Source organism: Callithrix jacchus, chromosome 10, assembly GCF_049354715.1.
Source record: "Callithrix jacchus isolate 240 chromosome 10, calJac240_pri, whole genome shotgun sequence".
In the NCBI taxonomy this organism is placed as follows: domain Eukaryota; kingdom Metazoa; phylum Chordata; class Mammalia; order Primates; family Cebidae; genus Callithrix; species Callithrix jacchus.
This window is the reverse complement of record NC_133511.1, coordinates 132,345,469-132,417,557: the sequence shown is the minus strand read 5'-3', so window position 1 is coordinate 132,417,557 and position 72,089 is coordinate 132,345,469.

Below are 72,089 nucleotides of genomic sequence, written 5' to 3'. Positions count from 1 at the left end.
AAAATTCTAATTTTACGTGAATCGAAATAAATCTAAATATTATCTAGGCACCCCAATGTTAAAAAAAATTTCTCTGAATATTATCTGTCAGAAAAATTATACAATGCCATATTCTACTCTGTTTTGGAGTATATTTACCAACTCAATATGCTCTCTCATGTAAAATACCGAAATTCTAATCTTATCCAAATTGAAAAAATCTTATTATCAAGGCACCCCTATGTAAAAACAAAATTGCTCTGAATATAATCTGTCAGAAAAAAATATACAATGCCCTATTCTAATCTCTTTTTTAGCATATACAGCAACTTTATATGCTCTCTCATGTAAAATACTGAAATTGTATATTTAAGCAAATCGAAAAAAATCTAAATATGATCTAGGCATTCCAATGTTAATAGCGAAATTTCTCTTAATATAATCTGTCAGAAAAAATACACAATGCCCTTTTCTTCTATGTTTTGGAGTATATACCCCAACTCAATATACTCTCTTATGTAAAATACCGAAATTCCAATTTTACGTGAATCGAAAAAATCTAAATAATATCTAGGCGACCCAAAGTTAAAAAAAAATGGCTCTGAATATAGTCGGTTAGAAAAAAATATACAACGCCTTATTCTACTCTGTTTTGGAGTATATACAACAACTCACTATGCTCTCTCATGTAAAATACCGAAATTCTAATTTTACGTTAATCGAAAAATATCTAAATATTATCTAGGGACACCAATGTTAAAAGCAAAAGTGCTCTTAATATAATCTGTCAGAAAAAATATACAATGCCCTTTTGTACTCTGTTTTGGAGTATATTTACCAACTCAATATGCTCTCTCATGTAAAATATCGAAATTCTAATTTTACACGAATTGAAAAAAATCGAAATAATATCTAGGCGCCCCAAGTTAAAAGAAAATGGCTCTGAATACAGTCTGTTAGATAAAATATACAATGCCTTATTCTACTCTGTTTTGGAGTATATACACCAACTCAGTATGCTCTCTAATATAAAATACCAGAATTCTAATTTTACATGAATCGAAAAAAATCTAAATATTATCTAGGAACCCGAATGATAAAACAAAATTGCTCTGAATATAATCTGTCAGAAAAAATATACAATGCCCTTTTCAACTCTGTTTTGGAGTATATACACCAACTCAATATGCTCTCTCATGTAAAATTCAGAAATTCTATATTTAAGCGAATCAAAAAAAATCTATATATTATCTAGGCACCCCAATGTTAAAAGGAAAATTGCTCTGAATATATTCTGTCAGAAAAATATACAATGCTTTATTCTACTCTGTTTTGGAGTATATAAACCAACTCAGTATTCTCTCTCATGTAAAATACCGAAATTATAATTTTACGTGAATTGAAAAAAATCTAAATAATATCTAGGCGCCCCAAAGTTAAAAGAAAATGGCTCTGAATACAGTCTTTTAGAGAAAATATAGAATGCCATATTCTACTTTGTTTTGGAGTATATACACCAACTCAGTATGATCTCTCATGGAAAATAATGAATTTTTAATTTAACGTGATTCAAAAATAATCTTAATATTACCTAGCACCCAAATGTAAAAACAAAATTGCTCGTAATATAATCTGTCAGACAAAATATACAATGCCATTTTCTTCTCTGTTTTGAAGTATATTCACCAACTCAATATGACACCTCATGTAAAATACAGAAATTCAAATTTTACCCGAATCGAAAATATCTAAATATTATCTAGTCACCCCAATGTTAAAAACAAAATTGCTCTGAATATAATCTGTCAGATAAAATATACAATGCCATGTTCTACTCTGTTTTGGAGTATATACACCAACTCAATATGCTCTCTCATATAAAATACCGAAATTCAAATTTTACGTGAATCGAAAAAAATCTATATAATACTTAGGCGCCCCAAAGTTAAAAGAAAATGGCTCTGAATATAGTCTGATAGAAGAAATATACAACGCCTTATTCTACTCTGTTTTCGAGTATACACACCAACTCAGTATGCTCTCTCATGTAAAATACCGAAATTATAATTATACGTGAATCGAAAATAATCTAAATAATATCTAGGCACCCCAAAGTTAAAAGAAAATGGCTCTGAATATAGTCTGTTACAGAAAATATAGAATGCCTTATTCTACTCTGTTTTGGAGTATATACACCAACTAAGTATGCTCTCTCATAAAAATACCAAAGTTCTAATTTTACCCGTATCAGAAAAATCTAAATATCATCTAAGCACCCCAATGTTAAAAACAAAATTTCTCTGAATATAATCTGTCAGAAAAAAATATAAAATGCCCAATTCTACTCTGTTTTGGAGTATATACACCAACTCCATATCCTCTCTCACGTTAAATACCAAAATTTTAATCTACGTGAATCGAATAAAATCTAAATATTATATAGGCACCCCAATGTTAAACGCAAAATTGCTCTGAATATAATCTGTCAGAAAAAATATACAATACCCTTTTCTACTCTGTTAAGTAGTATATACACCAACTCAATATGCTCTCTCCTGTAAAATGCAGAAATTCTAATTTTACGCAAATCGAAAAAAATCTAAATAATATCTAGGCGCCCCAAAGTTAAAAGACAATGGCTCTGAATATAGTTCGTTAGAAAAAATATACAATGTTTTATTCTACTCCGTTTTGAAGTATATAAACGAACTCAGTACGCTCTCTCAGGTAAAATAGCGAAATTCTAATTTTACGTGAATCGAAAAGAATCTAAATATTATCTAGGCACCTCAATGTTAAAAACAAAATTTCAATGAATATAATCTGTCAGACAAAATATACAATGCCCTAGCCGACTCTGTTTTGGAGTATATACACCAACTCAATATGCTCTCTAATGTAAAATACCGAAATTCTAATTTTATGCGAATCGAAAAAAATCTAAATAATATCTAGGCGCCCCAATGTTAAAACAAAATGTCTCTGAATATAGTCTGTCAGAAAAAATATACAATGTTTTATTCCACTCTGTTTTTGAGTATATACACCAACTCAGTAAGCTCTCTCATGTAAAATACCAAAATTCTACATTTACGTGAATGGAAAAAAATCTAAATATTATCTAGGCACCCCAATGTTAAAAGCAAAATCCCTCTGTATACAATCTGTTAGAAAAAATATACAATGCCCTATTCTACTCTGTTTAGGAGTATATACAGCAACTCCCTATGCTCTCTCATGTAAAATACAGAAATTCTATATTTAAGCGAATCGGAGAAAATCTAAATATTATCTAGGAACCCCAATGTTAAAAGCAAAATTCTCTGAATATAATCTGTCAGAAAAAATATACAATGACCTTTTGTACGCTGTTTTGGAGTATATACACCAATTCAATATGCTCTCTCATGTAAAATACAGAAATTGTAATTTTACGCGAATCGAAAAAAATCTAAATAATATCTAGGCATCCTGAAGTTAAAAGAAAATGGCCCTAAATATAGTCTGTTAGAAATAATACAAAATGCCTTATTCGACTTTGTTTTGTCGAATATACATTAACTCAGAATGATCTCTTATATAAAATACCTATATTCTAATTTTACGTGAATTGAAAAAAATCTAAATATTATCTAGGCACCCCAATGTTAAAATAAAATCGTTCTGAATATAATCTGTCAGAAAAAATATACAATGCCCTATTCTACTCTGTTTTGGAGTATATACAGCAAACCCATATGCTCTCTCATATAAAATACAGAAATTCTATATTTAATGGAATCGAAAAAATCTAAATGTTATCTAGGCACCTCAATGTTAAAAGCAAAATTATCTTAAAATAATCTTTCAGAAAAATATACAATGCCCATTTTTACTCTGTTTTGGAGTATATACACCAACTCAATATGCTCTCTCACGTAAAATACCGAAATTCTAAATTTACGTGAATCGAAAAAAATCTAAATAATCCCTAGGCACCCCAAAGTTAAAACAAAATGGCCCTGAGTATAGTCTATTAGAAATAATATACAATGCCTTGTTCGACTCTATTTTGGGGTATATACATCAACACAGAATGATCTCTCATGTAAAATACAGATATTGTAATTTTACGTGAATTGAAAAAAATCTATTTATTATCTAGGCACCCAATATTAAAGGCAAAATTCTCTGAATATAAGCTGTCACAAAAAATATACAATGCCCTTTTGTACTCTGTTTTGGAGTATATTTACCAACTCAATATGCTCTCTCATGTAAAATATCAAATTCTAATTGTACACGAATCGAAAATAATCTAAATAATATCTAGGCACTTCAAAGTTAAAAGAAAATTGCTCTGAATATAATCTGGAAGAAAAAATATACAATACCCTATTCTACTCTGTTTAGGGGTATATACACAAACTCAGTGTGCTCTCTCATGTAAAATACCGAAATTCTAATTTTACGTGAATCGAAAAAAATCTAAATATTATGTAGGCACCCCAAAGTATAAAAAAAATAGCTCTGAATGCATTCAGTTAGAAAAAATATACAATGCCCTATTCTTCTCTGTTTTGGAGTATATACACCAACTCAATATGCTCTCTCATGTAGAATACCGAAATTCAAATTTTACGTGAATTGAAAAAAATCTAAATTATATCTAGGTGCCCCAAAGTTAAAAGAAAATGGCTCTGAATATAGTCTGTAAGAAAAAATATACAATGCCTTATTCTACTCTGTTTTGGAATATATACACCAACTCAGTATGCTCTTTATGTAAAATACAGAAATTCTAATTTTACCCGAATCGAAAATATCTAAATATTATCTAGGCACCCCAATGTTAAAAACAAAATAGCTCTGAATATAATCTGTTAGATAAAATATACAATGTCCTATTCTACTCTGTTTTAAAATATATAGCAACTCAGTATGTTCTCTCATGTAAAATACAGAAATTCTATATTTAAGTGATTCGAAAAAATCTAAATATTATCTAGGCACCCCAAAGTTAAAAGCAAAATTGCCCCGAATATAATCTGTCAGAAAATATATACAATGCCCTTTTCTACTTCGTTTTGGAGTATATAAACCAACTCAATATGCTCTCTTATATAAAATACCAAAATACTAATTTTACATGAATCGAGAAAAATCTAAATAATATCTAGGCACCCCAAAGTTAAAAGAAAATGGCTCTGAATATAGCCTGTAAGAGAAAATTTACAATGCCTTATTCTACTCTGTTTTGGAGTATATAAATCAATTCAATATGCTCTCTCATGTAAAATACAGAAATTCAAATTTTACATGAATCGAATAAAATCTAAATATTATCTAGGCACCCCAATGTTAACAACAGAATTGCTCTGAATATAATCTGTCAGAAAAAATATACAAGGCCTATTCTACTCTGTTTTGGAGTACATACACCAACTCCATATGCATTCTTATGTAAAATACAGAAATTCTATATTTAAGGGAATCGAAAAAAATCTAAATATTTTCTAGGCACCCCAATGTTAAAAGCAAAGTTGCTCTGCATATAGTCTGTCAAAAAATATATACAATGACCTTTTCTACTCTGTTTTGTAGTATATACACCAACTCAATATTCTATCTCATGTAAAATATAGAAATCCTAATTTTACGCAAAATGAAAAAAATCTAAATAATATCTAGGCACTTCCAATTTAAATGTAAATGGCTCTGAATATAGTCTGTTAGAGAAAATATACAATGCCTAAATCTACTCTGTTTTGCAGTATATACACCAACATAGTTTGCTCTCTCATGTAAAATACGGAAATTCTAATATTACGTGAATCGAAAAAAATCTAAATATTATCTAGGCAACCCAATGATAAAAGCAAAAGTGCTCTGAATATAATATGTCAGAAAAAATATACAATGCCCTTTTCTACTCTGTTTTTGAGAATATACACCAACTCAATATTCTCTCTCATGTAAAATAATGAAATTCAAATTTTACGTGAATCGAAAAATATCTAAATTATATCTAGGCGCCTCAAAGTTAAAAGAAAATGGCTCTGAATATAGTCTGTTAGAGAAAATATACAATGCCCTATTCTACTTTATTTTGGAGTATACACACCAATTCATTATGCTCTCTCATGTAAAATACCGAAATACAAATTTTACGCGAATCGAAAAAAATCTAAATAATATCTAGATGCCTCAAAGTTAAAAGAAAATGGCTCTGAATATAGTCTGTTAGAAAAACTATACAATGCCTTATTCTACTCTGTTTTGGAGTATATACACCAACTCAGTATGCTCTCTTATGTAAAATACAGGAATTCTAATTTTACCCGAATCGACAAAATCTAAATATTATCTAGGCACCCCACTGTTAACAACGTATTTACTCTGAATATAATCTGTCAGAAAAAACATACAATGCCCTATTATACTCTCTTTTAAAGTATATACACCAACTCCATATGCTGTCTAATGTGAAATAGAGAAATTCTATATTTAAGCATATCAAAAATAATCTAAATATTGTCTAGTCACCCCAATGTTAAAAACAAAATTACTCTGAATATAATCTGTCAGAAAAAATATACAATGCCCTATTCTACTATATTTTAAAGTATACACACCAATTCATTATGCTCTCTCATGTAAAATACCGAAATACTGATTTTACGCGAATCGATAAAACTCTAAATAATATCTAGACGCCCCAAAGTTAAAAGATAATGGCTCTGAATATAGTCTGTTAGAAAAACTATACAATGCCTTATTCTACTCTGTTTTGGAGTATATACACCAACTCAGTATGCTCTTTATGTAAAATACAGAAATTCTAATTTTACCCGAATCGAAAATATCTAAATATTATCTAGGCACCCCAATGTTAAAAACAAAATAGCTCTGAATATAATCTGTTAGATAAAATATACAATGTCCTATTCTACTCTGTTTTAAAGTATATAGCAACTCAGTATGTTCTCTCATGTAAAATACAGAAATTCTATATTTAAGCGATTCGAAAAAATCTAAATATTATCTAGGCACCCCACAGTTAAAAGCAAAATTGCCCCGAATATAATCTGTCAGAAAATATATACAATGCCCTTTTCTACTCCGTTTTGGGGTATATAAACCAACTCAATATGCTCTCTTATATAAAATACTGAAATACTAATTTTACACGAATCGAGAAAAATCTAAATAATATCTAGGTGCCCCAAAGTTAAAAGAAAATGGCTCTGAATATAGTCTGTAAGAAAAAATTTACAATGCCTTATTCTACTCTGTTTTAAAGTATATACATCAATTCCATATACTCTCTCATGTAAAATACTGAAATTCTAATTTTACACGAATCGAAAAAATCTAAATATCATCTAGGAATCCCAATGTTAACAACAAAATTGCTCTGAATATAATCTGACAGAAAATATATACAATGCCCTATTCTACTCGGTTTTGAAGTATATAAACTAACTCCATATGCTCTCTCATGTAAAATACGGAAATTATAATTAAACCCAAATCGAAAAAATCTAAATATTATCTAGGCGCCCCAAAGTTAAAATCAAATTTGCTCTGAATATAATCTGTCAGAAAAAATATACAATGCCTTATTCTATTCGGTTTTGGGATATATAAACCAACTCAGTATGCTCTCTCATGTAAAATACAGAAATTCTATATTTAAGCGAATCGAAAAAAATCTAAATATTATATAGGCACCCCAATGTTAAAAGCATAACTGCTCTGAATACAATCTGTCAGAGAAAATATACAATGCCCTATTCTACTTTGTTTTGGAGTATATACACCAACTCCATATGCTCTCTCATGTAAAATAGAGAAATTCTATATTTAAGAGAATCGAAATATATCTAAATATTATCTAGATACACCAATATTAAAAGCAAAATTGCTCTGAATATAATCTGTCAGAAAAAATATACAATGACTATTTCTACTCTGTTATGGAGTACATATACCAACTCAATATGCTCTCTCATGTAAAATACCGAAATTCTAATTTTAGGCGAATCAAAAAAATATATAAATAATATCTAGGCTCCGAAAAGTTAAAAGAATACGACTCTCAATTTAATCTGTTAGACAAAATATACAATGACTTATTCTTCTCTGTTTTTTAGTATATACACCAACTCAGTATGGTCTATTTTGTATAATACTGAAATTCTAATTTTACCCGAATCGATAAATCTAATTATAATCTAGGCACCCCAATGTTAAAAACAAAATTGCTCTGAATATAATCTTTCAGAAAAAATATAAAATGCCCTATTTTACTATGTTTTGGAGTATATGCACCAACTGCATATGCTATCTCATGTAAAACACAGAAATTATAAATTGAAGGAAATCGAAAAAAATCTAAACATTATCTAGGCACCTAAATTTTACAAGCAAAATTGCTCTGAATGTAATCTGTCATAAAAAATATACAATGCCCTTTTCTACTCTGTGTTTGAGTATATACACCAACTCAATATGCTCTCTCATGTAAAATACCGAAATTCTAAATTTACGCGAATCGAAAGAAATCTAAATAATATCTAGGCGCCCAAAACTTAAAAGAAAATGGCTCTGAATATAGTCTGTTAGAAAAAATATACAATGCTTTATTCTGTTTTGTGGTATATACACCAACTCAGTATGCTCTCTCATGTAAAATACCGTAATTCTAATTTTACCCGAATCGAAAGAATCTAAAAATTATCTAGACACCCCAATGTTAAAAACAAAATTACTCTAAATATAATCTGTCAGAAAAAATAACCAATGCCCTATTCTACTCTGTTTTGGAGTATATACACCATCTCAGTATGCTCTCTCATGTAAAATACCGAAATTCTAATTTTACGTGAATCGATAAAAATCTAAATATTATCTAGGCACCACAATGTTAAAAGCAAAATTGCTCTGAATATAATCTGTCAGAAAAAATATACAATGCCCTTTTCTACACTGTTTTTGAGTATATACACCAACACAATATGCTCTCTCATGTAAAATACCAAAATTCTAATATTCTGTGAATCGAAAGAAATCTAAATAATATCTAGGTGACCCCAAAGTTAAAAGAAAATGGCTCTCGAAATAGTCTGTTAATAAAAATACACAAGGCTTTATTCTACTGTGTTTTGGAGTATATACACAAACTCAGTATGCTCTCACATGTAAAATACAGAGATTCTAATTTTACGTGAATTGACAAAACTCTAAATATTATCTAGGTGACCGAATGTTAAAGGCAAAACTTCTCTGAATATAATCTGTCAGAAAAAATATACAATGCCATTTTCTACTCTGTTTTTGAGTATATACACCAACTCAGTATGCTCTCCCATGTAAAATACAGAAATTCAAATTTCACCAAAATCGAAATATTATCTAGGCACCAAAATGTTAAAAGCAAAATTTTTCTGAATATAATCTGTCTGAAAAAATATATAATGACGTTTTCTACTTGTTTTGCCGTATATAGACCAACTCCATATGCTCTCTCATGTAAAATACAGAAATTCAAATTTTATGCAAATCAAAAAAAATCTAAATGATATCTCGGCGCCCCAAAGTTAAAAGAAAATGGCTCTGAATATAGTCTGTCAGAGAAAATATACAATGCCTTATTCTACTCTGTTTTGGAGTATATACACCAACTCCACATGCTCTCTCATGTAAAATAAAGAAATTCTATATTTAAGCGAATCGAATAAAAACTAAGTATTATCTAGGCACCCCAATTTAAAAAACAAAATTGCTCTGAATATAATCTGTCAGAAAAAATATACAATGCTCTATTCTTCTCTGTTTTGGATTATATACATCAACTTTATATGCTCTCTCATGTAAAATACAGAATTTCTATATTTAAGCTTACCGAGAAAAATCTAAATATTATCGAGGCACTTTAATGTTAAAAGCATAATTGCTCTGAATATAACCTGTCAAAAAAATATACAATGCCCTGTTCTACTCTGTTCTGTAGTTTATACAACAACTCAATATGCTCTCTCATGTAAAATACCGAAATTCAATTCTACGTGAATCGAAAAAAATCTAAATATTATCTAGGCACCCCAAAGTTAAAAGAAAACGGCTCTGAATATAGTCTGTTAGAAAAAATATACAATACCTTACTCTACTTTGTTTTGGAGTATATACACCAACTCAGTATGCTCTCTCATGTAAAATACAGAATTTTTATATTTAAGCTTATCGAGAAAAATCTAAATATTATCGAGGCACCCTAATGTTAAAAGCAAAATTGCTCTGAATATAATCTGTCAGAAAAAATATACAATGCACTATTGTACTCTGTTTTGGAGTATATACACCAACTCCATATGCTTTCTTATGTAAAATACAGAAATTCTATATTTAAGCGAATCGAAAAAAACTAAATATTATCTAGTCACCCCTATGTTAAAAGCAAAATTGCTCTGAATATAATGTGTCGAAAAAATATACAATGCCCTTTTCTACTCTGTTTTGTTGTTTATACGCCAACTCAATATGCTCTGTCATGTAAAATACCGAATTTCTAATTTTACGTGAATCGAACAAAATCTACATAATATCTAGGCACCCCAAAGTTAAAAGAAAATGGCTCTGAATATAGTCTGTTAGAAAAAATATACAATGCCTTATTCAACTCGGTTTTGGAGTATATACAACATCTCAGTATGCTCTCTCATGTAAAATACAGAAATTCTAATTTTACATGAATCGGAAAATATCTAAATATTATCTAGGCATCACGTTAAAAGCGAAATTGCTCTGAATATAATGTGTCAGAAAATATATACAATGCTTTTTTCTACTTTGTTTTGGAGTATATACAACAACTCAATATGCTCTCTCATGTAAAATACCGAAATTCTAATTTTACACGAATCGAAAAAATCTAAAAAATATCTAGGTGCCCGAAAGTTAAAAGAAAATTGCTCTGAATATAGACTGTCAGAAAAATATACAATGCCTTATTCAACTCTCTTTTGGAGTATATACACCAACTCAGTCTCCTCTCTCATGAAAAATGGAGAAATTTTAAATTTACCCGAATAAAAAAAAATCTAAATATCATCTAGGCACTCCATTGTTGAAAGAAAAATTGCTCTGAATATAGTCTGTCAGAAAAAATATACAACGCCCTTGTCTACTCTGTTTTGTAGTATATACACCAACTCAATATGCTCTCTCATGTAAAAGACAGAAATTCTATATTTAAGCGAATCAAAAAAAATCTAAATATTATCTAGGCACTCCAATGTTTAAAGCACAATTTCTCTGAATATAATCTGTCAGAAAAAATATACAATGCCCTTGTCTACTTTTTTTTGTAGTATATACACCAACTCAATATGCTCTCTCATGTAAAAATACCGAAATTTTAATTTTACGCAGCTCGAAAAAAATCTAAACAATATCAAGGCGCCCCAAAGATAAAAGAAAATGGCTCTGAACATAGTCTGTTAGAAAAAATATACAATGCCTTATTCTACTCTGTTTTGGGGTATATAAACCAACTCAGTATGGTCTCTCATATAAAATACCGAAATTCTAATTATACATGAATCGAAAAAACTCTAAATATTATCTAGGCAACCGAATGTTAAAAGCAAAATTGTTCTGAATATAATCTCTCAGAAAAAATAAACAATGCCCTTTTCTACTCTGTTTTGGAGTACATACACCAACTCAATATGCTCTCTCATGTAAAATATCAAAATTCCAATTTTACGTGAATCGAAAAAAATCTAAATGATATCTAGGCGCCCCAAAAATAAAAGAAAATGGCTATAAATATAGTCTGTTAGAAAAAATATACAATGCCTTACTCTACTCTGTTTTGGAGTATATACCCCAACTCAGTATGCTCTCTCATGTAAAATACAGAAATTCTAATTTTATGTGAATCAAAAAGAATCTAAATAATATCTCAGCACCTCAAAGTTCAAAGAAAATGGCTCTGAATATAGTCTGTTAGAAAAGATATACAATGCCTTATTCTACTCTGTTTTGGAGTGTATACACCAACTCCATATGCTCTCTCATGTAAAATACAGAAATTCTACATTTAAGCGAATCGAAAAAATCTAAATATTATATAGGCACCCCAAAGAAAAAAGAAAAATTGCTCTGAATATAATCTGTCAGAAAAAATATACAATGCTCTATTCTCCTCTGTTTTGAAGTGTATACATCAACTTTATATGCTCTCTCATCTAAAATACAGAATTTCCATATTTAAGCTCATCGAGAAAAATCTAAATATTATCGATGCATCCTAATGTTGAAAGCATAATTGCTCTGAATATGACCTATCAAAAAAATATACAATTCCCTGTTCTACTCTGTTTTGTAGTATATACAACAACTCAATATGCTCTTTCATGTAAAATACCTAAATCTAATTTTACGCGAATCGAAAGAAATCTAAATAATATCTAGGCGCCCCATAGTTTAAAGAAAACGGCTATGAATATAGTCTGTTAGAAAAAATATACCATGCATTATTCTACTCTGTTTTGAATATATGCGCCAACTAAGTATGTTCTCTTAGGTAAAATGCTGAAATTCTAATTTTACGTGAATCAAAAGAAATCTAAATATTACCTAGGCACATTAATCTTAAAAACAAAATTGCTCTGAATATAGTCTGTTAGACAAAATATATAATGCCCTATTCTACTCTGTTTTGGAGTATATAAACCTACTCCATATGCTCTCTCATGTAAAATACAGAAATCCTATATTTAAGCGAATCGAACAAAATCTAAATATTATCTAGGCACCAGAATGTTAAAACAAAAATTACTCTGAATATAATCTGTCATAAAAAATATACAATGCCCTATTCTACTCTGTTTTGGGGTATATACACCAAATCAATATGCTCTCTCATGTAAAATACAGAAATTGTATATTTAAGCGAATCGAAAACAATATAAGTATTATCTAGGCATCCCAATGTTAAAAGCAAAATTGGTCTGAATATAATTTGTCAGAAAAAATATACAATGCCCTTTTCTGCTCTGTTTTGTAGTATATACAGCAACTCAATATGCTCTCTCATATAGAATACCAAAATTCTAATTTTACGTGAATTGAAAAAAATCCAAATTATATCTATGAGCCCCAAAGATAAAAGAAAATGGCTCTGAATATAGTCTGTTAGAATAAATATACAATGTTTTATTCTACTCTTTTTTGGAGTATATAGACCAACTCAGTATGCTCTCCCATGTAAAACACAGAAATTCTAATTTTACCCGAATCGAAAATATCAAAATATTATCAAGGCACCCCAATGTTTAAAACAAAATTGCTCTGAATATAATCTGTCAGACAAAATATACGATGCCATATTCTAATCTTTTTTGGAGTATATACACCAACTCAGTATGCTCTCTCATGTAAAATACCGAAATTCTAATTTTACGTGAATCAAAAAAATATAAAAATTATCTAGGCAACCCAATGTTAAAAACAAAATTCCTCTGAATATAATCTGTCAGAAAAAATATACAATACCCTTTTCTTCTTTTTTTGGAGAATATAAACCAACTCAATATGCTGTCTCATGTAAAATACAGAAATTCTAATTATACGCAAATCCAAAAAAATCTAAATAATATCTAGGCGCCCCAAAGTTAAAAGAAAATGGCTCTGAATATGGTCTGTTAAAAAAAAATATACTATGCCTTATTCTACACTGTTTTGGAGTATATACACCAACTCAGTATGCTCTCACATGTAAAATACTAAAATTCAAATTTTACGTGAATCGAAAAAAACTAAATATTATTTAGGCACCACAATGTTTATAGCAAAATTGCTCTGAATACAATCTGTCAGAAAAAATATACAATGCCTTATTCTACTCTGTTTTCGAGTATATACACCAACACAGTATGCTCTCTCATGTAAAATACGGAAATTCTAATTTTACCCGAATAGAAAAAATCTGAATATTATCTAGGCACCCCAATGTTAAAATCAAAATTTCTCTGAATATAATCTGTCATAAAAAATATACAATGCCCTATTCTACTCTGGTTTGGAGTATATACACCAACTCCATATGCTCTCTCATGTAAAATACAGAAATTCTATATTTAAGCGAATCGAAAAAAATCTAAATATTATCTAGGCACCCCGATGATAAAAGCAAAATTACTCTGCTTATAATCTGTCAGAAAAAATATACAATGCCCCTTTCTACTCTGCTTTGGAGTATATAAACAAACTCAACATGCTGTCTCATCTAAAATACCAAAATACTAATTTTTCGCGAATTGAAAAAAATCTAAATAATATCTAGGCACCACAAAGTTAAAGTAAAATCGCTCTGAATATAGTCTGTTAGAAAAAAACTTCAATGCCTTATTCTACTCTGTTTTGGAGTATATACACCAACTCAGTAGGCTCTCTCATGTAAAATAGCGAAATTCTAATTTTACGTGAATCGAAAAAAATCTAAATATTAAATAGGCACCCGGTTGTTAAAAGCAAAATTGCTCTGAATATAATCTGTCAGAAAAAATATACAATGCTTTTATCTACTCTGTTTTGGAGTATATAAACCAACTCCATATGCTCTCTAATGTAAAATAACGAAATTCTAATTTTATGCGAATTGAAAAAAATCTAAATAATATCTAGGCACCCCAAAGTTAAAGGAAAATGTCTCTGAATATAGTCTGCTAGAAAAAATACACAATGTTTTATTCTACTCTTGTTTGGAGTATATACATCAACTCAGTATGCTCTCTCATGTAAAATACAAAAATTCTAATTTTACCCGAATTGAAAATATCTAAATATTATCTAGGCACCCCAATGTTAAAAGGAAAATTGCTCTGAATATAATCTGTAAGAAAAAAATACAATGCACTATTCTACTTTCTTATGGAGTATATACACCAATTCCATATGCTCTCTCATGTAAATCAAAGATGTATTATATTAAGGAGAATTGAAAAAAATCTAAATATTGTCTAGGCACCCCAGTGTTAGAAACAAAATTGCTCTGAATATAATCTGTGAGTAAAAATATACATTGCCCTATTCTACTCTTTTTTGGAATATATACACCAACTTAATATGCTCTCTCAAGTGAAATACAGAAATTCTTATTTTACCCGAATCGAAATCATCTAAATATTATCTAGGCACCCCAATGTTAAAAACAAAATTGCTCTGAATATAATCTGTCAGAAAAAATATACAATGCCCTATTCTACTATTTTTTGGAGTATATACACCACCTTAGTATGCTCTCTCATGTAAAATACCCAAATTCTAATTTTACATTAATCGTAAAAAGTCTAAATAATATCTATGCACCCCAAAATTAAAAGAAAATGGCATTGAATATAGTCTGTTAGAAAAAATATACAATGCCTTATTCTACTCTGTTTTGGAGTATATACACCAACTCAGTATGCTCTCTCATGTAAAATACAGAAATTCTCATTTTACCCGAATAGAAAAAATCTAAATATTATCTAAGCACCCCAATGTTAAAAATAAAATTGCTCTGAGTATAATCGGTCAGAAAAAATATATTATGCCCTATTCTACTCTGTTTTGGGGCATATACACCATTTCCATATGCTCACTCATGTAAAATACAAAAACTATATATTTCAGAGACTCAGAACAAATAAAAATATTATCTAGGCACCCCAATGTTAAAAGCAACATTGCTCTAAATATAATCTGTCTGAAGAAATATAGAATGCCGTTTTCTTCTTTGTTTTGGAGTACATACACCAACTCAATATGCTCTCTCATGTAAAATACCGAAATTCTAATTTTACCTGAATCAAAACAAATCAAAATAATATCTAGGCACCCCAAAGTTAAAGGAAAATGGCTCTTAATATAGTCTGTTAAAAGAAATATAGAATGCCTTATTCTACTCTGTTTTGGAGTATATACACCAACTCAGTATTCTCTCTCATGTAAAATATAGAAATTCTAATTTTACCCGAATTGAAAAACATCTAAATATTATCTAGGCACCCAAATGTTAAAAACAATATTGCTCTGAATATAATCTGTAAGAAAAAATATACAATGCCCTATTCTATTCTGATTTGGAGTATACACACCAACTCCATATGCTCTCTCATGTAAAATACAGAAATTCTATATTTAAGCGAATCGAAGAAAATCTAAATATTATTTAGGCAGCTTAATGTTAAAAGCAAAATTGTTCTGAATATAATCTTTCAGAAAAAATATACAGTGCCCATTTCTACTCGGTTTTGGATTATATACCACAACTCCATGTGCTCTCCCATGTAAAATATCGAAATTCTAATTTTATGTGAATCGAAAAAAATCTAAATAATATCTAGGCTCCCCAAAGTTAAAAGAAAATGGCTCTAAATATAGTCTGTTAGAAAACATATACAATGACTTATTCTACTATTTTTTGGAGTATATACACCAACTCAGTATGCTCTCTCATGTAAAATATCGAAATTCTAATTTTACGTGAATTGAAAAAAATCTAAATATTATCTAGGCACCCCAATGTTAAATGCAAAATTTCTCTGAATATAATCTGTCAGAAATAATATACAATGCCGTTTCTACTCTGTTTTGGAGTATATACACCAACTCAGTATGCTGTCTCATGTAAAATACCGAAATTGTAATTTTACGTGAATCGACAGAAATCTAAATAATATCTAGGCGCCCAAATTAAAAAAAAAATTTATCTGAATATAGTTTGTTATAAAAACTATACAATGCCTTATTCTATTCTCTTTTGGAGTATATACACCAACTCAGTATACTCTCTCATATTTAATACCAAAATTCGGATTTTACCGACATCGATAAAATCTAAATATTACCTAGGCACCCTAATCTAACAAACAAAATTGCTCTGAATATAATCTGTCAGAAAAGATATACAATGCCCTATTCTACTCTGTTTTGTAGTATATACACCAACTCCATATGCTCTCTCATGTAAAATACAGAAATTCTATATTTAAACCAATCGAAAAAAATCTGAATATTATCTAGGCACTCCAATGTTAAAAGCAAAATTGCTCTGAATATAATCCGTCAGAAAAAGTACACAATGCCCTTTTCTACTCTCTTTTGAAATATATACACCAACTCAATATGCTCTCTCATATAACATAGCGAAATTCTAATTTTACATGAATCGAAAATAATTAGAAAAATATCTAAGCGCCCCAAAGTTAAAAAAAAATGGCTCTGAATATAGTCTGTTTGAAGAAATATACAATGCCTTATTCTACTTTATTTTGGAGTACATACACCAACTCAGTATTCTCTCTCATATAAAATACCGAAATTCAAATTTTACCCGAATAAAAAAAATGTAAATATTATCTAGGCACCCCAATGTTAAAAAAAAAATTGCTCTGAATATAATCTGTCAGATATAATATACAATGCCTTATTCTACTCTGTTTTGTAGTTTATACACCAATTCCATATGATCTTTCATGTAAAATACAGAAATTCTATATTCAAGCGAATTGAAAGAAATCTCAATGTTATCTAGGCACCCCAATGTTAAAAGCAAAATTACCCTGAATATAATTGTCAGAACAAATGTACAATGCCCTATTCTACTCTGTTTTGGAGTACATACACAACTCAATATGCTCTCCCATGTAAAATACCGAAATTCATATTTTGCCCGAATCGAAAATAATCTAAATAATATCTAGGCACCCAAAAAATAAAAGAAAATGGCTCTGAATATAGTCTGTTAGAAAAAATATACAATGCCTTATTCTACTCTGTTTTGGAGTATATATACCAGATCAGTATGCTCTCTCATGTAAAATACAGAAATTCTAATTTTACCAGAAGCGAAAAAATCTAAATATTATCTAGGCACCCCAATGTTAAAAACAAAATTGCTCTGAGTATAATCTGTCAGAAAAAATATACAATGCCCTATTCTACTCTGTTAAGGAGTATATACACCAACTCCATATGCTCTCTCATGTAAAATACAGAAATTCAATATTTAAGCATATCAAACAAAATCTAAATATTATCTAGGCACCCCAATGTCAAAAACAAGATTACTCTGAATATAATCTGTCAGAAATAATATACAACGCCCTTTTCTACTCTGGTTTGAAGTATATACACCAACTCAATATGCTCTCTCATGTAAAATACAAAAATTCAAATTTTATGCGAATCAAAAAAAATCTAAATAATATCTAGGTGCACCAAGTTAAAAGAAAATGGCTCTGAATATAGTCTGCTAGAGAAAAATATACAATGCCTTATTCTACTCTGTTTTGGAGTATATACACCAACTCAGTATGATCTCTCATGTAAAATACAGAAATTCTAATTTTACGTGAATCGAAAAAAATCTAAATAATATCTAGGAGCCCCAAAGTTAAAAGGAAATGGCTCTGAATATAGTTTCGTAGAAAAAATATACAATGCCTTATTCTCCTCTGTTTTGGAGTATATACACCACCTCAGTATGCTCTCTCATGTAACATACAGTAATTTTAATTTTATGCATATCAAAATAAATCTAAATAATATCTAGGCGCTTCAAAGTTAAAAAAATGGCTTTGAATACAGTCTGTTAGAAAAAATATACAATTTCTTATTCTACACTGTTTTGGAGTATATACACCAACTTCCATATGCTCTCTCATGTAAAATACAGAAATTTCAATTTTACCCGAATCGAAAAAATCTAAATATTATCTAGGCACCCCAATGTTAAAAACAAAATTGCTCTGAATATAATCTGTCAAAGAAAATATACAATGCCCTATTCTACTCTATTTTGGAGTATATACACAAACTCAGTGTGGTTTCTCATGTAAAATACAGAAATTTTATATTTAAGCGAATCGAAAAAAATCTAAATATTATCCAGGCACCCCAATGTTAATAACAAAATTGCTCTGAATATAATCTCTCAGAAAAAATTTACAGTGCTTTATTCTACTCTGTTTTGAAGTATATACACCAACTCCATACGCTCTATCATGTAAAATACTGAAATTCTAATTTTACGCAAATCGAAAAAAATCTAAATAATATCTAGGCGCCCAAATTTAAAAGAAAATGGCTCTGAATATACTCTTATAGAAAAAATACACAATGCATTATTCTACTAGTTTCTGTAGAATATATACCAACTCAATATGCTCTATCATGTAAAATACCGAAATTCTAATTTTAAACAAATCGAAAAAAGTATAAATAATATCTAGGCGCCCCAAAGTTAAATGAAAATAGCTCTGAATATAGTCTGTTATAGAAAATATACAATGCCTTATTTTACTCTCTTTTGAAGCATATACACCAACTCAGTATGCTCTCTCATGTAAAATACCGAAATACTAAATTTACATGAATCGAAGAAAATCTAAATATTATCTAGGCACCCCAATTTTTAAAGCAATATTGCTCTGAATATAATCTCTCAAAAAAAATATACAGTGCCCTATTCTACTCTGTTTAGGAGTATATACACCAACTCTATATGCTCTCTCATGTAAAATATCGAAATTCTAATTTTACGGGAATTGAAAAGAATCTAAATAATATCTAGGCACCCCAAATTTAACAGAAAATGGGTCTGAATAAAATCTGTTAGAGAAAATATACAATGCCTTATTCTACTCTGTTTTGAAGTATATACACCACTCAGTATGCTCTGATATAAAATACAGTAATTCAAATTTTACCCGAATCAAACAAATCTAAATATTATCTAGGTACCCCAATTTTAAAATCAAAATTGCTCTGAATATAAACTGTCAAAGAAAATATACAATGCCCTATTCTACTCTGTTTTAAAGTATATACAACAACTTTATATGCTCTCTCATGTAAAATACGGAAATTCTATATTTAAGCGAATAGAATAAAATCTAAATATTATCGAGGTGCCCCAAATTTAAAAGAAAATGGCTCTGAATATAGTCTGTTAGAAAAAATATACAATGGCTTATTCTACTCTGCTTTGGAGTATATAAACCAAATCAGTATGCTCTCTCATGTAAAATAACGAAATTCTAATTTTACCCGAATCGAAAAAATCTAAATATTATCTAGGCACCCCAAAGTTAAAAAAAAAATTTCTCTGAATGTAATCTGTAAGAAAAAATATACAATGCCCTATTCTACTCTGTTTTGGAATATATACACCAACTCCATATGCTCTATCATGTAAAATACAGAAATTCCATATTTAAGCGAATCGAAAAAAATCTAAATATTATCCAGGCACCACAATGTTAAAAACAAAATTGCTCTTAATATAATCTGTCAGAAAGAATATACAATGCCCTATTCAACTCTGTTTTGGATTATATACACCAACTCAGTATGCTCTCTCATGTAAAATACCAAAATTCTAATTTTACGTGAATCGAAAAAAATCTAAATATTATCCAGGCACCCGAATGTTAAAAGCAAAATTGCTCTGAATATAATCTGTCAGAAAAAATATTCAATACCTTTTCTGCTCTGTTTTGTAGTATATAAACCAACTCACTATGCTCTCTCATGTAACATACCGAAATACAAATTTTACGCGAGTCAATGAAAATGTAAATAATATCTAGGCACCCAAAAAATAAAATAAAATGGCTCTAAATATAGTCTGTTAGAAAAAATATACAATGCCTTATTCTACTCTGTTTTGGATATATACACCAACTCATTATGCTCTCTCATGTAAAATACAAAAATTCTAATTTTACGTGAATCATAAAAAATCTAATTATCTAGGCACCCCAATGTTAAAAACAAAATTGCTCTGAATATAATCTTTCAGAATCAAAGTACAATGCTTTTTTCTACTCTGTTTTGTAGTATATACAGCAACTCAATATGCTCTCTCATGTAAAATACAGATATTCTATATTAAAGCTAATCAAAAAAATCTAAATATAATCTAGGCACTTCAATGTTAAAAACAAAATTTCTCTGAATATAAACTGTCAGAAAAAATATACAATGCCCTCTTCTACTCTGTTTTGCAGTATATACACCAACTCTAAATGATCTCTTCTGTAAAATACAGAAATTCTAATTTTACGCGAATCGAAAGAAACCTAAATAATATCTAGGTGACTCAAAGTTAAAAGAAAATGACTCTGAATATAGTCTGTTAGAAAAAATATACAACGCCTTATTCTACTCTGTTTTGGGTATATACACCAACTCAGAATGCACCCTCATGTAAAACACCGAAATTCTAAATTGACGTGAATCGAAAACAATCTAAATTTTATCTAGGCGCCCCAAAGTTAAAGAAAAATGGCTCTGAATACAGTCTGTTAGAAAAAATATACAATGCCTTATTCTACTCTGTTTTGGAGTATATACACCAACAAAGTGTGCTCTCTCATGTAAAATACATAAATTCTAATTTTATCCGAATCAAAAAAATCTAAATATTATCTAGGAAACCAATGTTAAAAACAAAATTGCTCTAAATATAATCTGTCAGAAAAAATATACAATGCCCTTTTCTACTCTGTTTTGGAGTATATACAGCAACTCAGTATGCTCTCTCATGTAAAATACCGAAATTTTAATTTTACGTGAATCGAAAAAAAATCAAAAATTATCTAGGCACCCCGATGTTAAAAGCCAAATTGCTCTGAACATAATCTTTCAAAAAAACTATTCAATGCCCGTTTCTACTCTGATTTGTAGTATATTCACCAACTCAATATGCTCTCATGTAAAATACCGAAATTTTAATTTTACCCGAATCGAAAAAATCTAAAGATTATCAAGGCATTTCAATGGTAAAAACAAAATTGCTATGAATATAATCTGTCAGAAAAGATATAAAATGCCCTATTCTACTCTTTCTTGGAGAATATACACCACCTCAATATGCTCTCGCATGTAAAACACCGAAATTCTAATTTAACGTGCATCTACAAAAATCCATATATTATTTAGGCACCCCAATATTAAAATCAAAATTGCTTTGAATATAATCTGTCAGAAAAAATTTACAATATTTTTTCTACTATGTTTTGGAGTATATATAACAGCTCAATATGCACTCTCATGTAAAATAACGAAATTTAAATTTTACACGAATCGAAAAAAATCTAAATAACATCTAGGCGCCCCAAAGTTGAAAAAAAATGGCTCTGAATATAGTCTGTTAGAACAAATATACAATGCCTTATTCCACTCTGTTTCTGAGTATATACACCAACTCAGTATGCTCTCTCATGTAAAATACCGGAATTCTAAATTTACATGAATCGAAAAAAATCTAAATATTATATAGGCACCCCAATGTTAAAAGCAAAATTGCTCTGAATATAATCTATCAGAAAAAATATATAATGCCTTTTTCAACTCTGTTTTGTAGTATATACACGAACTCAGTATGCTATCTCATGTAAAATACAGAAATTCTAATTTACGTGAATCAAAGAAAATCTAAATATTATCTAGGCACCCCAATTTTTAAAGCAATATTGCTCTCAATATAATCTTTCAGAAAAAATATACAATTCCCTATTCTACTCTGTTTTTGACTATATACACCAACTCAGTACGCTCTCCCATGTAAAACACCGAAATTCTAATTTTATGCGAATCGAAAAAAATCAAAATAGTATCTAGGCACTCCAAAGTTAAAACAAAATGGCTCTGAATATAGTCTGTTAAAAAAATATACAATGCTTTATTTTATTCTGTTTTGGAGTATATACACAAACTCAGTATTCTCTCTCATGTAAAATACAGAAATTCTAATTTTACGTGAATCAAAAAAAAATCTAAATATTATCTATGCACCCCAATGTTAAAACCAAAATTGCTCTGAATATAATCTGTCAGAGAACATATACAATTCCATATTCAACTCTGTTTTGGAGTATATAAACCAACTCCAAATACTATCTCATGTATAATACAGAAATTCCATATTTAAGCGAATCGAAATAAATCTAAATATTATCTAGGCGCCCCGAAGTTAAAAGAAAATGGCTCTGAATATACTCTGTTTGGGTAAGTATACAATGCCTTACTGTACTCAGTTTTGGAGTATATACACCAATTAAGTATGCTCTCTCATGTAAAATACAGAAATTCTAAGTTTACCCGAATCGAAAATATCTAAATATTATCTAGGCACCCCAATGTTAAAAGCAAAATTGCTCTGAATATAATCTGCCAGAAAAAATACACAATGCTTTTTTCTACCCTCTTTTGTAGTATATACACCAACTCAATATGCTCTCTAATGTAAAATACAAAAATTCAAATTTTACCCGAATCGAAAAATGTGAACAATATCTAGGCACGCCAACGATAAAAAGAAAATTGCTCTTAATATTATCTGTCAGAGAAAATATACAATGCCCTATTCTACTCTTTGTTGGAGTATATAAACCAACTCAATATGCTCTCTCATGTAAAATACCGAAATTCAAATTTTACGGAAATCGAAAAAAATCTAAATAATATCTAGGGCCCCCAAAGTGAAAAGAAAATGGCACTGAATATTGTTTGTTAAAAAAAATATACAATGCCTTTTTCTACTCTGTTTTGGAGTATATACACCAACTCACTATGCTCTCTCATGTAAAATACAGAAATTCTTATTTTACGCAAATTGAAATAAATCTAAATGAAATCTAGGCACCCCAATGTTAAAAAAAATTGCTCTGAATATAATCTGTCAGAAAAAATATACAATGCCCTATTCTACTCTGTTTTGGAGTATATACACCAATTAAGTATGCTCTCTCATGTAAAATAACAAAATAATAATTTTCTGCGAATCAAACAATCTAAATAATATCTAGGAGCCATAGAGTTAAAAGAAAATGGTTCTGAATATAGTCTTTTAGAAAAAATATACAATGCCTTATTCTACTCTGTTTTAAAGTATATACACCAACTAAGTATGCTCTCATGTAAAATACAGAAAGTCGAATTTTACGTGAATCGAAAAAAATCTAAATATTATCTATGCACCCCAATATTAAAAGCAAAATTGCTCTGAATATAATCTGTCAGAAAAAATATACAATGCCCTTTTCTACTCTGTTTTAAACTATATACACAAACTCCATATGCTCTCTCATGAAAAATACAGAAATTCTATATTTAAGTGAATCGAAATAATCTAAATATTATCTAGGCACCCCAATGTTAATAGCAAATTGCTCTGAATAAAATGTGTCAGAAAAAATATACAATGCCCTTTTCTACTTTGTTTTGCAGTATATACATTAACTTAATATGCTCTCTCATGTAAAATACAGAAATTCTAATTTTACCTGAATCGAAAAAATCTAAATATTATCTATGCAACCCAATGTTAAAAACAAAATTGCTCTGAATATAATCTGTCAGGAAAAATATACAATACCCTATTCTACTCTGTTTTGGAGTATATACAGCAACTCCATATGCTCTCTTATGTAGAATACAGAAATTCTAATTTTACGTGAATCGAAAAAAATCTAAATAATATCTAGGCGTTCCAAAGGTAAAACAAAGTGGCTCTGAATATAGTCTGTCAGAAAAAATATACAATGCCTTATTCTACTCTGTTTTGGAGTATATACACTAACTCAGCATGCTCTCTCATATAAAATACAGAAATTCTAATTTTACCCGAATAGAAAAAAATCTAAATAATATCTAGGTGCCACAAAGTTAATATAAAATGGCTCTGTATATAGTCTGTTAGAAAAAATATACAATAACTTATTCTACTCTGTCTTGGAGTATATACGGCAAATCCCTATGCTCTCTCATGTAAAATACAGAAATTCTAATTGTAACTAATCAAAAAAAATCTAAATAATATCTACGTGCCCCAAAGTTACAAGAAAATGGCTCTGGATACAGTGTGTTACAAAAATATACAATGCCTTATTCTACTGGGTTTTGGGGTATATACACCAACCCAGTATGCTCTCTCATGTAAAATACCAAAATTCTAATTTTACCCGAATCGAAAAAATGTAAATATAATCTAGGCACCCCAATGTTATAAACAAAATTTTCTGAATACATTATGTCAGAAAAAATATACAAGTCCCTATTCTACCATATTTTGGAGTAAATACACCAACTTCATATAATATCTCTTGTAAAATACAGAAATTCTATATTTAAGTGAATCGATAAAAATCTATATATTATCTATGCACACCAATGTTAAAAGAAAAATTGCTCTGAATATCATCTGTCAGAAAAAATATACAATGCCTTTTTCTACTCTGATTTGGAGTATATACACCAACTCAATATGCTCTCCCATGTAAAATACCGAAATTCAATTTTTACGCTAATCGAAATAATTCTAAATAATATCTAGGCGCCGCAAAGTTAAAAGAAAATGGCTTTGAATATAGTCTGTTAGAAAAAATATACAATGCCTTATTATACTCTGTTATGGTGTATATACACCAACTCAGTGTGCTCTCTCATGTAAAACACAGAAATTCTAATTTTACCCGAATCGAATAAAATCTAAATAATATCAAGGTGCCCCACAGTTAAACGAAAATGGCTCTGAATATAGTCTGGTAGAAAAAATATACAATGCCTTATTATACTCTGTTTTGGAGTATATAAACCAACTCAATATGCTCTCTCATGTAAAACACAGAAATTCTAATTTTACCCGAATCAAAAAAAAATCAAAATAATTTTTAGGCGCCCCAAAGTTACAAGGAAATGGCTCTGAATATAGTCTGTTAGAAAAAATATACAATGCCTTATTCTACTCTGTTTTGGAGTATATACACCAACTCAGTATGCTCTCTCATGTAAAATACCGATATTCTAATGTTACCCAAATTGAAAAAATCGAAGTATTATCTAGGCACCCCAATGTTAAAAGAGAAATTGCTCTGAATATAATCTGTCAGAAAAAATATACAATGCTTTTTTCTACTCTGTTTTGTAGTATATACACCAACTTAATATGCTCTCTCATGTAAAATACCAAATTCTAATTTTACGCGAATCAAAAAAAAATCTAAATAATATCTATGCAACCCAAAGTTAAAAGAAAATGGCTCTGAATATTGTCTGTTAGAAGAAATATACAATGCCTTATTCAACTCTGTTTTGGAGTATATACACCAACTCAGTATACTCTCTCATGTAAAATACCGAAATTCTAAATTTACGTGAATTGAAAAAAATCTACATATTATCTAGGAAACCCAATGTTTAAAACAAAATTGCTCTCAATATTATCTGTCAGAAAATATATACAATACCCTATTCTACTCTGTTTTGGAGTATATTCACCAACTCTATGTGATCTCTCATGTAAAATACAAAAATTCTATATTTAAGCAAATCGAAAAGAATCTAAATATTATCTAGGCACCCCAATGTTAATAGCAAAATTGCTCTGGATATAATCTGCCAGAAAAAATATACAACGCCCTTTCATACTTTGTTTTGTAGTATATACACCAACTCAATATGCTCTCTCATGTAAAATAACGAAATTCCAATTTTTTGTGAATCAGAAAAAACCTAAATATTACCTAGGCACCCCAATGTTAAAAACAAAATTGGTCTGAATATAATCTGTCAGAAAAACTATACAATGCGCTATTCTACTCTTTTGAGGATTATATACACCAACTCTATATGCTCTCTCATGTAAAATAGAGAAATTCTCTATTTAAGCGAATCGAAAAAGTCTAAATATTATCTAGGCGCGCCAATGTTAAAAGTAAAATGGTCCTGAATATAATCTGTCAGAAAAAATATACAATGCCCCTTTCTACTCTTTTTTGTAGTATATACACCAACTCAATATGCTCTCTCATATAAAATAAAGAAATTCTGATTTTATCCGAATCAAAAAAATCTAAATATTATTTAGTCACCCCAATACTAAAACCAAAATTCCTCTGAATATAATCTGTGGGAAAATATATATAATGTCCTATTCTACTCTGTTTCGGAGTATATACACCAACTCCATATGATCTCTTATGTAAAATACAGAAATTCTATATTTAAGCAAATCGACAAAAATCTAAATACTATCTAGGCACCCCAATGTTAAAAGAAAAATTGCTCTGAATAAAATCAGTCAGAAAAAATATACAATGCCCGTTTCACCACTGTTTTGAATTATATACACCAACTCAATATGCTCTCTCATGTAAAATACCGAAATTCTTATTTTACGTGAATCGAAAAAAATCTAAATAATATCTAGGCGCCCCAAAGTTATCAGAAAATGGCTCTGAATATAGTCTGTTAGAAAAAATATACAATGCCTTATTCTACTTTGTTTTGGAGTATATACACCATCTCAGTATGATCTCTCATACAAAATAATGAATTTGTAATTTAACGTGAATCGAAAAAGATCTTAATATTATCTAGGAACCCAAATGTAAAAACAAAATTGCTCTGAATTTAATCTGTCATACAAAATATACAATGCCATTTTCTTCTCTGTTTTGAAGTATATTCACCAACTCAATATGACACCTCATGTAAAATACAGAAATTCTAATTTTACCCGAATCGAAAATATCTAAATATTATCTAGTCATTCCAATGTTAAAAACAAAATTGGCCTGAATATAATCTGTCAGATAAAATATACAATGCCATGTTCTACTCTGTTTTAAAGTATATACACCAACTCAATATGCTGTCTCATGTAAAATACCGAAATTCAAATTTTACGTGAATCGAAAAAAATCTAAATAATATTTAGGCACCCCAAAGTTAAAGGAAAATGGCTCTGAATATAGTCTGTTAGAAGAAATATACAATGCCTTATTCTACTCTGTTTTGGAGTATATACACCAACTCAGTATGCTCTCTAATATAAAATACCGAAATTCTAATTTTACGTTAATCGAAAAAAATCTAAATATTATCTAGGAACCCCAATGATAAAACAAAATTGCTCTGAATATAATCTGTCAGAAAAAATATACAATGCCGTTTTCAACTCTGTTTTGGAGTATATACACCAACTCAGTATGCTCTCTCATGTAAAATTCAGAAATTCTATATTTAAGCGAATTGAAAAAAATTTATATATTATCTAGGCACCCCAATGTTAAAAGGAAAATTGCTCTGAATACATTCTGTCAGAAAAATATACAATGCTTTATTCTACTCAGTTTTGGAGTATATAAACCAACTCAGTATTCTCTCTCATGTAAAATACCGAAATTATAATTTTACGTGAATCGAAAAAAATCTAAATAATATTTGGCGCCCCAAAGTTAAAAGAAAATGCCTGTGAATATAGTCTTTTAGAGAAAATATACAATGCCTTATTCTACTGTGTTTTGGAGTATATACACCAACTAAGTATGCTCTCTCATGTAAAATACCGAAATTCTAATTTTACCCATATCAGAAAAATCTAAATATTATCTAGGCACCCCAATGTTAAAAACAAAATTGCTCTCAATAGAGTCTGTCAGTAAAAATATAAAATGCCCAATTCCACTCTGTTTTGGAGTATATACATCAACTCAATACGCTCTCTCATGTAAAATACAAAAATTCAAATTTTACTTGAATCGAAAAAATGTAAAAATTATCTAGGCACCCCAATGTTAATAATAAAATTGTTCTAAATATAATCTGTCAGAAAAAATATACAAGGCCCTATTCTACTCTGTTTTGGAGTATATACACCAACTCCATATGCTCTCTCATGTAAAATACAAAAATTCTATATGTAAGAGAATCGAAAAAAATCTAAATATTATCTAGGTAAACCAATGTTAAAAGCAAAGTTGCTCTGCATATAGTCTGTCCCTAAAAATATACAATGACCTTTTCTACTTTGTTTTGTAGTATGTACACCAACTCGACATGCTCTCTCATGTAAAATATAGAAATCCAAATATTACACAAAATGAAAAAAATCTAAATAATATCTAGGCGCACCAAAGGTAAAAAAAAATGGCTCTGAATATAGTCTGTTAGAGAAAATACACAATGCCTTAATCTACTTTGTTTTGGAGTATATACACCAACACAGTATGGTCTCTCATGTAAAATACGGAAATTCTAATTTTACGTAAATCGAAAAAAATCTAATTATCTAGGCACCCCAATGTTAAAAGCAAAATTGCTCTGAATATAATCTGTCAAAAAATATATACAATGCTCTTTTCTACACTGTTTTGGATTATATACACCAACTCAATATTCTCTCTCATGTAAAATACCGAAAGTCTAATTTTACGTGAATCGAAAAAAATCTAAATAATATCTAGGCGCCCCAAAGTTAAAAGAAAATGGCTCTGCATATAGTATCTTAAAAAAAAATATACAATGCCTTATTCAACTCTGTTTTAAAGTATATACACCAACTCAGTATGCTCTCTCAAGTAAAATCCAAAAATTCTAAATTTCCGTTAATTGAAAAAAATCTAAATATTCTCTCGGCACCCCAGTGGTTAAAGCAAAATTGCTCTGAATATAATCTGTCAGATAAAATATGCAATGCCCCTTTCTACTCTGTTTTGTAGTATATATACCAATTCACTATGCTCTCTCATGTAAAATACAGAAATTCTTATTTTACCGGAATAGAAAAAATCTAAATATTATCTAGGCATTTCAATGTTAAAAACAAAATTGCTCTGAATATAATCTGTCAGAAAAAATATACAACACCGTATTCTACTCTATTTTGGAGTATATACACCAACTCAGTATGCTCTCTCATGTAAAATAAAGAAATTCTAATTTTACGTAAATCGAAAAAAATCTAAATATTCTCTAGGCACCCCAATGTTGACAGCAAAATTGCTCTGAATATTATCTGTCAGAGAAAATATACAATTTGCTTTTCTACTCTGTTTTGGAGTAGATAAACCAACTCAATATGTTCTCTCGTGTAAAATACCGATATTCTAATTTTACGCGAATCGAGAAAAATCTAAATAATATCTAGGCGCCCCATAGTTAAAAGAAAATGGCTCTGAATATAGGCTGTTAAAAAATATACAATGCCTTATTCTACTCTGTTTTGGAGTATATACACCAACACAGTGTGCTCTCTCATTTAAAATACATCAATTCTATTTTTACCCGAATCGAATAAACCTAAATATTATCATGGAACCCCAATGATGCAAACAAAATTGCTCTGAATATAGTCTGTCAGAAAAAATATACAATGCCCTATTCTACTCTGTTTTTGAGTATATACACCAACACCATATGATCTCTCATGGAAAATACAGAAATTCTACATTTAAGCGAATCGAAAAAAATCTAAATATTATCTAGGCACCCCAATGTTAAAAGCAAAATTGCTCTGAATATAATCTGTGAGAAAAAACATACAATGCCCTTTTCTACTTTGTTTTGTAATATATACACCAACTCAATATGCTCTCTCATGTAAAATACCAAAATTCTAATTTTACGCGATTCGAAAAAAATCAAAATAATATCTAGGCGTCCCAAAGGTAAAAGAAAATTTCTCTGAATATAGTCCATTGGAAAAAATATACAATGCCTTATTCTACTCTGCTTTGGAGTATATACACGAACTGAGTATGCTCTATCATGTAAAATACCAAAATTCAAATTTTACGTGAATAACAAAAAATTTAATATTATCTAGGCAACCGTATGTTAAAAGCAAAATTGCTCTGAATATAATCTGTCAGAAAATATATACGATGCCCTTTTCTACTCTGTTTTGGAGTATATACACCAACTCAATATGCTCTCTCATGTAAAATACCGAAACTCTAATTTTACGTGAATCGAAAAAATCTAAATATTACCTAGGCACCCCAATGTTAAAAACAAATTTGCTCTGAATATAATCTGTCAGAAGAAATATACAATGCCCTATTCTACTCTCATTTGGAGTATATACACCAACTCAATATGTTCTATCATGTAAAATACAAATATTCTATATTTAAGCGAATCGAAAAAATCCTAAATATTATCTAGGCACCCCAATGTTAAAAGCAAAATTGCTCTGAATATAGTCTGTCAGAAAAAATATACAACGCTCTATTCTACTCTGTTTTGAGTATATACACCAACTCCATATTATCTCTCATGGAAAATACAGAAATCCTATATTTAAGCGAATCGAAAAAAATCTAAATATTATTTAGGCATTCGAAAGTTAAAAGAAAAATTGCTCTGAATATACTCTGTCAGAAAAAATATAAAATGCCCTATTCTACTCTGTTTTGTAGTATATACACCAACTCAATATGCTCTCTCCTGAAAAATACCGAAATTCAAATATACGCAAATCGAAAAAAATCTAAATAATATCTAGGCGACCCAAAGCTAAAAGAAAATGGCTCTGAATATAGTCTGCTAGAAAAAATATACAATGCCTTATTCTACTCTTTTTTGGAGTATATACCCCAACTCAGTATGCTCTCTCATTTAAAATTTCGAAATTCTAAATTTACGTGGATCAACAAAAATCTAAATATTATCTAAAAACCCCAATGTTTAAAACAAAATTGCTCTGAATATAATCTGTCAGAAAAAATATACAATGCTTTTTTCTACACTGTTTTCGAGTATACACACCAACTCCATATGCTCTCTCATGTACAATACAAAAATTCTGTTTTTAAGCCAATCGAAAAAAATTTAAATATTATCCAGGGAACCCAACATTAAAAGCAAAATTGCTCTGAATATAATTTGTCAGACAAAATAGACAATGCCCTTTTCTACTCTGTTTTCTATTATATACACCAACACAATATGCTCTCTCATGTAAAATAACGTAATTCTAATTATATGCGAATCAAAAAAATTCTAAATAATAATTAGGCTCCCCAAAGTTAAAAGTAAATGGCTCTAAATATAGTCTGTTAGAGAAAATATACAATGCCTTATTCTACTCTGTCTTGGAGTATATACAACAATTCAGTATGCTCTCTCATGTAAAATAGAGAGATTCTAATTGTCCCCAAATCGAAAAAATCTAAATATTATCCAGGCAACCCAATGTTAAAAACAAAATTGCTCTAAATATAATCTGTCAGAAAAAATATAAAATGCCCTTTTCTACTCTGTTTTCGAGTATACACACCAACTCCATATACTCTCTCATGTACAATACAAAAATTCTGTATTAAAGAGAATCGAATAAAATTTAAATATTTTCCAGGGAACCCAAAATTTAAAGCAAAATTGCTCTGAATATAATTTGTCAAAAAAAATATACAATGCCCTTTTCTACTCTGTTTTGTAGTATATACACCAACTCAGTATGCTCTCTCATGTAAAATACCGAAATTCTAATTTTACGTAAATCGAACGGAATTTAAATATTATGTAGGCACCCGAATGTTAAAAACAAAATTGCTATGAATATAATTTATCAGAAAAAATATACAATGCCCTATTGTACTTTGTCTTGGTGTATATACACCAACTCAGTATGCTCTCTCATTTAAAATACTAAAATTATAATTTTATGCGAATCGAAGAAAATCTAAACAATATCTAGGTGCCCCAAAGTTAAAGAAAATGGCTCTGAACATACTTTGTTTGGGAAGTATACAATGCCTTATTGTACTCAGTTTTGGAGTATATACACCAATTAAGTATGCTCTCTTATGTAAAATACAGAAATTCTAAGTTTACCCTAATCGAAAAAATCTAAATATTATCTAGGCACCCCAATGTTAAAAGCAAAATTGCTCTGAATATAATCTGCCAGAAAAAATATACAATGCTTTTTTCTATTCTTTTTTGTAGTATATACACCAACTCAATATGCTCTCTAATGTAAAATACAAAAATTAAATTTTACCCGAATCGAAAAATCTGAATGTTATCTAGGCACGCCAATGTTAAAAATAAAATTGCTCTTAATATTATCTGTCATAGAAAATATACAATGCTCTATTCTACTCTGTTTTGGAGTATATACACCAACTCCATATGCTCTCTCATGTAAAATACCGAAATTCAAATTTTATGCAAATTGAAAAAAATCTAAATAATATCTAGGCACCCCAATGTTTAAAACAAAATTACTCTGAATATAATCTGTCAGAAAAAATACACAATGCCTTTTTCTACTCTGTTTTGGAGTATATACACCAACTCACTATGCTCTCTCATGTAAAGTACCGAAATTCTAATTTTACGTGAATTGAAATAAATCTAAATGATATCTAGGCACCCCAATGTTAAAAAAAAATTGCTCTGAATATAATCTGTCAGAAAAAATATACAATGCCATATTCTACTCTGTTTTGGGGTATATACACCAATTCAGTATGCTCTCTCATGCAAAATAACAAAATTCTAATTTTCTGCGAATCAAAACTATCTAAATAATATCTTGGAGCCCTAGAGTTAAAAGAAAATGGCTCTGAATATAGTCTTTTAGAAGAAATATAAAATTTCTTATTCTACTCTGTTTTAAAGTATATACACCAACTAAGTATGCTCTCTCATGTAAAATACAAAAAGTCGAATTTTACGTGAATCGAAAAAAATCTAAATATTATCTATGCACCCCAATGTTAAAAGCAAAATTGCTCTGAATATAATCTGTCAGAAAAAATATACAATGCCCGTTTCTACTCTGTTTTAAAGTATATACACAAACTCCATATGCACTCTCATGAAAAACACAGAAATTCTATATTTAAGTGAATCGAAAAGAATCTAAATATTATCTAGGCACCCCAATGTTAAAAGCAAAATGCTCTGAATAAAATCTGTCAGAAAAAATATACAATGCCCTTTTCTACTTTGTTTTGTAGTATATACATTAACTTAATATGCTCTCTCATGTAAAATACAGAAATTCTAATTTTACCTGAATTGAAAATATCTAAATATTATCTATGCAACCCAATGTTAAAAACAAAATTGCTCTGAATATAATTTGTCAGGAAAAATATACAATGCCCTTTTCTAATCTGTTTTTGAGTACATACACCAACATAGTATGCTCTCTCATGTAAAACAACGAAATTCTAATTTTATGTGAATCGAAAAAAATCTAAATAATATCTAGGCGCTCCAAAGGTAAAACAAAATCTCTCTGAATATAATCTGTCAGAAAAAGTATACAATGCCCTATTCTACTCTGTTTTGGAGTATATACAGCAAATCCATATGCTCTCTCATGTAAAATACAGAAATTATACATTTAAGGGAATCGAAAAAATCTAAATGTTATATAGGCACCCCAATGTTAAAAGCAAAATTATCTTAAAATAATCTTTCAGAAAAAATATACAATGCCCATTTTTACTTTGTTTTAAAGTATATACACCAACTCAATATGCTCTCTCATGTAAAATACCGAAATTCTAAATTTTCGTGAATCGAAAATAATCTAAATAATCTCTAGGCACCCCAAAGTTAAAAGAAAACGGCCCTGAGTATAGTCTATTAGAAAAAATATACAATGCCTTATTGGACTCTGTTTTGGAATATATACATCAACACAGAATGATCTCTCATGTAAAATACAGATATTATAATTTTACATGAATTGAAAAAAATCTAAATATTATCTAGGCACCCAATATTAAAGGCGAAATTCTCTGAATATAAGCTGTCAGAAAAAATATACAATGCCCTTTTCTACTCTGTTTTGGAGTATATTTACCAACTCAATATGCTCTCTCATGTAAAATACAGAAATTCTAACTTTACGCGAATCGAAAAAAATCTAAATAATATCTAGGTGCCCCAAAGTTAAAAGAAAATGGCTCTGAATACAGTCTGTTAGAAAAAATACACAATGCCTTATTCTACTCTGTTTTAAAATATATACACCAACTCAGTATGCTCTCTCATGTAAAATACCGAAATTCTAATCTTACCCAAATTGAACAAATCTAAGTATTATCAAGGCACCCCTATGTAAAAGTAAAATTGCTCTGAATATAATCTGTCAGAAAAAATATACAATGCCCTATTCTAATCTCTTTTTGAGTATATACAGCAACTCCATACGCTCTCTCATGTAAAATACATAAATTGTATATTTAAGCAAATCGAAAAAAATCTAAATATGATCTAGGCATTCCAATGTTAATAGCAAAATTGCTCTGAATATAATCTGTCAGAAAAAATATACATTGCCCTTTTCTTCTATGTTTTGGAGTATATACACCAACTCAATATACTCTCTTATGTAAAATACCGAAATTCTAATTTTACGCGAATCGGAAAAAATTTACATAATATCTAGGCTACCCAAAGTTAAAAAAAATGGCTCTGAATATAGTCTGTTAGAAAAAAATATACAATGCCTTATTCTACTCTTTTATGGAATATATACACCAACTCAGTATGCTCTCTCATGTAAAATACCGAAATTCTAATTTTACGTGAATCGAAAAATATCTAAATATTATCTAGGCACCCCAATGTTAAAAGCAAAAGTGCTCTGAATATAATCTGTCAGAAAATATATACAATACTTTTTTCTACTCGGTTTTGGAGTATATACACCAACTCCATATGCTCTCTCATGTAAAATACAGAAATTCTATATTTAAGCGAATCGAAAAAAATCTAAATATTATCGAGTCACCCCAATGTTAAAAGCAAAATTGCTCTGAATATAATCTGTCAGAAAAAATAAACAATGCCCTTTTCTACTTTGTTTTGTAATATATACACCAACTCAATATGCTCTCTCATGTAAAATACCGAAATTCTAATTTTACGCAAATCGAAAAAAATCTAAATAATATCTAGGCGCCCCAATGTTAAAAGGAAATGGCTCTGAATATAGTCTTTTAGAAAAAACATACAATGCCTTATTCAACTCTGTTTTGGAGTATATACACCAACTCAGTATGCTCTCTCATGTAAAATACAGAAATTCAAATTATACGTGAATCGAAAAAAATCTAAATATTATCTAGGCACCCAATATTAAAAGCAAAATCGTTCTGAATATAGTCTGTTATAAATAATATACAATGCCTTATTCGACTTTGTTTTGTCGAATATACATTAACTCAGAATGATCTCTTATATAAAATACCAATATTCTAATTTTATGTGAATTGAAAAAAATCTACATATTATCTAGGCACCCCAATGTTAAAACAAAATCGTTCTGAATATAATCTGTCAGAAAAAATATACAATGCCCTATTCTACTCTGTTTTGGAGTATATACAGCAAATCCATATGCTCTCTCATGTAAAATACAGAAATTTCATATTTAAAAGAATTGAAAAAATCTAAATGTTATCTAGGCACCCCAATGTTAAAAGTAAAATTATCTTAGAATAATCTTTCAGGAAAAATATACAATGCTCATTTGTACTCTGTTGTGGAGTATATACACCAACTCAATATGCTCTCTTATGTAAAATACTGAAATTCTAAATTTACGTGAATCGAAAAAAATCTAAATAATCTCTAGGCACCACAAAGTTAAAAGAAAATAGCCCTGAGTATAGTCTATTAGAAAAAATATACAATGCCTTATTCTACTCTGTGCTGGAGTATATACACCAACTCAGTATGCTCTCTCATGTAAAATACCGAAATTCTAATTTTACCCGAATTGAAAAAATCTAAATATTATCTAGGCACCCCAATGTTAAAAACAAAATTGCTCTGAATATAAACTGTCAGAAAAAATATACTATGCCCTATTCTAATCTGTTTTGGAGTATATACACCAACTCCATATGCTCTCTCAAGTAAAATACAGAAATTCTATATTTAAGCGAATCGAAACAAATCTAAATATTATCTAGGCACCCCAGTGATAAAAACAAAATTGCTCTGAATTTAATCTGTCAGAAAAAACATACAATGCTTTATTCTACTCTGTTTTGTAGTATATACACCAACTCAATATGCTCTCTCATGTAAAATTCCGAAATTCTAATTTTACGTGAATCGAAAAAAATCTAAATAATATCTAGGCACCCCAAAGATAAAAGAAATGGCTCCGAATATAGTCTGTTAGACAAAATATACAATGCCTTATTCTACTCTGTTCTGGAATATTTACACCAACTCAGTATGCTCTCTCATGTAAAATAATGAAATTCCAATTTTTTGTGAATCGAAATAAATCTAAATAGTATCAAGGCACCCCAATGTTAAAAACAAAATTGTTCTGAATATAATCTGTCAGAAAAATTATACAATGCCCTATTCTACTCGTTTTAAAATTATATACACCAACTCCATATGCACTCTCATGTAAAATACAGAAATTCTCTATTTAAGCGAATTGAAGAAAGTCTAAATATTATCTAGGCATGCCAATGTTAAAAGCAAAATGGCCCTAAATATAATCTGTCAGAAAAAATATACAATGCCGTTTTCTACTCTGCTTTGTAGTATATACACCAACTCAATATGCTCTCTCATGTAAAAAAGAGAAATTCTAATTTTACCCGAATCAAAAAAATCTAAATATAATCAAGGCATTCCAATGATAAAAACAAAATTGCTCTGAATATAATCATTCCAATGATGAAAACAAAATTTCTCTGAATATAATCTGTCAGAAAAAAATATACAATGCCCTATTTTACTCTGTTATGGACTATATACACCAACTCAGTATGCTCTCTCATGTAAAATACCGAAATTCTAAATTTACGTGAAACAAAAAAAATCTAAATATTATCTAGCACCCCAACGTTAAGAACAAAATTGCTCTAAATTTAATCTGTCAGAAAAAATATACAATGCCGTTTTCTTCTCTGTTTTGTAGTATATACACCAACTCCATAGGGTCTCTTATGTAAAATACCGAAATTCAAATTTTGCACGAATCGAAAAATATCTAAATAATATCTAGGCGCCCCAAAGTTAAAAGAAAATGGCTCTGAATATAGTCTGTTAGAAAAAATATACAATGCCTTATTCTACTCTGTTTTGGAGTATATACAAGAACTCAGTACGCTCTCTCAGGTAAAATACCGAAATTCTAATTTTACATGAATCGAAAAAATCTAAATATTATCCAGGCACTTCAATGTTAAAAACACAATTTCTCTGAATATAATCTGTTGGAAAAAATACACAAGGCCCTATTCTACTCTGTTTTGGAGTATATACACCAACTCAGTATGCTCTCTCATATAAAATACCGAAATTCTAATTTTTCGTGAATAGAAAAAATCTACATATTATTTAGGCACACCAATGTTACAAACAAAATTGCTCTGAATATAATCTGTGAGAAAAAATAGATAATGCTCTATTCTACTCTATTTGGGAGTATATACACCAACTCCATAAGCTCTCCCATGTAAAATGCAGAAATTCTATATTTAAGCAAATCGATAAAAATCTAAATATTATCTAGGCACCCCAATGTTATAAGAAAAATTGCTCTTAATATAATCTGTAAGAAAAAATACACAACGCCCTTTTCTACTCTGCTTTAAAGTATATACACCAACTCAATATGCTCTCTCATGTAAAACACCGAAATTATAATTTTACGCGAATCGGAAAAAATCTAAATATTATCTAGGCACCCCAATGTTAAAAGCAAAATTGCTCTGAATATAGTCTGTTAAAAAAATATACAATGCCTTATTCTTCTCCGTTTTGGAGTATATACACCAACACCGTATGCTCTCTCATGTAAAATACAGAAATTCTAATTTTACCCTAATCGAAAAAATCTAAATATTATCTAGAAACCACAATGTTGCAAACAAAATTGCTCTGAATATAGTCTGTCAGAAAAGATATACAATGCCCTATTCTACTCTGTTTCTGAGTATATACACCAACTCAATATGATGTCTCATGGAAAATACAGAAATTCTACATTTAAGGGAATCGACAAAACTCTAAATATTATCTAGGCACCCCAATGTTAATAGCAAAATTCCTCTGGAGATAATCTGTGAGAGAAAACATACAATGCCCTTTTCTACTGTGTTTTGTAGTATATGAACCAACTCAATATGCCCTCTCATGTAAAATACCAAAATTCTAATTTTACGCAAATCGACAAAAATCTAAATAATATCTAGGCGCCCCAAAGTTAAAGGAAACTGGCTCTGAATATAGTCTGTTGGGAAACATATACAATGCCTTATTCTACTCTGTTTTGGACTATATACACAAACTCTGTATGCTCTCTCATGTAAAATACAGAAATTCTAATTTTACATGAATCGCAAAAAATCTAAATAATATCTAGGCGCCCCAAAGTTAAAGGAAAATGGCTCTGAATATAGTCATGTAGAAAAAATATACAATGCCTTATTCTCCTCTGTTTTGGAGTATATACACCAACTCAATATGCTCTCTAATTTAAAATACAGAAATTCTGAATTTAAGCTAATCGAAAAAAATCTAAATGTTATCTAGGGAACCCAATGTTAAAAGAAATATTGCCCTGAATATAATCTGTCAGAAAAAATATACAATGCCCTATTCTACTCTTTTTTGGAGTAGATACACCAACGCAGTAAGCTCTCTCATTTAAAATACCGCAGTTCTAATTTTACGTGAATCGAAAAAAATCTAAATATTATGTAGGCACCCCAATGTTAAGAACAAAATTGCTCTAAATATAATCTGTCGGAGAAAATATACAACGCCCTATTCTACTCTGTTTTTTGGTATATACACCAACTCAATATGCTCTCTCATGTAAAAAACAGAAATTCTATATTTAAGGGAATCGAAAAAAATCTAAATATTATCTAGGCACCCCAATGTTAAAAGCAAAATTTCTCTGCATATAATCTGTCAGAGAAAAGAAACAACAACATTTTCTACTCTGTCTTGTTGTATATACACCAAGTCAATATGCTCTCTCAAGTAAAATACAGAAATTCTAAATTTACGCAAATCCAAAATTATGTAAATAATATCTAGGCACCCCAAAGTTAAAAGAAAATGGCTCTGAATATAGTATGTTAGAAAAAATATTCAATGCCTTATTCTACTCTGTTTTGGAGTATATACACCAACTCAGTACGCTCTCTCATTTAAAATACAGAAATTCTAGTTTTAGGTGAATTGAAAAAAATCTAAATATAATCTAGGCACCCCAATGTTAAAAACAAAATTGCTCTGAATATAGACTTTCAGAAAAATAATACAATGCTCTATTCTACGCTATTTTGAAGTATATACACCAACTCAGCATGCTCTCTCATGTAAAATACAGAAATTCTATATTTAAGCGAATCAAAAAATCTAAATATTATCTAGGCACCCCAATGTTAAAAGCAAAATTGCTCTGAATATAATCTGTCAGATAAAATACACAATGCACTTTTTACTCTGTTTTGTAGTATATACACCAACTCAATATGCTCTCTCATGTAAAATACAGAAATTCTAATTTTACCCGAATCGACAAAATCTAAATATTATTTAGGCACCCCAAATTTAAAAACTAAATTGCTCTGTATATAATCTGTCAAAAAAAATTTACAATGCCCTATTATACTCTGTTTTGGAGTATATACACCAACTCCATATGCTCTCTAATGTAAAATAAAGAAATTCTGTATTTAAGCGAATGCAAAAAAATCTAAATATTATCTAGGGATCCCAATGTTAAAAGAAAAATTGCTCTGAATATAATCTGTCAGTAAAAATATACAATGCTCTATTCTACTTTCTTTTGTAGTATATACACCTACTCAAAATGCTCTCTCATGTAAAATACCGAAATTCAACTTTTACACGAATCGAAAAAAATCTAAATAATATCTAGGCTCCCCACAGTTAAAAGAAAATGGCTCTGAATATAGTCTACTAGAGAAAATATTCAATGCTTTATTTTACTCTGTTTTGGAGTATATACACCAACTCAATATGCTCTCTCATGTAAAATTCCGAAATTCTAATTTTACGTGAATTGAAAAATATCTAAATAATATCTAGGCACCCCAAAGTTAAAAGAAAATTGCTCTAAATTTACTCTGCTAGAAGAAATATACAATGCCTTATTCTACTGTGTTTTAGAGTATATACACCAACTCAGTATGCTCTCTCATGTAAAATACAGAAATTCTAATTTTACGTGAATTGAAAAAAATCTAAATATTATCTAGGCAACCCAGTGTTAAAAACAAAATTTCTCTGAATATAATCTGTCAGAAAAAATACACAATGCCCTATTCTACTCTGTTTTGGAGTATATACAGCAACTCCATATGCTCTCTCATGCAAAATACAGAAATTCTATATTTAGCAAATCGAAAAGAATCTAATTAATATCTAGGCACCCCAATGTTAAAAGCAAAATTCTTCTGAGTTTAATCTGTCAGAAAAAATATACAATGCCGTATTCTACTCTGTTTTGGAGTATATACACCAAATCCATATGCTCTCTCATGTAAAATACAGAAATTCTATATTTAAGTGTATCGAAAAATAACTAAATATAAGCTACGCACCCCAATGTTAAGAGCAAAATTGCTCTCAATATAATCTGTCAGAAAAAATATACCATGGCCTTTTCTACTCTGCTTTGAGAAACACACACCAACTCAATATGCTCTCTCATGTAAAATTCTGAAATTCTAATTTTGCGTGAATCGAAACAAATCTAAATAATATCTAGGCGCCCCAAAGTTGAAAGAAAATGGCTCTGAATATAGTCTGTTAAAGAAAATATACAATGTCTTATTCTACTCTGTTTTGGAGTATATACACCAAATAAGTATGCTCTCTAATGTAAAATACCGAAATTCCAATTTTACATGAATCAAAAAAAATCTAAATATTATCTAGGCACCACAATGTTATAAACAAAATTGCTCTGAATATAAACTGTCAGAAAAAATATACAATGCCCTATTCTACTTTGCTTTGGAGTTTATACACAAACTCCATATGCTCTCTCATGTAAAATACAGAAATTCTATATTTAAGTGAATCGAAAAAAATCTAAATATTATCTAGCCACCCCAATGTTAAAGCAGAATTGCTGTGAATATAATCGGTCAAAAAAATATACAATGCCATTTTCTACTCTGTTTTGGAATATATACACCAACTCAATATGCGCTCTTATGTAAAATACTGAAATTCTGATTTTACGTGAATCAAAAAAAATCAAAATAATATCTAGGCACCCCAATGTTAAAAGCAGAATTGCTCCAAATATATACTGTCAAAAAAATATGCAATGCCTTTTTCTACTCTGTTTTGGAGTATATACACCAACTCAATAAGCTCCCTCATGTAAAATACCGAAATTCTAATTTTACGCCAATCGAAAACAATCTAAATAATCTCTAGGTGCCCCAAAGTTAAAAGAAAATGGCTCTGAATATTTTCTGTTAGAAAAAATATACAATGCCTTATGCTACTCTGTTTTGGAGTATATACACCAACTCAATATGCTCTCTCATGTAAAATACAGAAATTCTAATTTAACCGAATTAAAAGAATTTAAATATTATCTAGGCACCCCAATGTTAAAAACAAAATTGCTCTGAATATAATCTGTCAGAATAAATATACAATGCCCTATTCTACAATGTTTTAAAGTATATACACCAACTCAGTGTGCTTTCTAATGTAAAATACCGAAATTCAAATTTTACGTGAATCGAAAAAACCTAAATATTATCTAGGCACTCGAATGTTTAAAGAAAAATTGCTCTCAATATAATCTGTCAGAAAAAATATACAATGGCCTTTTCTACTCTGTTTTAAAGTATATACACCAACTCAATATGCTCTCTCATGTAAAATTCCGAAATTCTAATTTTAGGCAAATCGAAAATAATCTAAATAATATCTACGTGCCCCAAAGATAAAAGAAAATGACGCTGAATACAGTCTGTTAGAATAAATATACAATGCCTTATTCTACATTATTTTGGAGTATATACACTAACTCCATATGCTCTCTCATGTAAAATACAGAAATTCAATATTTAAGCGAACCGAAAATTTTCTAAATATTATCTAGGCACCCCAATGTTAAAAGCAAAATTACTCTGAATATAATCTGTGAGAAAAAATATACAATGCCCTAGTCTACTTTGTTTTGGAGTATATACACCAACTGCATATGCACACTCATGTAAAATAGAGAAATTCTATATTTAAGCGAATAAAAAAATCTAAATATTATCTAGGCACCCCAATGTTAAAAGAAAAATTTCTCTGAAGATAATATGTCACAAAAAATACACAATGCCCTTTTCTACTCTGTTTTGTAGTATATACACAAACTCAATATGCTCTTTCATGTAAAATACAGAAATTCTAATTTTACCCGAATCGTCAATACCTAAATATTATGTAGGCACCCCAATCTCAAAAACCAAATTGCTCTGAATATAATCTGTCCGAAGAAATATACAATGCCCTATTCTATTATATTTTGGAGTATATAAACCAACTCAGTATGCTCACTCAAGTAAAATACCAGAATTCTAATTTTACGCGAATCAAAAAAAATCTAAATATTATCTAGGCACCAGAATGTTAAAAGCAAATTGCGCTAAAAAAAATCTGGCAGAAAAAATATACAATTCCCCTTCCTACTCTGTTTTGGAGTATAAACACCAACTCAGTATGCTCTTTCCTGTAAAATACAGAAATTGTAATTTTACGTGAATCAAAAAAATCTAAATATTATCTAGGCAACCGAATATTAAAAAAAAATTGCTCTGAATACAATCTGTCAGAAAAAATATACAATGCTCTATTCTACTCTGTTTTGGAGTATATAAACCGACTACCTATGCTCTCTCATGTGAAATACAGATATTCTATATTTAAGCGAGTAAAAAAAAATCTAAATTATATCTAGGCATTCAAAAGTTAAAAGACAGTGGCTCTTAATATAGTCAGTTTGAAAAAATATACAATGCCTTATTCTATTCGGTTTTGGAGTATATACACCAAGTCAGTGTGCTCTCTCATGGAAAATACAAAAATTCTAGTTTTACTCGAATCGAAAAAATCTAAATATTATCAAGGCACCCCAAAGTTAAAAAAAGAACTGCTCTTAATATAATCCGTCAGAAAAAATATACAATGCCCTATTCTACTCTGTTTTAGAGCATATACACCAACTCCATATGCTCTCTCATGTAAAATACAGAAATTCTATATTTAAGTGAATCGCAATAAATCTAAAAAAATCTAGGCACACCAATGTTAAAAGCAAAATTTCTCTGAATATAAACTGTCAGACAAAAATATACAATGTGTTATTCTACTCTGTTTTGGAGTATATACACCAACTCAGTATGCGCTCTCATGTAAAATACCGAAATTCTAATCTGACGTGAATCCAAAAAACTCTAAATATTATCTAGGCAACAGAATGTTAAAAGGAAAATTGCTCTGAATATAATCTGTCAGAAAAAAAATACAATGCCTTTTTCTACTCTGTTTTGGAGTATATACACCAACTCAATATGTTCTCTCATGTAAAATACCGAAATTCTAATTATATGCGAATCAATAAAAATCTAAATAATATCTAGGCACCCCAAAGTTAAAAGAAAATTTCTCTCAATATATTATGTTAGAATAAATATACAATGCCTTATTCTACTCTTTTGTGGAATATATACACAAACTCAGCATGCTCTCTCATGTAAAATAAAGAAATTCTAATTTTACCCGAATCGAAAAAATCTAAATAATATCTAGGCACCCAAATGTTAAAAACAAAATTTCTCTGAATATAATCAGTCAGAGAAAATATACAATGATCTATTCTACTCTGTTTTGGAGTATATACATTAACTCCATATGCTCTCTCATGCAAAATACAGAAATTCTATATTTAAGCGAATTGAATAAAATCTAAATATTATCTAGGCTCCCCAATGTTAAAAGCAAAATTACTCTGAATATAATCTGTCAGAAAAAATATACAATGCCCCATTCTACTTTGTTTTGGAGTATATACACCAACTCCATATTCTTTCTCATGTGAAATACAGAAATTCTATATTTAAGAAAATTGAAAACAAATCTGAATCTTATATAGGCACCCCAATGTTAAAAACAAAAAAGCTATTAATATAGTCTGTCAGAAGAAATATACAATGCCCTATTCTACTCCGTTTTGGAGTATATACACCAACTCCATATGCTTTCTCATGTGAAATACAGAAATTCTGTATTTAAGAAAATTGAAAAAACATCTGAATATTATCTAGGCACCGCAATGTTAAAAGAAAAATTGCTCTGAATATAATCTGTCAGAAGAAATATAAAATACCCTTTTCTACTATGTTTTGGAGTATATAGACCAACTCAAAATGCACTCTCATATAAAATACCGAAATTCTAAATGTACATTAATCGAAAAAAATCTAAATAATATCTAAGCACCCCAAAGTATAAAGAAAATGGCTCTGAATATAGTCTGTTAGAAAAAATATAGAATGCCTTATTCTACTCTGTTTTGGAGTATATACTCCAACTCAGTATGCTCTCTCATGTAAAATACCGAAATTCTAATTTATCCGAATCGAAAAAAACTAAATATTATCTAGGCACCCCAATATTAAAAACAAAATTGCTCTGAATATAATCTCTCAGAAAAAATATACAATGCCCTATTCTACTCTATTTTCTAGTATATACACCAACTCCATATGCTCTCTCATGTAAAATACAGAAATTATAAATATACTCGAATCGAAAAAAATCTAAATAATATCTAGGCGCCCACTAAAGTTAAAAGAAAATGGCTCTCAATATAGTCTGTTATAAGAAATACACAATGCCTTATTCTACTCTTTTTTGGAGTATACACACCAACTCAGAATGCTCTCTCATGTAAAATACAGAAATTCTAATTTTACCCGAATCAAAAATATCTCAATATTATCTAGGCATCCCATTGTTAAAAACAATATTGCTCTAAATATAATCTGTAAGAAAAAATATACAATTCCCTATTCTACTTTGTTTTGGAATATATACACCAACTCAATATGTTCTCTCATATAAAATACAGAAATTCTATATTTAAGTGAATAGATTAATCTAAATATAATCTAGGCACCCAATGTTAAAAGCAAAATTGCTCTGAATATAATCTGTCAGAAAAAATATACAATGTCTTACTCTACTTTGTTTTGGAGTATATAGAGCAACTCAGTATGCTGTCTCACGTAAAATACAAAATTAAAATTTTACGTGAATCGAAAAAAATCTAAATATTATCTAGGCAACCGAATGTTTAAGGCAAAATTGCTCTGAATATAATCTGTCAGAAAAAATATACAATGCCCTTTTTTTCTCTGTTGTGTAGTATATACACCCACTCAATAAGCTCTCTCATGTAAAATACAGGAATTCTAATTTTACCCGAATCGAAAATATCTAAATATTCCCTAGGCACCCCAATGTTAACAACAAAATTGGTCTGAATATCATCTGTCAGAAAAAATATACAATGCCCTATTCTACTCTGTTTTGGAGTATATACCCCAACTCCATATGCTTTCACAGGTAAAATACAGAAATTCTATATTAAAGCGAATCGAAAAAAATATAAATATTATCTAAGCTCACTAATGTTAAAGCAAAATTGCTATGAATATAGTCTGTCAGAAAAAAATATACAATGCCCTATTCTACTCTGTTTTGGAGTATATACACCAACTCCATATGCTCTCTCATGTAAAATACAAAAATTCTAATTTTACTTGAATCGAAAAAAATCTAAATAATATCTAGGCGCCCCAAAGTTAAAAGAATATGGCTCTGAATATAGTCTGTTAGAAGAAATATACAATGCCTTATTCTACTCTGTTTTGGAGTATATACACCAACTCAGTATGCTCACTCATGTAAAATACCGAAATTGTAATTTTACGTGAATCGAAATAAATCTAAATATTATCCAGGCACCGCAATGTTAAAAGCAAAATTGCTGTGAATATAATCCATCAGAAAAATATACAATGCCCTTTTCTACTCTTTTTTGGAGTATATACACCCACTAAATATGCTCTCTCATGTAAAACACAGAAATTCTAATTTTACCCGAATCGAAAAAATCTAAATATTATCTTGGCACCCTAATGTTAACAACAATATTGCTCTGAATATAATCTGTCAAAGAAAATATACAATGCCCTATTCTAACCCGTTTTGGAGTACATACACCAACTCCATATGCTCTCTCATGTAAAATACAGAAATTCTAAATTTACGTAAATACAAAAAAATATAAATATTATCTAGGCACCCCAATGTTAAAAAAAATTGCTATGAAAATAATCTGTCAGAAGAAATATACAATGTCCTATTCTATTTTTTGGAGTATATTAACCAACTACATATGCACTCTCATGTAAAATAGAGAAATTCTAATTTTACCCAAATCGACAAAATCTAAATATTATCTAGGCACCCCAATGTAAAAAAAAAAATTGCTCTCAATACATTCTGTCAGACAAAATATACAATGCCCTATTCTACTCTGTTTTGGAGTATATACACCATATCCATATGCTCTCTAATATAAAATACAGAAATTCTATGTTTAAGTGAATCGAAAAAAATCTAAGTATGATCTAGGCAACCCAAAATTAAAACGAAAATTGCTCTGATTATAATCTGCCAGAAAAAATATACAATGCCCTTTTTTACTCTCATTTGTAGTATATACACCGACTGAATATGCTCTCTCATGTAAAATAAGGAAATTCTAATCTTACCCGAAACGAAAAAATCTAAATATTAGCTAGGAACCCCAATATTAAAAACAAAATTGCTCTGAATATAATCTGTCATAAAAAATATACAATGCATTATTCTACTCTGTTTTGGAGTATATACACCAACTCAGTATGCTGTCTCATGTAAAACACCGAAATTCTAAATTTACGCAAAACGAAAAAAATCTAAATATTATCTAGGCACCCCAACCTTAAAAGCAAAATTGCTCTGAATATAATCTGTCAGAAAAAATATACAGTGCCCTATTGTACTCTGCTTTGGAGTATATACACCAATTCAATATGCTCTCTCATGTAAAATACGGAAATTCTAATTCTACGCTAATCGAAAAAAATCTAAATAATATCTAGGCACCCCAATGTTAAAAACAAAATTGCTCTCTTTATCATCTCTCAGAAAAAACATACCATGCAATTTTCTACACTGTTTTGGAGTATATACACCAATTCAATATGCTCTCTCATGTAAAATACCGAAATTCTAATTTTACGCGATTTGAAAAAAATCTAAATATTATCTAGGCACCCCAGTGTTAACAGAAGAATTGCTCTGAATATAATCAGTCAGAAAAAAATAAACAATGTCCTATTCTACTCTGTTTTGGAGTATATAAACCATCTCCATATGCTCTCTAAAGTAAAATACAAAAATTCTATATTTAAGCGAATCGAAAAAAATCAAAATATTATCTAGGCACCCCAATGTTAAAGGCAAAATTGCTCTGAATACAATGTGTCAGAAAAAATATACAATGCCCTTTTCTACTCTGTTTTGTAGAATATACACCAACTAAATATGCTCTCTCATGTTAAATAACAAAATTCAAATTTTACGCGAATCGAAAAAAATCTAAATAATATCTAGATGCCCCAAAGTTAATAGAAAATGGCTCTGAATATAGTCTGTTAGAGAAAATATACAATGCCTTATTCTATTTTGTTTTGGAGTATATACACCAACTCAATATGTTCTCTCAGGTAAAATACAGAAATTCTAATTTTACCAGAATTGAAAAAATCTAAATATTATCTAGGCACCCCAATGTTAAAAACAACATTACTCTGAATATAATCTGTCAGAAAAAATATACAATGCCCTATTCTACTGTGTTTTGGAGTATATACACCAACTCCATATGCTCTCTCAGGTAAAATACAGAAATTCTACATATAAGCGAATTAAAAAAAAATCTAAATATTATCTAGGCACCCCAAAGTTAATAAAAAAAGTGCTCTGAATATAATCTGATAAAAAAAAAACATACACTGCCCTTTTCTACTCTGTTATGGTGTATATACACCAACTCAGTATGCTCTCTCATGTAAAATACCGAAATTCTAATTTTATGTGAATCGAAAAAAATCTAAATATTATCTAGGCACCCCAATGTTAAAAACAAAATGGCTCTGAATATAATCTGTCAGAAAAAATATACAATGCTTATTCTACTCTGTTTTTTACTATATACACCAACTCCATATGCTCTCTTATGTAATATACAGAAATTCTATATTTAAGCGAATCGAAAAAAATCTAAATATTATATAGGCACCCCAATATTAAAAGCAAAATTGCTCTGAATATAGTCTGTAAGAAAAAATATACAATGCCGTATTCTACACTCTTTTGGAGTATATACACCAACTAAGTATGCTCTCTCATGTGAAATACCGAAATTCTAATTTAACGTGAGTCGAAAAAAATCTAAATATTATCTAGGCACCCCAATGTTAAAGGCAATATTGCTCTAAATATAATCTGTCAGAAAAAATATACAATGCCCTTTTCTACTCTGTTTTGTAGAATATACACCAACTCAATATGCTCTCTCAGGTAAAATACAAAAGATCTAATTTTACCCAAATCGAAAAAGTTTTACATTATCTAGGCACCCCGATGTTAAAAACAAAATTGCTCTTAATATAATCTGTCAGGAAAACTATACAATGCCCTTTTCTACTCTGTTTTGGAGTATATACACAAACTCAATATGCTTTCTCATATAAAATACCTAAATTCCAACTTTAAAGAATCTAAAAAATTCCAAATAATATCTTCGCACCAGAAAGTTAAAAGAAAATGGCTCTGAAAATAGTCTGTTAGAAAAAATATACACTGACTTATTCTACTCTGTTTTGGAGTATATACACTAACTCTGCATGCTCTATCATGTAAAATACAGAAATTATAATTTTACCCAAATCGAAAAGTCTAAATATTATCTAGACACCGCAATGTTAAAAAAAAATTGCTCTGAATATAATCTGTCAGAAAAAATATACAATGCCTTATTTTACTCTATTTTGGAGTATATAAACCAACTCAGTATGCTATCTCATGTAAAATACCGAAATTCTAATTTTCCGTGAATTGAAAAAAATCTAAATATTATCTAGGCACCCCAATGTTACAAAAAATTGCTCTGAATATAATCTGTAAGAAAAAATATACAATGCCTTATTCTACTCTGTATTGGAGTATATACACCAACTCAGTATGCACTCTCATGTAAAATACCGAAATTGTAATTTTAAGCGAATCGAAATAAATCTAAATAATATCTAGGCACCCCAAAGTTAAAAGAAAATCTCTCTCAATATAATCTGTCAGAAACAATATACAATGACTCATTCTACTCTTTTTTGGAATATATACACCAACTCAGTATGCTCTCTCATGTAAAATACTGAAATTCTAATTTTACGCGAATGGAAAAAATCTAAATTTTATCTAGGCACCCCAATCTTAAAAACATAATTGCTCTGAATATAATCTGTCAGGAAAAATATACAATGCGTTTTTCTACTCTGTTTTGGAGTATATACACCAAATCAGTATGCTCTCTCATGTAAAATACCGAAATTCTCATTTTACGGAAATCGAAAGAAATCTAAATAATATCTAGGTGCCCCAAAGTTAAAAGAAAATGGCTCTGAATATAGTCTGTTAGAACAAATATACAATGCCCTTTTCTACTCTGTTTTGGAGTATATACACCACCTCCATATGCTCTCTCATGTAAAATACAGAAATTCTATATATAAGCGAATCAAAAAAAATCTAAATATTATCAAGGCACCCCAATGTTAAAAAAAAATGGATCTGAATATAAACTGTCACATAAAATATACAATTCCCTAATCTACTGTGTTTTCGAGTATATACACCACCTCCATATGCTCTCTCATGTAAAATACAGAAATTCTATATATAAGCGAATCAAAAAATATCTAAATATTATCAAGGCATTCCAATGTTAAAAACAAAATGGCTCTGAATATAAACTGTCAGATAAAATATACAATTCCCTAATCTACTGTGTTTTCGAGTATATACACCAACTCCATATGCTCTCTCATGCAAAATACAGAAATTGAATATTTAAGCGAATCGAAAAACATCTAAATATTAACTAGTCACCCCAATGTAAAAAGCAGAATTCCTCTGAATATAATCTGTCAGAAAAAATATACAATGCCCTTTTCTACTCTGTTTTGTAGTATATACACCAACACAATATGGTCTCTCATGTAAAATACCGATATTCTAATTTTACGCAAATCGAAAAAAATCTAAATAATATCTAGAAGCCCCAAAGTTAAAGAAAAATGGCTCTGAATATAGTCTGTTAGAAAAAATATACAATGCCTTATTCTACTCTGTTTTCGAATATATACACCAACTCAGTACGCTATCTCATGTAAAATACAGAAATTCTATATTTCAGAGAATCGATTAAAATCTAAGTATTATCTAGGCACCCTAATGTTAAAAACAAAACTGCTCTGAATAAAATCTGTCAGAAAAAATATACAGTGCCCTATTCTACTCTGTTTTGGAGTATATACACCAACTCAGTATGCTCTCTCATGTAAATTACCGAAATTCTAAATTAATGTGAATCGAAAAAAATCTAAATATTATCTAGGCTCCCCATTGTTAAAAGCAAAATTGCTCTGAATAAAATCTGTCAGAAAAAACATAAAATGCCCTTTTCTTCTCTGTTTTGGAGTATGTACACAAACTCAATATGCTCTCTCATGTAAAATACCGAAATTCTAATTTTACGCGAATCGAAAAAATCTAAATAATATCTAGGCGCTTCAAAGTTAAATGGAAATGGCTCTGAATATAGTCTGTTAGGCAAAATATACAATGCCTTATTCTACTCTGTTTTGGAGTATATACAGCAACTCAGTATGCTCTCTCCTGTAAAATTCCGAAATTCTAATTTTACTTGAATCGAAATAAATCTAAATTTTATCTAGGCACCCGAATGTTAAAAGCAAAATTGCTCTGAATATAATCTGTCAGAAACAATATACAATGCCCTTTTCTACTCTGTTTTGGCGTATATACACCAACTCAATATGCTCTCTCATGTAAAATACCGAAATTGTAATTTTACGAGAATCAAAATAAATCTAAATAATATCTAGACACCCCAGAGTTTAAAGTAATATTGCTCTGAATATAATCTGTCAGACAAAATATACAATGCCCTTTTCTACTTTGTTTTGGTGTATATACAACAACTCAGTATGCTCTCTCATGTAAAATACTGAAATCCAAACATTACTCTAAGTATCTCATTAATTGCACAAGACCCCCGTGAAGTTGTTTTTAAAACTAGGGGATTACAGATGACATTACTCACGATATGACTGCAGCTGTTTGCCGGTCCTGTGATAATGTTTCTAATATCCAGAGAAGGAGAGGGGAATGTTTCTTCCCATAGGCAAATCCTCTGAATACGGCAAGAGGAGTACACCGTGCTGTGGTATGGTCACTAATGTAAACAAGAAAACAATTATATTGAATTAAATATTGCAAGGTGTTAACCCCCCCTATAATTTTTTTTCTAATTTCAAGTGGGTGAGGAGGACATTTTTGTCAAAATGGCGGAGGTGTAACTACAGCTATTGCCTACTATATAATAAAAAAGGATAAAATTATTATTTACATATGATATGATTGCCAGTATCATATTACACCACATTTTCAAAATATCTTGGCCCCAGCAGTTGTGGGCATGGCAGCCAAGCGAGGGTGTCCCTATGCAACCAGGTTGGGCATTGGGGCTGCTACGGGCCCTTTGTGGTTTGTCTGGGGGCTGCTACGGGCCCTCTGGCGGTGGCTGTGGTAACAGCCACATAGCCAGAGGGTCTCTCAGCATCCAGGGAGGGCCTGGCGGCTGCTACTGACACTCTGGCAGGGGCTATGGGCACAGCCACCTAACCAGGGGGGCCCTACGTAGCCAGGGTGGAGCTGGAAGCTGCTATAGGCCCTTTGGCGGGAGGTGTGGGGATACCCTGCTCTTCACAGGTACACAGTTTGCACCTATTTCTACATGTGTAGATCGTTTACATAATGGGCACATATTTGTACACATGTACATATGTTACTATCACAATAAACATATATGTACATAATATGTGTACAATAAATATGTACTTTATACGTACCTAATATAAACAATATGTACTTTTTGGTGATATTATGTGATATCTACATATTATTGATTATATATCTTATTGTGATAATATGTATGTTACCACTGAGATTTTTAGAAATGTACATAGAGTACACTTTATGTACCTATGCATTGTGTACACATTATAGAAATAAATAGGTACATATTTTACAGATTAGGTACATTTTTTCTACATGTGTATTTTGTACACATATGTACAGCAGAGTAAATGTACAGACTATACCTATTTTATACATTTATTGTGATATGTCAATAAATGTACACATGAGTACATTCTGGGATATAAATTTTAGCATATTAGATAGGAATTACACCGGTGACCAAAGTGGGTTTACACCCAGGTGCGCACATAGTTTATACATGTACATGTTGTGCATATTATGTACTCATGTACAGAATGTACATGTCTACATTATATATACATAGGTGTACGCAGCATACATATGTACATACTGTGCACACATACGTACACGTGCATATATTGTACATCTGTACATAATGGGTACATGATGTACATGTGTACACATCATATCACAATAAATGTAAATATACATAATGTTTGCAATATGTACGTTTATATTATGTATTACGTTTATTGTGATTATATATGCTGTTGTGATATGATATCATTGTGACATTACAAATGTACATATTATACACATTATGTACCTATGCATTGTGCACAGATTATAGAAATAGAAAGAAACATATTTTACAGGTTATGTACATTTTATTTACTTGTGTATTGGGTACACAGAGTAAATGTACAGATCTTACTTACTTTATACATTTATTGTGATATATGCCAATAAATGTACACATCATGAGTACATTCTGTGATATTACATTTAGAATATAAGATAGAAATTACTCTGGTTACCAAAGTGGGTGTAAACTTATGTGTGCACATACTTTGTACATGTACATACAGTGCATATTACGTACTTGTGTACAGAAGGTAAATATCTACATTATATGTATGTATGGGTACAGAGCGTACATATGTACATACTATGTACATATATCTACATCTGAATTTATTGTACATCCGTACATAATGGGTCCATGCTGTACATGTAAACACATCGTCATACCACAATAAATGGAAATGTACATAATGTGTGAAATACGTACATTTATATTATGTATTACATGTGTATTGTGATTGTATATGCTGTTCTGATATCATTGTGATATTACAAATGTACATATTGTACACATTATGGACATACCTATTGTGTACATATTATGTACACATAAATGTACATATTGTACAGCTTATGTATATTTATTGTACATCTGTATGGTGCACACATATGTACATCACAGTCAACGTACATATGGTACATATTCTGTGCATTGTTTGTAATATTTCAGTAAGAGTACACATTATAAGTATATTCTGGGATATGATTTTTAGTATGTTAGATAAAAATTACTTTCAATATCAAAGTGGGTATACACTTATGTGTGTCCATTTTGTGATATTATCCATCATATCCTGAGTAGGTATTTCTCTCATTGTGAAAGCAGGTTTACACTCTCGGATTGCTCCAATATCAAGGCAAACTAAAACTCGTCTGTGATGTAGTTAATAATATCCTGAGGACAAAGGATGACCATACCCTGAATATCGCAGGAAGTGTACACGACCACTGTAGTATTGTTTCTAATGTTCAAAAGCGGAAAGGATATTACTCCAAATATCTCAGAAAGCACACAAGCCCCCCATGATATTGTTTCTAATAACTAGAGAATTACAGATGACATTACCCACGACGTGACTGGGGTTGTACTCTGGTCCTGGAATATTGTTCCTAATATCCAGAGAAGGAGAGGAAAATGTTACTGCCCATAGGGAAATAGTCTTAATACGGCAAGAGGTGTACACCATGCTTTGATATGGTCACTAATGTAAGCAAGAAAACAATTAGATTGAATTAAGCATTGCAAAGAATGAAACTCCCCTATGATTTTCATTCTAATGTCAATGGGGGTGAGGATGACATTTTTGTCAATATGGCAGAGGTGTAACTGGAGCTATTGCCTAATATACAAAAAAACAGAATAAGATTATCATTTTTATATAATATGGTTGCCAGTATCATATTACACCGGATTTGCAAAATAGCTGGGCCTCAGCAGCTGTGGGCAGAGCCCACAAGCGAGGGGACCCCTAAGCAGCCAGGTTGGGCCTGGGGGCTGCTCTGGGCTTTTTGGTGGGGTCTGTGAGCACATCGACCCAGCCAGGGGTCCCTGAGCAGCCATGGTTGGCCTGGGTGCCGCTACAGGCACTCTGGCATGGGCTGTGGGCACAGACACCTAGTCAGAGGGTCCCTAAGCAGCCAGGGTGGGCATGGGGGCTGCTACAGGCATTCGAGCAGTGTTTGTGGGCACAGCCCAATTGCCAGGGGGTCTCTAAGCAGCCAGGCTGGGCCTGGGGGCTGCTATAAGGGAGGCTTTGGTAATAGCGTGCTGTGCATCGGTACATAGTTTGCACCTATTACTACATGTGTAAATAGTTTTAATATCGGGTATATATATGTACATGCATACATATGGTGTTATCACAATAAATTTATACTTACATAATATGTGCAAAATACATATGTACCTAATGCATACCTAATGTGTACAATATGTATTTTTGTAATATTAGACAATATATATTACTGTGATTATATATCTTATTGTGATTAAATATATTTTATCACTAATATTTTAAGGAATGTGCATAGTGTACACATTATATACCTATGTATTGTGTACACAACATAGAAATATATAGGTACATATTTTACAGATTATGTACACTTTTTCTACATGTGTATTGTGTACACCTATTCACAGCAGAGTAAATGTACAGACTGTACCTATTTTATACATTTCTTGTGATATGCCAATAAATGTACACATTATGAGTACATTCTAAAATATAATTTTTACCATATTAGAAATTACTCCATTGACCAAAGTGGGTGTACACCCAGGTGTGTACATAGTTCATACGTGTACATATTGTGCATATTAGGTACTCACGTACAAAATGTACATGTCAACATTACATGTATTTATGTGTACATAGTGTGCACATGCACATACTGTTCACACATATGTACATGTGCATATTTTGTACATGTGTACATAATGGGTACATGATGTGCATGTGTACACACCGTGATACCACAATAAATGTAAATGTACACGATGTGTGCAATATGTACATTTATATTATGTATTACTTGTGTATTGTGATTTTATATGCTGTTGTGATTATATGATATCATTGTAATATTACAATAAATGTACATATTGCACACATTTCGTACATATCTATTGTGTACACATTATGTACCTGTAATTGCACATATTGTACAGATTATGTACGTTTTTGGTACATCTGTATTGTGTACACATATGTACATATGGTATGTATTCTGCACATTGATTGTAACATCTCAATAAGTTTACACATTATGAGTATATTGTGATATATGATTTTTAGTATATTAGATAAAAATTTCTTTCTATATCAAAGTGGGTATACACCCATCTGTGTCCATTTTTTGATATTATCCATCATATTTTAAGTAGGTATTACTCTCATTTTGAAAGCAAGTGTTCACTGTGTGATTGTTCCAATATCACAGGCAAAGTACAAGGCTTCTTTAATGTACTACCTAATATCTTGGGGACAAAAGATGATTATACCCTGAATATCGCAGGAAGTGTACACCACCACTGTAGTATCGTGTCTAATATCCAAAAACGGAAAAGATATTACTCCAAGTATCTGATAAAGCACACAAGACCCCCGTGATATTTTTTCTAATAACTAAGGGATTAAAGATGGCATTACTCACGATATGACTGGGGCTGTCCGCCGGTCCTGTGATATTGTTCCTAATATCCAGAGAACGAGAGAATAATCTTGCTGCCCATAGGCAAATCCTCTGAATACGGCAAGAGGAGTACACTGTGCTCTGATATGGTCACTAATGTAAACAAGAAAACAATTCTATTGAATTTAACATTGCAAGGGGTGAAACCCCCTTATGATTTCAATTCTAATGTCCAGGGGTGTGAGGATGACATTTTTGTCAATATGGCAGAGGTGTAACTAGAACTATTTCTTAGTATATCAAAAACCAGAATAACATTTCCATATGATATGGTCGTCAGCATCATATTACACCACATTTTCAAAATAGCCGGGCACAGCGCCCTAGCCGGGGGTTCCCTAAGCAGCCAGCGTCAGCCTGGGAGCCGTTACGGGCCCTCTGGCGGGGAATGTGGTTACAGCTCCCTAGCCAGGGGGTCTTTAAGCAGCCAGGGTGGGCCTTGGGGCTGCTACGAGGGGGGCTGTGGTAATAGCCTGTTCTGCACAGGTACATAGTTTTATTTTATTTATTTATTTTTATTTTTTTTGAGACGGAGTTTCGCTCTTGTTACCCAGGCTGGAGTGCAATGGCGCGATCTCGGCTCACCGCAACCTCCGCCTCCTGGGTTCAGGCAATTCTCCTGCCTCAGCCTCCCGAGTAGCTGGGATTACAGGCATGCGCCACCATGCCCAGCTAATTTTTTGTATCTTTAGTAGAGACGGGGTTTCACCATGTTGACCAGGATGGTCTCGATCTCCTGACCTCGTGATCCACCCACCTCGGCCTCCCAAAGTGCTGGGATTACAGGCTTGAGCCACCGTGCCCGGCCTAGGTACATAGTTTTAATAATGAACACATATTTGTATAAGTGTACACATGGCGTTATGATAAATATATATGTACATATGTGCACAATACATATAGACCTAATGCGTATCTACTGTGTACAATATGTACTTTTTTGTGATATTACATGATATATATATATATTACTGTGATTATATGCGTTATTTTGATTATATATATTTTATCACTGATATTTTAAGGAATGTGCATAGTGTACACATTATGTACCTATACATTGTTTACACATTATAGAAATATGTAGGTACATATTTTACAGAGTATGTACATATTTTGTACATGTGCATTGTGTACACATATGTACAGCAGGGTAAATGTACAGATTGTACCTATTTTATACATTTATTGCAATATGCCAATAAATGTACACACTATTACTACATTCTGAATTATTATATTTTGTATATTAGATAGAAATTTCTCCGGTTACCAAAGTGGTTGTACACCCAGGTGTGTACATCGTTTATATGTGTACATATTGTGCATAGAATGTACTCGGGTACAGAAGGTACATATCTACATTATATGTACACATGTGTAGTGTACATATGTACATACTGTACCCACATATGTACACTTGCATATATTGTGCATCTGTACATAATGGGTACATGATGTACATGTTTACATATCATATCACAATAAATGTAAATGTACATCTTGTTTGCAATATGTACATTTATATTGATATTACATATTACATGTGTATTGTGATTTTATATGCAGTTGTGATTATATAACATTGTGATATTACAATAAATGTACATATTGTACACATTATGTGCATACCTATTGTGTGCACATTTTGTACATATATTCGTACAAATGATACAGTTTATGTACATTTATTGTACATCTGTATTGTGTACATGTGTGTACATCACAGTCAATGTACATATGTTACATATTCTGTACATTGAGTGTAATATCCCAATAAGTCTACACATTATGAGTTTTTTCCGGGTTATGACTTTTAGTGTATTAGATAAAAATGACCTCCAATATCACAGTGGGTATATACCCATGTGTGTCCATTTTGTGATATTATCCATCATATCCTAAGTAGGTATTTCTCTCACAATGAAAGAAGGTGTACACTCTGTGATTGTTCCAATATTATAGGCAAAGTGCAACGCTTCTGCGATGTAGTTCCTAATATCCCAGGGACAGAGGATGTGTATACTCTTAATATCGCAGGAAGTGTACACCACCACTGTAGTATTGTTTCTAATATCCAGAAACTAAATGGATATTACTCCAAATATCTCCAAAAGCACACGAGACCCCCGTTACATTGTTCTTAATAACTAGGGGATTACAGATGACATTGCTCACGATGGGACTGGCGCTGTAAGCCGGTCCTGTGATATTCTTCCTAATATCCAGATAAGGAGAGAAAAATGTTGCTGCCCATAGAGAAATATTCTGAATACTGCAAGAGATGTACACCGTGCTCTGATATGGTCACTAATGTAAACAAGAAAACAATTATATTGAATTAAACATTGCAAGGGGTGAAACCCTCCTATGCTTTCAATTCTAATGTCAATGGGGTGAGGATGACATTTTTGTCAATATGCCAAATGTGTAACTAGAACTATTGCCTAATATGTAAAGAACCACAATAACATTATCATTTCTGTGTGATAGGTTGCCAGTATCATATTACACCACATTTTCAAAATAGCCGGGCCCCAGCAGCTGTACCCACAGCCCCCTAGCCAGGGGGTCTTTAAGCAGCCAGGGTGGGCATTGAGGCTGCTACGAGCAGAACTGTAGTGATAGCCTGCTGTGCATAGGCATGTAGTTTGCACCTATTTCTGCATGTGTACATTGTTTAAATAGTAGGCACATATTTGTATACGTGTACATACGGTGTTATCATGATACATATATATTTTCATAATATGTGCACTATACATATGTACCTAATACATACCTAATGTGTACAATACGTACTTTTTGGTGATATTACACGACATATATGTATTAGTGTGATTATAGATCTTACTGTGATTATATATATTTTATCACTGATATTTTAAGGAATGTGCATAGTGCACACATTATGGACCTATGCATTGTGTACACATTATAGAAATATATAGGTACATATTTTACAGATTATGTACATTTTTTGTACATGTGCATTGTGTACACCTATGTACAGCAGAGTACAGGTACAGATTGTGCCTATTTAATACATTTATCACAATACGACACTAAATGTACACACTATGACTACATTCTGGGATTTTATATTTAGTATATTAGATAGAAATCTCTCCGGTTACCAAAGTGGGTATACACCTATATCTGTACCTAGTATATACGTGTACATATTGTACATACTGTGTACTCCTGTACAGAAGGTACATATCTTCATTATATGAACATATGTGTAGTGTACATATGTAAATACTGTGCACTTACGTACACGTGTATATACCGCAAATCTGCACGTGTGCATGATGTATATGTGTACATATCGTAATATCACAATAAATGTAAATGTATATAATGTGTGCAATATGCACATTTATATTGATATTATGTATTATATGTGTATTGTGATTATATATGCTGTTGTGATTATATGAAATCATTGTATTACAATATATTTACATATTGTACACATTATGTACATACCTACTGTGTACACATTATGGACATATAAATGTAATATTGTACAGATTATGTACATTTTTTGTACATCTGTATTGTGTACACATATGTACATCACAGTCAATGTACATAAGGTACATATTTTGTACATTGATTGTAATATCCCAATAAGTGAACACATTATGAGTATATTCTGGGATATGATTTATAGTATATAAGAAAAAAGTTACTTCCAATATCAATGTGGGTATACTCGCATGTGTGTCCATTTTGCTTTACCTTCTATTAATCTTTGACATTGAACATCATAGTGAGAGGTGGTTCTTTTCTCTAACAAGGTTTTCTGTTAATATAACTCAACTCTACTACCTTGTGGCCTCTGTATCTTCCATTGTAAATTGTAATTACCTATAAAAGAGAATATTTTGACATCACGTATCTACCTCTTGGATCCATCAGCCAGAGGCCTAAAATAAAAAAGACATTCACCCCACGAATGGTTATATAGTGGTTGACAACCCCACTTTCTTCTAGGTCAATAATATCCTCTCTTTAACAGTAGCTACTTACAAGATTTGTGCATAAAGAATGTGACTTTTTTATCAGTATCTAGTTTATTCTTACATAAATTTCTAAAATACTGAGAGAGTATTCTGATCATTGGTTATATACTATTTTAATTTAATTTTTTCCTCTCAAATTTTATCTTAACTGCATACTCTACCCTGTTTATAAGACTGCCCTATGGTGAAATTTAGTAGGTAGTAAATTATCCTGAGCACACAGAACAGTTCTTTTTGTAATCAACTCTGAAACATCATTGAAAGAGCAAGGATATGGGAATGAGATTTATCTGGCTTTTATTTCTGGTACTTACTTGCTCTCTGACCTTGGGCAACTTATGTATTGCTCTGAGCCTCATCTTCTTCATCTGTAAAATGATCATAGTAATAGCTAATTCATATGCAGCTTGGAAATGTGTAATTTAGTGATTGATATAAAGTTCCTGATACAATTTCTGACAAAATAATAGACACCCCACGAGAGATAACCATAACAATCAGAGTTTATATTCACATTAACTGGGATAAAATTGATCTGAACATACAGCATAAAAAAGCAGCCAAAAATTCATAAGCATATATTTCGCTTGCCTTTTTATACAGAGCTGGAAAATTTCTCATCATTATCTCATCCATTGCCTGCAGCACGATCCTTCCAAAACTCCTCCTAAGACCGTCTGCCAAGGTGGAACACACTGAACCGCATGTGACTCTGCCTTTTCTGACTATTTTTGCAAGATTTTTCTCATAGAGTATTATTAACAGAAAATGGGGCTGTTATCAAGGTGACTAGGAATGGTGCATTCTCAGTTCAGGCTCTGATGGAATGTCTACTTGATCTGGTGCAACTCCAGCTGTGCTCTTGGCTTTCCTCACTTTTGTGGTTCCGGGAATGCAAATATTCTCCCATGGCTTCCTTATTTTGTCTTTCTCCATGAGGTCTCATTCAAGTATAAACATTCCCTTCAATTTTCTCAACTCATTTTATATTGTCTGAATAACCTTGATAATTTTCCCTTTCCTAAAGCTATAGACCTTCTTTTTGTGTGTAAGAACAGATTACTCACAAATGTTTACTGTCCGCTAAACATTTATGTGTAATCGGTCCTTAATTCTACACACAAAATATCATCTCTACCAACATTTTACAACTATAGTCTTTCTATAGAGAACTATGAAAGGAACTTGCTCTAAAGGAGAAACTTCCAGAGCTAAACCAAGGGTATGACAATTTTTAACAATATGTTATTCAGTAAAAATATTTTTTCAGTTAACAGAGAAGAATGCCATGGACAAAATGACAAAACAGAACTTTTCAGCACTTACTCCTTCACAGAAACATCAATTTGAACAGCCATCCGTGCATCAAAGTGTCTTCAAAAGAGACAAGGAATCCAGGTGAGAGGTTATAGCACGTTTGTGGAGTAGAAAAGTAAGAAAAACGGCATAAAATAGAGTATAAAAGAGAGTTTTCTATTATCTGCATTACCCCGCCCCTAAACCTGGGTAGTGCAGCATGGAAAGAGATACCATGTATGTGCAGAGAGGAGAGTAAATGTAACACCTGACTTCAACATCAACTCCAATGCCAGGCACAATTCAGTGAACTCAACACCAGGCAGGTTTCTATAGCCACAGGCTATGGGACAGACCCTGTCAACCCAAGCTCCAGGCCTTCCCCTATGGCTCTAAGATCTAATGCCTCCAACCTCCATGGCTCCTATCGACATAGGCTCCAGGCCTTCGCCACAACCAGGCCATTTATGGCTTCCCCAGGCTCCACACTGGTTACTATAGACTCGTAAGTGCCTGGATAAACAAACCTCTACATCGACACAGTGGAATATTATTCAGCAATGAAAGCAATAATCTTTGAATGTGGCTTTTGTTGCAGAAAAAAAGCACGTGAGCTATGGAGCCATTAATAGACATAGAGGAAACTCAAATACATACTACTAAGTGAAAGAAACCAATCTCAAATGACCACTTACTATATGAATCCAACTATATGACATTCTGGAAAAGGCAAAACTATAGAGACATCAAAACGTTCAGTGATTGCTGGGGGTTGAAAAGTGGGGAAGGATAAATGGGCAGAGCATAGAGGATGTTTAGGGCAATGAAACTACTCTGTGTGTTACTATAATGGTAGACACATGCCATTACACCCTTGTCAAAACTCACTGAATATACGACGGCAAGAATGGTCCCTAATGTCAATTATAAACTATGGGTGACAGTGATAAGTCAATGTTGGTTCATCCATTGTAACAAATGTACCTCTCTAGTGAGGAAGGCTGATAGTGGAGGAGGCTGTGCATTTGGGGAGGTGGGAATGTAGGAACTCTCTGTACTTTCCACTATGCCTCACTATTCACTTTACACTGCTCTAAAAATAAAGCGTATTTTAAAAAAGATTGAGCTGTTGATATAAGCCCAATGTCTACTTTGACGTCCAGAAATGTTTCTTTTAAAACGTTAATACACCACTTCCTGGAAGAAAATATTTGTTAACAAATTCTTTTCTAGAACAATTATTTTTGTGGGTGTTCCTGTCACAACTATACATAAAAATCAGAATATGCAGCAACATCTTGATACTCTAAGAACACAATACCAAAAACATTAAGAAAATCATTTCTAAATTTGATCTAAGCCAAAATGTGGAGAAGCAAAAGGGAAGAAAATTATTTCTGTATAATGAGATTATAGGTTGTTTCTCCGAACTCCTCTACAGTTTTCAGTATTTTCCAAATTCTATCATGGAGATATATAAATATAGAAGTAGATATGTAGATATATACTCATTAGATATATATTTATATATAATAAACAAACAGATACCGTTTTTATTTTTTATTATTTATTTATTTATTTATTTTTTGAGACGGAGTTTCGCTCTTGTTTCCCAGGCTGGTGTGCAATGGCGCGATCTTGGCTCACCACAACCTCCGCCTCCTGGGTTCAGGCAATTCTCCTGCCTCAGCCTCCTGAGTAGCTGGGATTACAGGCACGCGCCACCAAGCCCAGCTAATTTTTTGTATTTTTAGTAGAGACGGGGTTTCACCATGTTGACCAGGATGGTCTCGATCTCTTGACCTCGTGATTCACCCGCCTCGGCCTCCCAAAGTGCTGGGATTACAGGCTTGAGCCACTGCGCCCGGCCTACAGATACCATTTTTAAAAGATATATTTATGTATTTTATATATTTATATAATATATACATGTTCATATATACATCATTTATCACCATTATGGATATAAAGAAGGACATTAAAATAGTGAAAAGATTAAAATAAAATGTACCAAAATGGAAACAGTGATATAACTCTGCATAGCTTTATGTGATTAAACAACGTATTTTTCAAATCTATTTTTCTTTGTTTTCTAGAGGCTTTATAATAAATCTATATTTTTATATTTAAAAGCCTAATTTTTATTAAATAAATATTCAGCAACACTGTCTTTAGAACATTTTTTAAATCAACTTGAGCATGAAGAAAATGTTATGACTATGGTGGTGAGCATTTTGAAAGATTAGCAGAAGCAGGGATAATGTGACATTTAGCTGATCTTTCAAGGGAAGCTAGACAAATGACACTTTTCGAAAAGAAAATAGTAACTAGTGTTGAAACATGGTATCGCCAGTATGATTAAGAAGGAAAGTGTCAACTTCTTCTGTGGAAAATCCTAACATTACCAAACGTAAGAAGGCAAATACTTCAACAACAGAAATGAAAAAGATCTTGATTCATTTATTTAACACTTTTTTAGAGTTTAATCCCAAAAAGTCTATTTTGAAGAAAAGAAAAAATCTTACTCGTGTATATTACCCTTTGCAGTGAACTGGCCAAATAAGTCTATCCAAGGTACGTTGAATACCGAGCATGCTGGAAACATTTTTATTGACATCATCTCTAATCCCTACAACAATAGTGCAAGGAAAGGTTTAACATCTTTTTACAGAGAGGAAAGCTGAGGCTCAAAGTGGTATAGTAGCTCATTTAACATTACACATTCAATACGTGGTGGAGGTGGGACCTATACTTACATCTGTCAGACCTTAAAGTCTGTGTTCTTCTTTCTACCTCTCTGCCTCAGTCCAACAATTGGGATCTTTGCCATGATGCCTCACGAGTTCACGAGGCACTTTTCAGGAAGTTTTTGACTCAGACTTTATCACTCAGCAAGATACCTCAACTAATTTACAAAATGTGACTTGAAAAGCAGGTTGTAATTCCAAAAGCAAAAATCCAACCACAAAAGATAAAGTCTTAATCAGTAGAGCTTTACAGAAGGAAGTAATGTAGGTAGTAAGGGCACTTTCGGAAATGTCTGGAATTAGAGGAGTCGATGTATCGCCTGTTAGAAATTGTACTCGCTTGGTAGCAAAATTTTCCTTGTGTTCACTTCAAATAATAGTCTTGTTGTTTTAAAACCAACGCACCGTCAGAGGGTGACTTGGATGTTTATTTTTTATTCTCTTTGCCTTCTTGTTTTAAAAATGGATTTTTCCTAAATTCTAATTATTATTGTAACTTACATAAGTGCAGCCGATTTTGCTTTTAAGGATAAAACTACATTTAAGTAGCTTTGTCTGGATTATCAAAACCAGGCCCTGAAGAAGTGAGTTTTTAAAGGGTAGGAACTTTGCTTATGTCTATATCTCAGTTGTGTTAAACAGAATAACTGGCGCAAATTTGCAAATGATGCACTGAGGAATCATAGAACAAAAGACTTTATGAAGAACTAAGTTTCAGATTCAGGGTGACGCTAAGGAGCTAGTGTACCAGAGGATGGTATGCCTTCTGCAATCACAAAAGCAGCATTCAGTCTGATCTGGGGTCTAAGAAGTTCTCCTTGAGACCTGAAATTTTATCCTAACACTGCCACTAACAGGTTAAGTCAGAAAGAGTTCACTTCCCAGAGCTCTTGATTTCTGGTTTCCAAATCAGCACAATGAGAAACTGAAAAGAAGGAAAGAGGAAAAAAAGAGAGGGTCAGAGATCCCTCCTGCTTCTACAATGCCATGATTTGGACACAGGGTTTGGGCAACCATGGCCCATCCACCAATTCCTGCCTGACGTCTCTTTTCAGACAGCTCATGAGCCACGAATGTGAAAGAATTCAAAAAAGTAACAATATTTTGGGACATGTCAACAATTATATAAAATGCAATGTTCAGTTCTCATAAAAGTACTTTGGAACTCAGCCCCACTCCTTTATTACCCATTTCTATGGCTGCTTTCACACCACAACCGCAGAGATAAGTAGCTGTGACAGAGACCATATGGGCTGCCAAGCCTAAAATATTTACTGCCTGGACCTTTCCAGAAAAAAAAAAAGGATTGCTGATGTGTTACACAGACAATCAAGCAAGCGATCACCTGAGAACATTAAAATCTGTGTCTAGGACAAATGGGGCCTATAAAAACTAGGGAATAATCTTCCCCACTACTTATGCAAGAACATTCACCCTTGAGAGAGCAGGCTACATGGCTTGGCAGCACTACTGCCACCAGTCCAGACTTCCCCTCACCTGTGCCCTATAAGTGACCAGCATTTCTAGGCATCCGTGGAGCAGCGGGGTGCATTCTCATGTCTGGCCCCACACCTTCCCTTCCTCCTGCTTCCTCACATTCTATTTTCTGAGTGGTTGTCAAAGGAACGCTGAATTTTGCTGTCACTTTTTCAGACCCCAATTCCACTTATGACAGTCTTGGTACCAGGAAGCATTCCGAGCTCCTATCTCATCACCACAACCGCCTGCTTCTCACTTAGTCCAGACAAGCTTGCCACAGTGCACTTGCTTTTTAATCGCCCTCTCTCTTCTTGCCTTCACCTCCTCTCCCTCCCTCTCTCCCTGGCTCTTTCTGAAACACGGGTGTGTGCACATACACAAGTTCCGATTAGATAAAAGAAGAAACACTTTTTAAGTTTCTTTCTAGGCCTAATAGAAAATTCTATTTTTTTTTTTTTTACAAAAACAGAGCTGTTTTTTCCATTGCAAAAGTGTGGGTGTCCTTCCTTTTGGAGAGTAACAATCATTTTCTACATGGCCTTCTGACACATAGCATGTTGTACATATGTGTGTGTGCACATGTGCATATGAGTGTTAGAGTGTGTGTGTGTAGCAGGGAGGAAAGAGATGAAGGAGAGTGTGTATGTGCATGTTGGTTTATATGAGTGTGAGTGTGTGCATGAACGTGCCTGTGTGTGTGCACATGTGTATGAGCATGCTTGTATTTGCGTATGAGAATGTGCATGTAAGAGAGAAAGAAAGAATGCATGTATGTGTGAATGTGTATGTGTGTGCATAGCAGGGAAGAAGGGGATGAAGGAGAGTATGCTAAAAAGGGAACACCCCAGAACAGTCAAATAAAAGATTCCATATCAACATCATATCTTGTTAAAATACAGGATTCCCACGTCAGTCACCTTCAAGCTAAAAGCCTGGAGTGTAAAAAGAGTGGGTGTTCTTCTCTGACAACTTATTGTCTAAGACAATTTTATGATCAAAAATATATTCGAATAAAAGTACCTGAGAAAAGAACATAAAGAGAATATAGCAAAATGTTAACAATGGTTTTCTTTGGGTGAGAGGAAGAAGAGGCAGGTTGTGGTTGATCTGTTTCTTTTAGTTCAACTATTCCGCATTCCTCACTTTTAAATTTTGGATATTAAGCTGGAGAGAAAGAACATGAATATAAAGATGAATTCGCTGAATGGAGCAACGAATGCTGAGTTAGCCAAAAATGTATGGCTACCTTCTATATCTAATTATCTGAGGGCAAATCAGAAAACACAACTTTCAGAAATTTTTTTTTTTTTTTTTAGAAATGAAGTTTCGCTCTTGTTGCCCAAGCTGGAGTGCAATGGCACAATCTCGGCTCACCGCAGCCTCCGCCTTTTGGGTTCAGGCAATTCTCCTTCCTCAGCCTCCCGAGTAGCTGGGATTACAGGCACGCACCACCATGCCCAGCTAATTTTTTGTATTTTTAGCAGAGACAGGGTTTCACAATGTTGACCAGGATGGTCTCGATCTCTTGATCTTGTGATCCACCCACCTCGGCCTCCCAAAGTGCTGGGATTACAGGCTTGAGCCACCGCGCCCAGCCAGAAATTTTTAAAAATGTGTTTTACGTTATTTTCGCTTTCAGCCTATGGACTAAAAATTGAACACAACTGGATCTGCGCCATTGCCTCAAAGATTCTTAGCCTAGTTCCAGATCCATTGTCTGGACACTCCTGCTTTTTAGACAGAAAACAGGGCTAAATTCCTATTGACTTCCAAATACACAGACCCACAGATTTGTCACAGTAGCCTCTCTCTCTCACCCTGTCTCTGTCCGTCTGAGTCTCTCTTTCTTTCTCTCTCTCTTCCCTCACATCATCCCCAAATCAGAATGCATATATAAAAATTTGATTAATTGAAACATAGAATGATCAAGATTTTACTACAAGGAAAATACACAGACTTCAGCTAAGATGTTTGGTTGAATACCTGCATATGCCTTCACTCCATCATTAAACCACATTAACACGGGATGATTAAAAATAAATAAACCAACAAAGATAAAAAGAAAATAAAGACAATCCCTTCAGCATATAGAAAACTGGCAAGTAGAAGCTGTCAGTGACACCTGACAGTAGACACAGAGATGCTAAATCCCAAGCCAGTGGCAGGAAGGCAACCAGGATCCCCAAGGGTTCAAGAGTTGGCAGCTAAATTTACCTAGGGAATTTATGTTTCAGTAGTAGGTAGATCCCAGATCCTCTCCCTAGAATCGGTGCCTGCATCCCACGGTGGTGGCAGGGTGGAGGTTTCCTCTCTATACAGTAAAATTTGGTGTCTCTAGGCAGGAGCTCTCTAGACACAAGTGCTTAAATGTACACACTGAACACTGAGATCCTCCAGGTTTTCCTACCACTGAGTTCTAATGAGGGTGGCAGATACACTTGGTCAGAAGTTAAGATGATTTTTCTCTAGAGAGAATCTCTCTCGCTCAAGAAGAAAAGGTCTGACCCAGCAACACCACCACCCACAAAATGTTACAATCACAGAACTTCCATCAGCTTTTAGCTTTTCAGTGCTCCATTTTTTTCTAACAGACACAGACAGCTAAGGGTCACCAGGCATCTGAGCAAAGCTTCTAACATGAATGGCCGAGACCAGAGCAACAAGACACATAAATGCAGCCTGAATGAGGACTGTGCTAGGAGATAAGACCTTCTGAAACCCATATGAATGTTCACGAAGAGATAAAAGTGTTACCATTTTCATGAAACAAGAACCAAATTTAAAGAAAAAGTAAACGCTTAGAAATTAAAAATATGACAGCAGAACTTGTGAAAAATTCTTGTTACAATAGTAAGACAACAAAGTTGAGTAGATGAACCTTATGTCTTCCAGAAATAGCGATAAGAAAAAAGTTGAAATCCGGAAGAAAATTTGAACAGGTTCAACACTAAAATGATCAGAATTCCAAAGACAGAAATAGAGACAGACAGAGAGAGAGAAAAAAGAACAGACACACGCAGCAAATAAGAAAGAGAGAGATAAACCCTAACACAGTAATTGCTGGAGACTACAACACCCAACTTTCAGCACTGGACAGATCTTCCAGACAGAAAACCAACCAATCAACATGAAATTTAATCTTTACTACAGACCAAATGGAACTGATATTCAAGGAACATTTCATCCAATGACTGCAGAATACACATTTTTTCAACTCAACACATAGATCATTCATAAGTATAGAAGATACCTTAGGTCACAAAGCAAATGCAATCACATTTGAAATCAGGACTAAGAAATTCATTCAAAACCATACACTTACATGGAAACTGAGTAACTTGCTCCTGAATGACTCCTGGGTAAATAATGACATTAAGGCAGAAATCAAGAAGTTTAAGAAGTTCTTTGAAAGTAATGAGAACAAAGGTACAACTTACCAGAGTTTCTGGGATGCAGCTAGTCAAGTAATGTTGAGAGAAATTTATAGTACTAAATGCTCACATCGAGAAGTGAGAACTCGGGACAGCTGCGGTGACTCACTCTTGTAATCTCAGCACTTTTGGAGGCCAAGGCGGGCAGATTACAAGGTCAGGAGTTTGAGACCAGCCTGACCAACACGGTGAAACCCCATTCTACTAAAAATACAAAAATTAGCTGGTGTTGTGGCACATACCTGTAATCCCAGGTACTCAGGAGGCTGAGGCAGGAGAACTGCTTGAACCCAGGAGATAAATGTTTCAGTGAGCCCATATCACACCACTGCACTCCAGCCTGGTTGAGAGAACAACACTCCATCTCAAAAACAAAATTGAGATCTCAAGTTAACTACCCAACATCACAATTAAAAGAATTAGAAACCCAAGAGCAAAGAACACCCTCAAAGCTATGCTGAATGGGAGTGGGGAAAGAGGGCATCTTTATCTTGTGCCAATTTTTAAGGGGAATGCTTTCAGCTTTTGTCCATTCAGTATGATGCTGGCTGTGGTTTTGTCACATGTGGCTCTTATTATTTTGAGGTATGTTCCTTCAATACCTGGTTTTTTGAGAGTTTTTAACACACATGAAAGTTGAATTTTATCAAAAGCTGTTTTTGCATCCATTGAGATAATCATGTGGGTAATTTTTTTCTTTAGTTCTGTTTATGTGACGATGACATTTATCAATTTGCATAGGTTAAACCAAACTTGCATCTCAGGGAGGGTGGTTGTGACCAGGAATTTATCAGTTTCTTCTAGATTTCTCAATTTTTTCAGGTTCAGTGGCTCACATCTGCAATCCCAGAACTTTGGGAGGTCAAGGTGGATTGATCACCTGAGATTGGGAGTTCAAGACAAGATGGATCAACATGGAGAAACCCCATGTCTACTAAAAATACACAATTAACCAGACATGGTGGCACATGCATGTCATCCCAGCTACTCAGGAAGCTGAGGCAGGAGAATAGCTTGAACGCAGGAGGCAGAGGTTGCACTAAGCCGAGATCTCACCATTGTCCTCCAGCCTGAGCAACAAGCACAAAACTTCATCTCAAAATTAAAGAAAAAAAAGTGCCTACAGTTGTACATCATATTCTGTGAGGGTGGTTTGTATTTCTGTGGGGTCAGTGGTAATATTGCCCTTATTGTTTATGATGGTGGTTATTTGAATCTCTTCCCTTTCTCTTTCATTGGTCTAGCTTCAAGTTTATTATTTTTTAACCAGTATGATTTTAATAGACCAGTTACTGGGTAGTAAATTGAAACATACAGAGTGCCATCTCCAAGAGCAGTCATGATTTCATTTGGGTTCTTGAAAAATGTTAAGAAGTAGGTTGAGTTTTATTATTTTTTTCAGAAAACCAGCTTTTGAAAAATTTATGTGGAACCAAAAACAGCCAAGGCAACCCTAAGCAAGAAGAGCAAAGCTGGAAGCGACACGCTATCAGACTTCAAACTGCATTACAGGGCTACAGGAAACAACGGCATAGTACTGGTACAAAAACAAACACATAGACTAATGGAACAGAATAGAGAATCCAGAAACAAAACCAAGCTTCTACAACTATCTGATCTTTGGCAAACTTAACAAAAACAAGCAAGGGGGAAAAGATTCTCCCTATTCAATAAACGATGCCAGGATAACTGGATAGCCATATGCAAAAGACTGAAACTAGACCCCTTCTTTACATTACATACAAAAATTTGCTCAAGATAGATTAAACACTGATATGTAAAACCAAAAACTATAAAAGCTCTGCAAGACACGAGACAATGCCATTCAAAACATGGGCACAGGCAAAGATTTCATCATGAACATGCCAAAAGAAAAGGTAACAAAAGCAAAATTGAAAACTGGGGTCAAATTAAAATGAGAAACTTTCACACAGCAAAATAAACTATCAACAGAGAAAACTGACAACCTACAGAATGTGAGAAAATGTTTGTAAACTATGCATTCCACAAAAATCTAATATCAAACATCGGTAGGGAAATTC